This window comes from Coregonus lavaretus (assembly GCF_964263955.1).
Source record: "Coregonus lavaretus genome assembly, contig: HAP1_SCAFFOLD_659, whole genome shotgun sequence".
Lineage (NCBI taxonomy): Eukaryota > Metazoa > Chordata > Actinopteri > Salmoniformes > Salmonidae > Coregonus > Coregonus lavaretus.
Window position 1 is genome coordinate 193,661 of NW_028166415.1, and position 71,775 is coordinate 265,435.

The window sequence follows — 71,775 nt, forward strand, 5'->3', positions numbered from 1 at the left end:
GACCAGATTGAATGCAGGCCTTAATTTACAGTGCATTCCGAAAGTATTCAGAGCCCTTGACTTTTCAATTTTTTTTTACTTTACAGCCTTATTCTAAAATGGATTAAATTACAGATTTTCCTCTTCATTCCACAAAATACCCCATAATGACAAAGAATAAACAGGTTTTTAGACATTTTTGAAACCTTATTTACATAAGTATTCAGAACCTTTGCTATGAGACTTGAAATTGAGTTTAGGTCATTGATCATCCTTGAGATGTTTCTACAACTTGATTGGAGTCCACCTGTGTTAAATTCAATTGATTGGACATGATTTGGAAAGGCACAAACCCGGCCAAACTGAGCAATTGAGGGAGAAGGGCCTTGGTCAGGGAGGTGACCAAGAACCAGACGGAAGCCACTCCTCAGTAAAAGGCACATGACAGCCCGCTTGGAGTTTGCCAAAATGCACCTAAAGACTCTCAGACCATGAGAAACAAGATTCTCTGGTCTGATGAAATCAAGATTTAACTCTTTGGCCTGAATGCCAAGCGTCACGTCTGGAGGAAACCTGGCACCATCCCTACGGTGAAGCATGGGGGTGGCAGCATCATGCTGTGGGGATGTTTTTCAGCGGCAGGGACTGTGAGACTAGTCAGGATCGAGGAAAATATGAATGGAGCAAAGTACAGAGAGATCCTTGAGGAAAACCTGCTCCAGAGCGCTCAGGACCTCAGACTGGGGCGAAGGTTCACCTCACCTGTGATATTTCAGTTTTTTCTTTTTTTAAAATTTCTAAATACCTGTTCTTGCTTTGTCATTATGGGGTATTGTGTGTAGATTGATGAGGGGAAAAAACAGTTTAATCAATTTTAGAATAAGGCTGTAACGTAACAAAATGTGGAAAAAGTCAAGGGGTCTGAATACTTTCCGAAGGCACTGTATCTACCACTGGTACATCTGCAATGGTGAGTCTATTCACACACGATCACACTCTCACACAATCAAAGACACACACACACACTGTCCCCCACCAGGCTGCGAGGTGTCCGTCTGTCCCCTCTTGGCTCTGAGGCAGTACTCCCAGCGCACCGCGGGATCCTGGACGAACTGAGCGATGTCGCTGAAGAGCTGGCTGAAGCTCATCCTGGCGGCGTGGTACACCGTATTGTAGAGCAGAGCGGCGCGCCACAGGTAGGGCTGTTTCCGTAGCAACACACTGTGCAGGCTTGCCAGGCCCTCTTCCGTGGGATTGGCCGGTTTCAGGCCATACTGCTTCCTGCCTGCGGAAGTGGACCAGGGCTGCAGGTTGTTGTTCACACCCCGAAGGTAGTGGGTTCCTGGGAGGGAGAGATGGAATAACACGGGGATGTAGAGATGAGAGATGGAAGTAGATTTATTTCAGGTAATGTTTGAGAGAGAGAGCGATGAAAATCATGGAATTGTATTAAGGTTGTGTGTGACAGAGCTGGAAGAAGGTTTATTTCAGGTAATGTTTGCCTGAGAGAGAGATGGAATAACAGGAAGGTATTGAGGCAGTGTATACCTGATAGGGAGAGAGAGATGAAGGATGGTTCATTTTAGACTAGCCTTACTTGGCTTCTGTAGTGGACATGGCTGGTGAACAAATTCAACACAAATACTGAGTTGTGTTTGCGTAGAACTCAGAAATAATAACTCATAACTAATTTATGATGCTGTGAGGATGATAAACACATCCCAGATCCCCCACACGGTGACAACATGCTGTATGGTACCGTCAGTGATAAACACATCCCAGATCCCCCACACGGTGACAACATGCTGTATGGTACCGTCAGTGATAAACACATCCCAGATCCCCCACACGGTGACAACATGCTGTATGGTACCGTCAGTGATAAACACATCCCAGATCCCCCACACGGTGACAACATGCTGTATGGTACCGTCAGTGATAAACACATCCCAGATCCCCCACACGGTGACAACATGCTGTATGGTACCGTCAGTGATAAACACATCCCAGATCCCCCACACGGTGACAACATGCTGTATGGTACCGTCAGTGATAAACACAACCCAGATCCCCCACACGGTGACAACATGCTGTATGGTACCGTCAGTGATAAACACATCCCAGATCCCCCACACGGTGACAACATGCTGTATGGTACCGTCAGTGATAAACACATCCCAGATCCCCCACACGGTGACAACATGCTGTATGGTACCGTCAGTGATAAACACATCCCAGATCCCCCACACGGTGACAACATGCTGTATGGTACCGTCAGTGATAAACACATCCCAGATCCCCCACACGGTGACAACATGCTGTATGGTACCGTCAGTGATAAACACATCCCAGATCCCCCACACGGTGACAACATGCTGTATGGTACCGTCAGTGATAAACACATCCCAGATCCCCCACACGGTGACATCATGCTGTATGGTACCGTCAGTGATAAACACATCCCAGATCCCCCACACGGTGACAACATGCTGTATGGTACAGTCAGTGATAAACACATCCCAGATCCCCCACACGGTGACAACATGCTGTATGGTACCGTCAGTGATAAACACATCCCAGATCCCCCACACGGTGACAACATGCTGTATGGTACCGTCAGTGATAAACACATCCCAGATCCCCCACACGGTGACAACATGCTGTATGGTACCGTCAGTGATAAACACATCCCAGATCCCCCACACGGTGACAACATGCTGTATGGTACCGTCAGTGATAAACACACCCCAGATCCCCCACACGGTGACAACATGCTGTATGGTACCGTCAGTGATAAACACACCCCAGATCCCCCACACGGTGACAACATGCTGTATGGTACCGTCAGTGATAAACACATCCCAGATCCCCCACACGGTGACAACATGCTGTATGGTACAGTCAGTGATAAACACATCCCAGATCCCCCACACGGTGACAACATGCTGTATGGTACAGTCAGTGATAAACACATCCCAGATCCCCCACACGGTGACAACATGCTGTATGGTACCGTCAGTGATAAACACATCCCAGATCCCCCACACGGTGACAACATGCTGTATGGTACCGTCAGTGATAAACACATCCCAGATCCCCCACACGGTGACAACATGCTGTATGGTACCGTCAGTGATAAACACATCCCAGATCCCCCACACGGTGACAACATGCTGTATGGTACCGTCAGTGATAAACACATCCCAGATCCCCCACACGGTGACAACATGCTGTATGGTACCGTCAGTGATAAACACATCCCAGATCCCCCACACGGTGACAACATGCTGTATGGTACCGTCAGTGATAAACACATCCCAGATCCCCCACACGGTGACAACATGCTGTATGGTACAGTCAGTGATAAACACATCCCAGATCCCCCACACGGTGACAACATGCTGTATGGTACCGTCAGTGATAAACACATCCCAGATCCCCCACACAGTGACAACATGCTGTATGGTACCGTCAGTGATAAACACATCCCAGATCCCCCACACGGAGACAACATGCTGTATGGTACCGTCAGTGATAAACACATCCCAGATCCCCCACACGGTGACAACATGCTGTATGGTACCGTCAGTGATAAACACATCCCAGATCCCCCACACGGTGACAACATGCTGTATGGTACCGTCAGTGTAGTGTACCTATCTCATGCCTGAACATGCCCTCCAGCCAGTGTAGTGTACCTATCTCATGCCTGAACATGCCCTCCAGCCAGTGTAGTGTACCTATCTCATGCCTGAACATGCCCTCCAGCCAGTGTAGTGTACCTATCTCATGCCTGAACATGCCCTCCAGCCAGTGTAGTGTACCTATCTCATGCCTGAACATGCCCTCCAGCCAGTGTAGTGTACCTATCTCATGCCTGAACATGCCCTCCAGCCAGTGTAGTGTACCTATCTCATGCCTGAACATGCCCTCCAGCCAGTGTAGTGTACCTATCTCATGCCTGAACATGCCCTCCAGCCAGTGTAGTGTACCTATCTCATGCCTGAACATGCCCTCCAGCCAGTGTAGTGTACCTATCTCATGCCTGAACATGCCCTCCAGCCAGTGTAGTGTACCTATCTCATGCCTGAACATGCCCTCCAGCCAGTGTAGTGTACCTATCTCATGCCTGAACATGCCCTCCAGCCAGTGTAGTGTACCTATCTCATGCCTGAACATGCCCTCCAGCCAGTGTAGTGTACCTATCTCATGCCTGAACATGCCCTCCAGCCAGTGTAGTGTACCTATCTCATGCCTGAACATGCCCTCCAGCCAGTGTAGTGTACCTATCTCATGCCTGAACATGCCCTCCAGCCAGTGTAGTGTACCTATCTCATGCCTGAACATGCCCTCCAGCCAGTGTTGTCGTGCTCCAGACAGGTTGATAGTCAGAGTGGGACGACACCTCTCCACCATCATCACAGCCTGCGACAGCAGCTCCTCAGACAGACACACCACCACCTAGACGAGGTCATCATCATTACCATCATCATCATCATCATCATCATACAGACACACCACCACCTAGACCAGGTCATCATCATTACCATCATCATCATCATCATCATCATACAGACACACCACCCTCTAGATAAGGTTATCATCATCATCATACAGACCACCACCCTCTAGACAAGGTTATCATCATCATTACACAGACCACCACCCTCTAGACAAGGTTATCATCATCATCACACAGACCACCACCCTCTAGACAAGGTTATCATCATCATCACACAGACCACCACCCTCTAGACAAGGTTATCATCATCATCATCATACAGACCACCACCCTCTAGACAAGGTTATCATCATCATCATACAGACCACCACCCTCTAGACAAGGTTATCATCACACAGACCACCACCCTCTAGACAAGGTTATCATCATCATTACACAAAGACATCTTGTTAACACACTAACCTTCAAACACACTACACCACAGGAGGTTGGTGGCACCTTAATTTGGGAGGACGGGGCTCGTGGTAATGGCTTGAGAGGAATCGGTGGAATGGTATCAAATACATCAAACACATGGTTTGATGCCATTCCATTCACTCCAATCCAACCATTATTATGAGCCGTCCTCCCCTCAGCAGCCTCCACTGCATTACACGTAACACACCAACCCACAAATACACTACCCATAACACACCAACCCTCAAACACACTACCCATAACACACCTACCCTCAAACACACTACTCACTCACCTCTCCTACACAGTTCTCCTTCTGCAGGTACTTGCGTGCAGCAGCCCAGACTCTACTCTTCGGTAAAATACTTCCTCCCGTCACCTCCTCAAAGTTCTCATAGTTACCAAACTTCCTCAGAATACACTCCATAATCCCAACAGCCTAGAGAGAGAGAGAGAGAAACCCAGAGAGACAGAGGAGGGAAAGAGAGAGAATGAGAGAGAGCGTTAGAGAGAGAAGCACCTAGAAAGAGAGAGAGAGAGAGAGAGAGAGAGAGAGAGAGAGAGAGAGAGAGAGAGAGAGAGAGAGAGAGAGAGAGAGAGAGAGAGAGAGAGAGAATAAATCAATCCCCAGAGTGGGTTATCTTCCTATCATCTAATATCTTTGCCAGATAGAGAGACCTACCTGTGTGAGGAAGAGGCCAGATCCCTCTCTGTATTTCTCCAGCACAGTGCTGGGCTCCGGGGTCGAGTACTCAAACTGTGGGTCGTATTTATAGTCAGACTGGAAGAAGGCCTGCCTCTCCTGGTCTAGGTTAACGGGTCTGAGGGCCACAAGGAGACAGGGGCCCCGCGGCGTGGAAGGCAAGGGCAGCGTGGAGGCCCCTCCAAACCCCCGGGCAATGTGGGGAAGGGAGGTGGCTGGCCGCATACGCCCCCTGGTGGCCCGGAGGCCCATTGAGGAGTTGTTGACGGTACAGGTGCTCTCGCTGCGGCGCATCCAGCCTCCGGGGCCCAGGCTGGGGCTGGTGAGGGAGCGGGCTGGGGGCGAGGAGGCAGCGGAGGGACCACCACCGCTGCGCCAGGGGGGATGCAGGACCCTGCGGTCCAGCACGGGCTCAGAGCCACGGAGACGCAGGGGCGTCACGTCCAAGCTGAGGGGCCGGCGGAGTGGGGGCCTGGTCGCCACCTTGTTCCGAGACGAGGCCGTTGCCACGGTGACGTCCCGCCGCAGAGAGACCGCCGGTCCATCATATGGCGAGTCTGGGTGAGAGGAGTCGGTCGAGGAGCAAACACTGGCCCTAGGGCTGGGGGTAAGGCCGACATTGGCCCCCAACAACTGAGGTTGAGGCTGGGGTCCATTGTGGGAGTTGGATAGCCGCTCCCTCTTGGTGACACTGCTCGTCCTGGCACGGAGCCAGGTGCTGGTGGTGGTTTTGGGAGGGTCCGGTGTTGGTTCTTCTGTTCTGTTGGTGGTGGTTTTGGGAGGGTCTGCTCTGGTGCCTTCTGTTCTAGTGGTGGTGGTGTTAATGGTTTTGGTAGTGTCAGGTCTGGTCTCTTCTTTTCTAGTTGTGGTGGTTTTGGGGGCATCCGGTCTGGTGTTTTCTAGTCTGGTGCTGTCGCTTGTGGTGGTTTTGCGAGGATCCGGTCTTGGTTCTGGCCCTGTCAGGTCTGTGGTGCTGCTGCTCCCTCTGACCCCCTGGACATCTGTCCGATCCATACAGTCCTCACCTGGGTCCAAAACCATCACCGCTGGTCCAACCACACCACACTGCAAACACAAGATGGTCAGCTTTTGGTCTGTCACAAATAACCCATTGATTGTTATGACTCTTTTATGCAGTCAGTGCTTGTGTCAGGAATTGGTGACAACAAGTTCAAAAACATTTGTGCCACTGCTTTAACTGGATTCCATGGACCCATTACTGGCCTAGTGGCTTTATGGACAGGGGCACGCAAATGTCCCTGTCTGATTATCTGATTATGCGAGTAAACCTCCGATTTTGAATCCGCCTGCAACATAGAGAGGACTCCGTCGGGGCGGGGTTTCTGTGCTGCTGAATTCGAAACTAGGTGGTCGGGACGGGCTCTGGCCATCCCATATATGGGACTAGTATTGACTTCAAACAAGAACAAAGATCCGAATCATATAGATGTCTAGCCTACATATTTAGCCTATATTTACACACGGCAGGCGCGACTTCTGCAGTGTATTGGATTGAGGTTTTATATCCATTTGGACCACCAAAGTGTATTGCATACAAATTAGCAGGATATCTCTCCGTTATTCTGACATGGGCGTAATGTAATGGGGAAAATACTCGTTGTGCTATATTGTAGCCTACAACAAACCGTTATTATGACACTGTGTTATTATTATAGCCATGTCAATAGCCATAAGTGTCAATATATTGTTTTCAATGACAGTAAAGGATGAATCGAGAAAAGAACGGTTTTCTCAACATGTGTAGTTTTCTTCTGATCTGATCTTTAGAATCAGATAATAAATCGAGGATGAGCAAGACAATAACCAAAACTCAAATAATCGTAGTCATAAATGTGTTTTACCTTGCAGCGGGGTTTGGTGATCAGATTTGTAAACGCAGGCTTTTCTTTAATTCATGACGCCCAGCTCTGCTAGAGCTCTCCACAATGAGCGGCGGGAAGGTTTCCGGTGGATATGAGCAGCTATAGTGGATGGGCCGCCCGGAGAGGCATGCGAGGAAGTTCGGACTGTGTTGGAAGATATGACGCGGTGGCACCGTTGATGAACGAGCCAGCGAGCCATGCGCAGTGCGTGCCGCTATCCTGCGTCCTTACGCACGTGGCATCTCTCGGAGGCAACGGAGCAGTGAGGAGCACGTAGCCTACATTCCCCGAGGTTAACATAAGCCCCGTATAATTATAACGGTTAGAGCCTGATAGTGAGATCAATATATTGAGATGTACATACAGTGCCTTCGTAAATTATTCAGACCCCTTGACTTTTCCCACATTTTGTTATGTTACAGCCTTACTCTAAAATTGATTAAATAAATACAAATCCTCACACAATACCCCATAATGACAAATCAAAAACAGGTTTTTAGAATTTTTTTGCACATTTATTAACAAACGAAAAACAGAAATACCTTATTTACATAAGTATTCAGACCCTTTGCTATGAGACTAGAAATTGAGCTCAGGTGCATCCTGTTTCCATTGATCATCCTTGAGATGTTTCTACAACTTGATTGGAGTCCACCTGTGGTAAATTCAATTGATTGGACATGATTTGGAAAGGCACACACCTGTCTATATAAGGTCCCACAGTTGACAGTGCATGTCTGCGCAAAAACCAAGCCATGAGTTCAAAGGAATTGTCCGTAGAGCTCCAAGACAGGATTGTGTCGATGCACAGTTCTGGGGAAGGGTACCAACACATTTCTGCAGCATTGAAGGTCCCCAATAACACAGTAGCCTCCATCATTCTTAAATGGAAGAAGTTTGGAACCACTAAGACTCTTCCTAAAGCTGGCCGCCCGTCCAAACTGAGCAATCGGGGGAGAAGGGCCTTGGTCAGGGAGGTGACCAAGAACCCGATAGTCACTCTGACAGAGCTCTAGAGTTCCTCTGTCTAGATGGGAGAACCTTCCAGAAGGACAACCATCTCTGCAGCACTGAGTGGCCAGACGGAAGCCACTCCTCAGCAAAAGGCATTTGGAGTTTGCTAAAAGGCACCTAAAGACTCTCAGACCATGAGAAACAAGATTCTCTGGTCTGATGAAACCAAGATTGAAGCATGGTGGTGGCAGCATCATGCTGTGGGGATGTTTTTCAGCGGCAGGGACTGGGAGACTAGTCAGGATCGAGGCAAAGATGAATAGAGCAAAGTACATAGAGATCCTTCATGATAACCTGCTCCAGAGCGCTCAGGACCTCAGACTGGGGCGAAGGTTCACCTTCCAACAGGACAACGACCCTAAGCACACAGCCAAGACAACACAGGAGTGGCATCGGGACAAGTCTCTGAATTCCTTGAGTGGCCCAGCCAGAGCCCGGACTTGAACCTGATTGAACATCTCTGGAGGACCTGAAAATAGCTGTGCAGCAACGCTCCCCATCCAACCTGACAGAGCTTGAGAGGATCTGCAGAGAGTAATGGGAGAAACTCCCCAAATACAGGTGTGCCAAGCTTGTAGCGTCATACCCAAGAATACTCGATGCTGTAATCACTCCCAAAGGTGCTTCAACAAAGTACTGAGTAAAGGGTCTGAATACTTATGTAAATGTAATATTTCAGTTTTTTATTTGTAATAAATTACTAAACATTTCTAAAAACCTGTTCTTGCTTTGCCATTAAGGGGTATTGTGTGTAGATTGATGAGGAGAAAAAAAAAACAATTTAATCCATTTTAGAATAAGGCTGTAACGTAACAAAATGTGTAAAAAGTCAAGGGGTCTGAATACTTTTCGAATACACTGTAAGGTCCTGTGGTTAAACTCCTCAGAAAGCCCTTCAGTAATGCCCCCAGTCTTTTTAATTCAACGTTTAAATAACATTATGTCTAATAAATCACTGTGTGTTTATTTCATGAAAATAACTTGAAATATATATTTTTTACCATTTATTTTCCAGAGCCTCCTTTTTGCCATTGAAATGCTCAGTCTGATTGTGTGGCTGTGCCGATACACATTGTAATACAGTGGTGGATAGGATCCTCTAGATCAGGGTTCTTCCATTCCGGTCCTGGAGGGCCGAAACACTTCTGGTTTTTTATTTCTACCTGGTAGTTAATTGCACTCACCTGGTGTCCCAGGTCTGAATTAGCCCCTGATTAAGAAGGAGAGGATGAAAAACAGAGGTGTTTCGGCCCTCCAGGACCGGAATTGAAGAACCCTGGTCTAGACTCTGCAGCCTACCCTGCTTAACCCCTTCAAAGTAGGATACATATGCAAATAAAAGACGACTGGTCATTGGTCATAATAATCAGATCAGATTGTGATGTCATGCTGTGGGCCAATAACTCCATCCCACCTGAACAGACTGAAATTCGAGGCACTTTTTTTCTTCTATAAAAAGCTTACTCTAAAAAGGGCATTATCACAATTTCAGAGTGTTATTTCGACCTCCATAGTGTGTAAAATGTAATAAATAAAAAAAAACAGGACAATCACGTTTTTTCACTGAGTTGAACAGTTTATTCTGTTTCTGTTTTGCTGACTGTTGACCTCTGTTCTCTCGGAAGCAGAGTTCTATGCAGTTTTGTGAGTTGTAACAGGGGCGGCAGGTAGCTTAGTGGTTAAGAGCGTTGTGCCAATAACCAAAAGGTCGCTGGTTCTAATCCCCGAGCCGACTAGGTGAAAAATCTGTCGATGTGCCCTTGAGCAAGGGCATTTAACCCTAATTGCTCTGGATAAGAGCGTCTGCTGAATGACTAAAATGTAAATGTAACACATGAATTGTTTTCTGAAATAAGAAACAACCAAAATGCTGAATCTGCTGGTTGCTAGTTTATGGAAATAGTTGATATCTGTCCATGTAACTGGCTCCATGCCTCAAGTAGTTGTGAAAAACTCTCCCTCACAAATGTGAAGCGTTTTTTAATCAAAGTATGAGTACCACAATAAGAACACAATTAACTTAGTTATTAAAATGTGGAAGTATTTAGCTTTATTGCTGAAACAAACATATGAATTTGTTGACAAAAATAATAATTTCAAAATACACAGTAACTTTACACTATTTACACTATGGTCAATAAATAAGAATAAAATAATATTATTCTATGTACAACAAAAATATGATATTCTATTTTCTTGACAGATCTGACAGTTATGGCAGTTAGCTGGTGGTGGCGGTGGTTGATGACATCATCGTCGTCTTGGCAGTGGTCGATCTGCTCTCAATCTTGGTCACATGACTCTGGACCCAGGCTTCAGAAGGGTCAACACAAAATGTCTTCCCTTTCTTTGTGGTGAAACTGCAACAGAGTCACAACACATTGTCACTCATGACATCCAGTCTATAATATGAATGCTCCATCTGGTCTAGTACAGTTTAGCCTAGATGTAGCCTGGTTCCAGATTCAGAATTTGCTCAAATGGAGCTGTAATTTAAGATTTTTTTTAATACAAAAAGCATTACAAGAACATTGACGTCTTGATTTTTTCCAAAGTAACTGTTAGCAAATTCTGGTAAATTGATAAAACACACATTCTTTAATAACCTCAACGTCAACTTGTTTTGACATCTCATTGTCCTTTTAGCTCTATAGATGATATATTTTTAATGTTTTCCGTATATTTGGAATGCTTTCAGACAATGCGATTAATCACGATTAAATAACAATAGTGCACTAAAATGACAGAAAGTGACCTTTAGTTAACTGATGAACTCTGACAGCCTTAGTGATCCTATACTATCACCACTACAGGACAGTGAAGTATAGGGTCTCTATGTATCGGAGGTTGTAACCATGCATCCCTAGCAACAGATTTGGACCCGTCCACAAACGGTATAGAACATGTTATGCCTTTAGAAATCTGTGTGTGTGTGTGTGTGTGTGTGTGTGTGTGTGTGTGTGTGTGTGTGTGTGTGTGTGTGTGTGTGTGTGTGTGTGTGTGTGTGTGTGTGTGTGTGTGTGTGTGTGTGTGTGTGTGTGTGCATTGTGGTTAACTTACACCAGTGCTTTGCGAGGGCAGCTACTAGGGGTCTTATAAACTGACACCATTGCATCAAGAGGGAGCCTCCTGGGGTGGAACTTCACACAGCAATTTCTGGCAGTTATTGCTTCAATCCCCATGACAGCTGGAAACAAAGGACGATCACACTCACTGGTCAACACATGGTGCTTCTTCCTATACACTCATATACACACTGTACACACACACTGTACACACACACACACACACACACACACACACACACACACACACACACACACACACACACACACACACACACACACACACACACACACACACACACACACACACACACACACACACACACACACACACACACACACACACACACACCTGCAGACGTGGTATGGAGGGAGCAGAGCAGTCCCAGGAGGAGTAGAGCAGTCAGGGTCTTCATGGTTCAGAGATGGTTGAGATGCTGAAGATTGTGTTGTCTGAGATGGTCACTGATGTTCTGGTCTCTGATGTTCTGGTCTCTGATGTTCTGGTCTCTGATGTTCTGGTCTCTGATGTTCTGGTCACTGATGTTCTGGTCTCTGATGTTCTGGTCTCTGATGTTCTGGTCTCTGATGTTCTGGTCTCTGATGTTCTGGTCTCTGATGTTCTGGTCACTGATGTTCTGGTCTCTGATGCTCTGGTCACTGATGTTCTGGTCTCTGATGTTCTGGTCTCTGATGTTCTGGTCTCTGATGCTCTGGTCTGGTTCTGTATCAGGGGTCTAGCTGATGTTCTGGTCTCTGATGTTCTGGTCTCTGATGTTCTGGTCTCTGATGCTCTGGTCTCTGATTCTCTGGTCTGGTTCTGTATCAGGGGTCTAGCTGATGTTCTGGTCTCTGATGTTCTGGTCTCTGATGTTCTGGTCTCTGATGCTCTGGTCTCTGATTCTCTGGTCTCTGATGCTCTGGTCTCTGATGCTCTGGTCTGGTTCTATGCCTGAGGTCTGATCTGACCTGTCTTTTATACAGAGAGCTGGTCCATCAGACCCATTGACAATTGAGGGGGGAAACTTCTCTCCAACCCTCATTCACTCTGAATATCTTTCTAAGAACCAACATTCTGTTCGTTAGGTTCCTCTTCCTCAATTCTCTGTACCTCTGTTTCCACCAGTATGTTCAATAGGCTGCTATTTTCTGAAATACGCAGAATACATTTACTGGAGAATTGCATATCAAAGGAAGGCTATTAAAGTGAACTGCATACTATGATACATTACATCAAATATAAGAACAATTCAGATTAAATTAAGTTCTCTCCATCATAAGCAACTAGTTTATAAGCAATACTTGAAATCAACTATGTATCTTTCAACTTTTAAATACAGATTTTAGGATGTGTCCATGTTGATAAAAACAAATAACTTAATTGCTGTACTCACACAGTAGTCTTTCTCAGATCCAGCATACCCAGACCTCTAATCACCATCTTCCTCTTCCTCTGCTTTAATGACTCTGTGTGTGCAACAAAACCCCCCCAGCCCCCCCCCAATTTAGAAATCAAATATATCCTTCAAACATATTACTGCTTATTAAATCCACACACAGACAGTGGGTATTATTTCAAGTCAATTCAGTTATTAAAAGTCCATTTTATTTAGAAGAATTATAAATAATTAGGGCTACAATATTGGTCCCTGCAGGCTGCCCACATTCGGTGAACCTGCCTTTGCTCATTGGCTCCACGTTGGTCCTCAAGACTGGTGGCCCCAAGGCAGGTAGTCCCAAGACAGGTGGCCCCAAGACAGGTGGCCCCAAGACAGGTGGCCCCAAGACAGGTGGCCCCAAGGCAGGTGGACCCAAGGCAGGTGGACCCAAGGCAGGTGGACCCAAGGCAAGTGGCCCCAAGACAGGTGGCCCCAAGACAGGTGGCCCCAAGGCAGGTGGCCCCAAGGCAAGTGGCCCCAAGACAGGTGGCCCCAAGACAGGTGGCCCCAAGACAGTTGGCCCCAAGGCAGGTGGCCCCAAGGCAAGTGGCCCCAAGGCAGGTGGACCCAAGGCAAGTGGCCCCAAGACAGGTGGCCCCAAGACAGGTGGCCCCAAGACAGTTGGCCCCAAGGCAGGTGGACCCAAGGCAAGTGGCCCCAAGGCAGGTGAGAAGAAGAACTGTGTGCAAACCATGCCCCAAAATGTTCTAATGTGCCCCCGCCTTAACATTATGAAGTAGCTGGGATGTGGGCTAGCACGTTGGGCTGATGTGGGCTTGATGTGGACTTGGTGTGGCCTTGCCCGTTGGGCTGGTATGGGCTTGGTGTTGGCTAGCCCGTTGGGCTGGTGTGGACTTGGTTTGGGCTTGGTTTGCGCTAGCCCGTTGGGCTGATGTGGGCTTTGTGTGGGCTAGCCCGTTGGGCTGGTGTGGGCTTGATGTGAGGCTTGGTGTGGACTAGCCGGTGCCCACATGGGGTCATGGGGTCATGTTTGCTGGGTGGTAACTTCACAAATGTTACCACTTTAGTTTGTTTCAACTCATTTATTCATACATTCATTCATTTGTTAATTTATTTATTCATTCATTAATTCACTTTACATTTGCTTGCCTGTGCAGTTACTGTCAGTCCCTCCCTGTTTTCACCAGTAACTCTGTGCAGTACTGTGAACTCTGGCTTCAAGTTATTACAAACATTTAGAGAATGAGAGAAGAGTGCAGCAATGTTTGTTCTTAGAAAAGCTGCAGTAATTTGCAACAGACGAGGTTCTAATGACAGAATGGGGAAGTGAGAGTCTTTCTGAACTGAACTGAAACAGGATGCTTGGTTCAGAGATTGTGTCAGCAAAATATGCATCTTCAACTGAACCCTATTTAATGATATAGATAGAGATCCATGGGTCAGTCAGTATGATTGTATATCCAGATGGGTCAGTCAGTATGATTGTATAACAGGCCTACAAGGAGTCTTATGTCATCAGTTTTGAACTCATTTTGAAAACAGCACATGATGGAAAACATTTTCTAGAATTTCTTCAATTATACAGCTAAAGCCTGTTTCTGCTGAGTGTGAAGTTGGTGTGAGTGTTGGGAGAGTTACAGAGACTACAGTAGTCTAGTGAGGTTGGTGTGAGTGTTGGGAGAGTTACAGAGACTACAGTAGTCTAGTGAAGTTGGTGTGAGAGTGGGGAGAGTTATAGAGACTACAGTAGTCTAGTGAAGTTGGTTTGACAGTGGGGAGAGTTATAGAGACTACAGTAGTCTAGTGAAGTTGGTGTGAGTGTGGGGAGAGTTACAGAGACTACAGTAGTCTAGTGAAGTTGGTGTGAGTGTGGGGAGATTTACAGAGAGTACAGTAGTCTAGTGAAGTTGATATTAGTGTGGGGAGATTTACAGAGAGTAAAGTAGTCTAGTGAAGTTGGTGTTAGTGTGGGGAGATTTACAGAGAGTACAGTAGTCTAGTGAAGTTGATGTTAGTGTGGGGAGATTTACAGAGAGTACAGTAGTCTAGTGAAGTTGGTGTTAGTGTGGGGAGATTTACAGAGAGTAAAGTAGTCTAGTGAAGTTGGTTTTAGTGTGGGGAGATTTCCAGAGACTACAGTAGTCTAGTGAAGTTGGTGTTAGTGTGGGGAGATTTCCAGAGACTACAGTAGTCTAGTGAAGTTGATGTTAGTGTGGGGAGATTTACAGAGAGTAAAGTAGTCTAGTGAAGTTGGTGTGAGTGTGCGGAGAGTTACAGAGACCACAGTAGTCTAGTGAAGTTGGTGTGAGTGTGCGGAGAGTTACAGAGACCACAGTAGTCTAGTGAAGTTGGTGTGAGTGTAGGGAGAGTTACAGAAACTACAGTAGTCTAGTGAAGTTGGTGTGAGTGTGGGGAGAGTTACATTGAGTACAGTAGTCTATTGAAGTTGGTGTGAGTGTGGGTAGAATTACAGAGAGTAGATTGGTCTAGTGAAGTTGGTGTTAGTGTGGGGAGATTTACAGAGACTACAGTAGTCTAGTGAAGTTGGTGTGAGTGTGCAGAGAGTTACAGAGACTTAAGTAGTCTAGTGAAGTTGGTGTGAGTGTAGGGAGAGTTACAGAGACTACAGTAGTCTAGTGAAGTTGGTGTGAGTGTAGGGAGAGTTACAGAGACTACAGTAGTCTAGTGAAGTTGGTGTGAGTGTGGGGAGAGTTATAGAGACTAAAGCAGTCTAGTGAGGTTGGGGAGAGTGTGGGGAGAGTTACAGAGAGTACAGTAGTCTAGTGAGGTTGGGGAGAGTGTAGCGATAGTTACAGAGAGTACAGTAGTCTAGTGAAGTTGGTGTGAGTGTAGGGAGAGTTACAGAGACTACAGTAGTCTAGTAAAGTTGGTGTGAGAGTGGGGAGAGTTACATTGAGTACAGTAGTCTAGTGAAGTTGTTGTGAGTGTGGGGAGAATTACAGAGAGTAAAGTAGTCTAGTGAAGTTGGTGATAGTTGGGGAGAGTTACATTGAGTAAAGTAGTCTAGTGAAGATGGTGTGAGAGTGGGGAGACTTACAGAGAGTACAGTAGTCTAGTGAAGTTGGTGTTAGTGTGGGGAGATTTACAGAGAGTAAAGTAGTCTAGTGAAGTTGGTGTGAGTGTAGGGAGATTTACAGAGAGTACAGTAGTCTAGTGAAGTGGGTGTTAGTGTGGGGAGATTTACAGAGAGTACAGTAGTCTAGTGAAGTTGGTGTTAGTGTGGGGAGAATTACAGAGAGTAAAGTAGTCTAGTGAAGTTGGTGTTAGTGTGGGGAGATTTACAGAGACTACAGTAGTCTAGTGAAGTTGATGTTAGTGTGGGGAGATTTACAGAGAGTAAAGTAGTCTAGTGAAGTTGGTGTTAGTGTGGGGAGATTTACAGAGAGTAAAGTAGTCTAATGAAGATGGTGTGCGAGTGGGGAGATTTACAGAGAGCACAGTAGTCTAGTGAAGTTGATGTTAGTGTGGGGAGATTTACAGAGAGTAAAGTAGTCTAGTGAAGTTGGTGTGAGTGTAGGGAGATTTACAGAGACTACAGTAGTCTAGTGAAGTTGGTGTTAGTGTGGGGATATTTACAGAGAGTAAAGTAGTCTAGTGAAGTTGGTGTTAGTGTAGGGAGATTTACAGAGAGTACAGTAGTCTATTGAAGTTGGTGTTAGTGTGGGGAGATTTACAGAGACAACAGTAGTCTAGTGAAGTTGGTGTTAGTTTTGGGAGAGTTACAGAGACTACAGTAGTCTAGTGAAGTTGGTGTTAGTGTGGGGAGATTTACAGAGAGTAAAGTAGTCTAGTGAAGTTGGTGTTAGTGTGGGGAGATTTACAGAGAGTAAAGTAGTCTAGTGAAGTTGGTGTTAGTGTGGGGAGAGTTACAGAGACTACAGTAGTCTAGTTAAGTTGGTGTGAGTGTGGGGAGAGTTACAGAGACTACATTAGTCTAGTGAAGTTGGTGAGAGTGTAGGGAGAGTTACAGAGACTATTGTAGTCTGGTGAAGTTGGTGAGAGTGGGGAGGGTTACAGTGTATACAGTAGTCTAGTGAAGTTAATGTGAGTGTGGGGAGAGTTACAGAGACTACTGTAGTCTAGTGAAGTTGGTTTGAGTGTGGGGAGAGTTACAAAGACTACAGTAGTCTAGTGACGTTGGTGTGAGTGTAGGGAGAGTTACAGAGACTACAGTAGTCTAGTGAAGTTGGTGTGTGAGTGGGGAGAGTTACATAGTATACAATAGTCTAATGAAGTTGGTGTGAGTGTGGGGAGAGTTACAGAGACTACAGTAGTCTAGTGAAGTTGGTGTGAGTGTGGGGAGATTTACAGAGAGTAAAGTAGTCTAGTGAAGTTGGTGTGAGTGTAGGGAGAGTTACAGAGAGTACAGTAGTCTAGTGAAGTTGGTGTTAGTGTGGGGAGATTTACAGAGACTACAGTTGACTAGTGAAGTTGGTGTTAGTGTGGGGAGATTTACAAAGAGTAAAGTAGTCTAGTGAAGTTGGTGTTAGTGTGGGGAGATTTACAGAGAGTAAAGTAGTCTAGTGAAGTTGGTGTTAGTGTGGGGAGATTTACAGAGAGTAAAGTAGTCTAGTGAAGTTGGTGTTAGTGTGGGGAGATTTACAGAGAGTAAAGTAGTCTAGTGAAGTTGGTGTTAGTGTGGGGAGACTTACAGAGAGTACAGTAGTCTAGTGAAGTTGGTGTTAGTGTGGGGAGATTTACAGAGACTACAGTAGTCTAGTGAGCTGGTGTTAGTGTGGGGAGATTTACAGAGAGTAGATTGGTCTAGTGAAGTTGGTGTTAGTGTGGGGAGATTTACAGAGACTACAGTAGACTAGTGAAGTTGGTGTTAGTGTGGGGAGATTTACAGAGAGTAAAGTAGTCTAGTGAAGTTGGTGTTAGTGTGGGGAGATTTACAGAGAGTAAAGTAGTCTAGTGAAGTTGGTGTTAGTGTGGGGAGATTTACAGAGAGTAAAGTAGTCTAGTGAAGTTGGTGTGAGTGTAGGGAGATTTACAGAGACTACAGTAGTCTAGTGAAGTTGGTGTTAGTGTGGGGATATTTACAGAGAGTAAAGTAGTCTAGTGAAGTTGGTGTTAGTGTGGGGAGATTTACAGAGAGTACAGTAGTCTAGTGAAGTTGGTGTTAGTGTGGGAAGATTTACAGAGACAACAGTAGTCTAGTGAAGTTGGTGTTAGTGTGGGGAGAGTTACAGAGACTACAGTAGTCTAGTGAAGTTGGTGTTAGTGTGGGGAGATTTACAGAGAGTAAAGTAGTCTAGTGAAGTTGGTGTTAGTGTGGGGAGATTTACAGAGAGTAAAGTAGTCTAGTGAAGTTGGTGTTAGTGTGGGGAGAGTTACAGAGACTGCAGTAGTCTAGTTAAGTTGGTGTGAGTGTGGGGAGAGTTACAGAGACTACATTAGTCTAGTGAAGTTGGTGAGAGTGTAGGGAGAGTTACAGAGACTAAAGTAGTCTAGTGAAGTTGGTGTGAGAGTGGGGAGGGTTACAGAGTATACAGTAGTCTAGTGAAGTTAATGTGAGTGTGGGGAGAGTTACAGAGACTACTGTAGTCTAGTGAAGTTGGTTTGAGTGTGGGGAGAGTTACAAAGACTACAGTAGTCTAGTGACGTTGGTGTGAGTGTAGGGAGAGTTACAGAGACTACAGTAGTCTAGTGAAGTTGGTGTGTGAGTGGGGAGAGTTACAGAGTATACAATAGTCTAATGAAGTTGGTGTGAGTGTGGGGAGAGTTACAGAGACTACAGTAGTCTAGTGAAGTTGGTGTGATTGTGGGGAGATTTACAGAGAGTAAAGTAGTCTAGTGAAGTTGGTGTGAGTGTAGGGAGATTTACAGAGAGTAAAGTAGTCTAGTGAAGTTGGTGTTAGTGTGGGGAGATTTACAGAGAGTAGAGTAGTCTAGTGAAGTTTGTATTAGTGTGGGGAGATTTACAGAGACTACAGTAGACTAGTGAAGTTGGTGTTAGTGTGGGGAGATTTACAAAGAGTAAAGTAGTCTAGTGAAGTTGGTGTTAGTGTGGGGAGATTTACAGAGAGTAAAGTAGTCTAGTGAAGTTGGTGTTAGTGTGGGGAGATTTACAGAGAGTAAAGTAGTCTAGTGAAGTTGTTGTTAGTGTGGGGAGATTTACAGAGAGTAAAGTAGTCTAGTGAAGTTGGTGTTAATGTGGGGAGGGTTACAGAGACTACAGTAGTCTAGTTAAGTTGGTGTGAGTGTGGGGAGAGTTACAGAGACTACATTAGTCTAGTGAAGTTGGTGTGAGTGTAGGGAGAGTTACAGAGACTAAAGTAGTCTAGTGAAGTTGGTGTGAGTGTAGGGAGAGTTACAGAGACTACTGTAGTCTAGTGAAGTTGGTGTGAGATTGGGAAGAGTTACAGAGACTACAGTAGTCTAGTGAAGTTGGTGTGAGAGTGGGGAGAGTTACAGAGTATACAGTAGTCTAGTGAAGTTGGTGTGAGTGTGGGGAGAGTTACAGAGACTACTGTAGTCTAGTGAAGTTGGTTTGAGTGTGGGGAGAGTTACAGAGACTACAGTAGTCTAGTGAAGTTGGTGTGAGTGTAGGGAGAGTTACAGAGACTACTGTAGTCTAGTGAAGTTGGTGTGAGTGTGGGGAGAGTTACAGAGACTACAGTAGTCTAGTGAAGTTGGTGTGAGAGTGGGGAGAGTTACAGAGTATACAGTAGTCTAATGAAGTTGGTGTGAGTGTGGGGAGAGTTACAGAGACTACAGTAGTCTAGTGAAGTTGGTGTGAGTGTGGGTAGAGTTACATTGAGTACAGTAGTCTAGTGAAGTTGGTGTGAGTAGGGGGAGAGTTACAGAGACTACAGTAGTCTAGTGAAGTTGGTGTGAGTGTGGGGAGAGTTACAGAGACTACTGTAGTCTAGTGAAGTTGGTGTGAGAGTGGGGAGAGTTACAGAGTATACAGTAGTCTAGTGAAGTTGGTGTGAGTGTAGGGAGAGTTACAGAGACTACTGTAGTCTAGTGAAGTTGGTGTGAGTGTGGGGAGAGTTACAGAGACTACAGTAGTCTATTGAAGTTGGTGTGAGTGTGGGGAGAGTTACATTGAGTACAGTAGTCTAGTGAAGTTGGTGTGAGTGTGGGGAGAGTTACAGAGACTACAGTAGTCTAGTGAAGTTGGTGTGAGTGTGGGAAGAGTTACAGAGACTACTGTAGTCTAGTGAAGTTGGTGTGAGTGTGGGGAGAGTTACAGAGACTACAGTAGTCTAGTGAAGTTGGTGTGAGTGTAGGGAGATTTACAGAGAGTAAAGTAGTCTAGTGAAGTTGGTGTTAGTGTGGGGAGATTTACAGAGAGTAGAGTAGTCTAGTGAAGTTGGTATTAGTGTGGGGAGATTTACAGAGACTACAGTAGACTAGTGAAGTTGGTGTTAGTGTGGGGAGATTTACAAAGAGTAAAGTAGTCTAGTGAAGTTGGTGTTAGTGTGGGGAGATTTACAGAGAGTAAAGTAGTCTAGTGAAGTTGTTGTTAGTGTGGGGAGATTTACAGAGAGTAAAGTAGTCTAGTGAAGTTGGTGTTAGTGTGGGGAGGGTTACAGAGACTACAGTAGTCTAGTTAAGTTGGTGTGAGTGTGGGGAGAGTTACAGAGACTACATTAGTCTAGTGAAGTTGGTGTGATTGTAGGGAGAGTTACAGAGACTAAAGTAGTCTAGTGAAGTTGGTGTGAGTGTAGGGAGAGTTACAGAGACTACTGTAGTCTAGTGAAGTTGGTGTGAGATTGGGAAGAGTTACAGAGACTACAGTAGTCTAGTGAAGTTGGTGTGAGAGTGGGGAGAGTTACAGAGTATACAGTAGTCTAGTGAAGTTGGTGTGAGTGTGGGGAGAGTTACAGAGACTACTGTAGTCTAGTGAAGTTGGTTTGAGTGTGGGGAGAGTTACAGAGACTACAGTAGTCTAGTGAAGTTGGTGTGAGTGTAGGGAGAGTTACAGAGACTACTGTAGTCTAGTGAAGTTGGTGTGAGTGTGGGGAGAGTTACAGAGACTACAGTAGTCTAGTGAAGTTGGTGTGAGAGTGGGGAGAGTTACAGAGTATACAGTAGTCTAATGAAGTTGGTGTGAGTGTGGGGAGAGTTACAGAGACTACAGTAGTCTAGTGAAGTTGGTGTGAGTGTGGGTAGAGTTACATTGAGTACAGTAGTCTAGTGAAGTTGGTGTGAGTAGGGGGAGAGTTACAGAGACTACAGTAGTCTAGTGAAGTTGGTGTGAGTGTGGGGAGAGTTACAGAGACTACTGTAGTCTAGTGAAGTTGGTGTGAGAGTGGGGAGAGTTACAGAGTATACAGTAGTCTAGTGAAGTTGGTGTGAGTGTGGGGAGAGTTACAGATACTACTGTAGTCTAGTGAAGTTGGTTTGAGTGTGGGGAGAGTTACAGACTACAGTAGTCTAGTGAAGTTGGTGTGAGTGTAGGGAGAGTTACAGAGACTACTGTAGTCTAGTGAAGTTGGTGTGAGTGTGGGGAGAGTTACAGAGACTACAGTAGTCTATTGAAGTTGGTGTGAGTGTGGGGAGAGTTACATTGAGTACAGTAGTCTAGTGAAGTTGGTGTGAGTGTGGGGAGAGTTACAGAGACTACAGTAGTCTAGTGAAGTTGGTGTGAGTGTGGGAAGAGTTACAGAGACTACTGTAGTCTAGTGAAGTTGGTGTGAGTGTGGGGAGAGTTACAGAGACTACAGTAGTCTAGTGAAGTTGGTGTGAGTGTAGGGAGATTTACAGAGAGTAAAGTAGTCTAGTGAAGTTGGTGTTAGTGTGGGGAGATTTACAGAGAGTAGAGTAGTCTAGTGAAGTTGGTATTAGTGTGGGGAGATTTACAGAGACTACAGTAGACTAGTGAAGTTGGTGTTAGTGTGGGGAGATTTACAAAGAGTAAAGTAGTCTAGTGAAGTTGGTGTTAGTGTGGGGAGATTTACAGAGAGTAAAGTAGTCTAGTGAAGTTGGTGTTAGTGTGGGGAGATTTACAGAGAGTAAAGTAGTCTAGTGAAGTTGTTGTTAGTGTGGGGAGATTTACAGAGAGTAAAGTAGTCTAGTGAAGTTGGTGTTAGTGTGGGGAGGGTTACAGAGACTACAGTAGTCTAGTTAAGTTGGTGTGAGTGTGGGGAGAGTTACAGAGACTACATTAGTCTAGTGAAGTTGGTGTGAGTGTAGGGAGAGTTACAGAGACTAAAGTAGTCTAGTGAAGTTGGTGTGAGTGTAGGGAGAGTTACAGAGACTACTGTAGTCTAGTGAAGTTGGTGTGAGATTGGGAAGAGTTACAGAGACTACAGTAGTCTAGTGAAGTTGGTGTTAGAGTGGGGAGAGTTACAGAGTATACAGTAGTCTAGTGAAGTTGGTGTGAGTGTGGGGAGAGTTACAGAGACTACTGTAGTCTAGTGAAGTTGGTTTGAGTGTGGGGAGAGTTACAGAGACTACAGTAGTCTAGTGAAGTTGGTGTGAGTGTAGGGAGAGTTACAGAGACTACTGTAGTCTAGTGAAGTTGGTGTGAGTGTGGGGAGAGTTACAGAGACTACAGTAGTCTAGTGAAGTTGGTGTGAGAGTGGGGAGAGTTACAGAGTATACAGTAGTCTAATGAAGTTGGTGTGAGTGTGGGGAGAGTTACAGAGACTACAGTAGTCTAGTGAAGTTGGTGTGAGTGTGGGTAGAGTTACATTGAGTACAGTAGTCTAGTGAAGTTGGTGTGAGTAGGGGGAGAGTTACAGAGACTACAGTAGTCTAGTGAAGTTGGTGTGAGTGTGGGGAGAGTTACAGAGACTACTGTAGTCTAGTGAAGTTGGTTTGAGTGTGGGGAGAGTTACAGACTACAGTAGTCTAGTGAAGTTGGTGTGAGTGTAGGGAGAGTTACAGAGACTACTGTAGTCTAGTGAAGTTGGTGTGAGTGTGGGGAGAGTTACAGAGACTACAGTAGTCTATTGAAGTTGGTGTGAGTGTGGGGAGAGTTACATTGAGTACAGTAGTCTAGTGAAGTTGGTGTGAGTGTGGGGAGAGTTACAGAGACTACAGTAGTCTAGTGAAGTTGGTGTGAGTGTGGGAAGAGTTACAGAGACTACTGTAGTCTAGTGAAGTTGGTGTGAGTGTGGGGAGAGTTACAGAGACTACAGTAGTCTAGTGAAGTTGGTGTGAGTGTAGGGAGAGTTACAGAGACTACAGTAGTCTAGTGAAGTTGGTGTGAGTGTGGGGAGAGTTACAGAGACTACAGTCGTCTAGTGAAGTTGGTGTGAGTGTAGGGAGAGTTACAGAGACTACAGTAGTCTTGTCCGGGCCAAATCTGCCCGTAGCGTGTGTTAACCTGTTTCTGTAGCATGATACTACTTGATGTAGGATACAAGTACACCCCCTGGACAGGATGTTAGTCTATTGCAGGACCTTACCCCATCTCCTTAAAGAGACAATCAGCAGTTGAAACAATAACAAAACATTTCCCTCCCCCTGTTTCAGTAAAAAGCTAGGGATAGGTCTGGACAAATGTAACCACTCTCAAATTCATAGATAGAACTATGAATGCAAGGACTGACCATCCATGATCTCAACATTATAGTTTTAACATGTTTTGAGGCTAAACAGTGGTTGTTTACATTTACTTTGTTCACAAACATTGGAGTAAAAAAGCTCATATTTTGGGTTCTGATTGGGTACGGCAGTTGAAGTATGCTGATGAAGCGTTCATAAGTTATATTCTTCATTAATCAATGGGGTATATAATCATTATTTATATGTCCAAAAATGGATATAGCAACTGCAGAATGCCACTTTAATGCTGAGTTCCAAGCAAAGAGGCATCGGGTCCCATTATTTGTTGTTGTTGTTAAGACTCGACCAGGGATCGAACCACCTACCTTCCAAACTGAGGGAAGACACAAACCACACCACACTAAATCTTAGAGTCATTGATAGAAAACTATTCTATCATTTCATTTCACTAGGATGTAACGGTTTACAGTATGCTACTTTGTGAGTACAGCAATGTAGGTTTTTTATGAACATGGACACATCCTAACATCTGTATTTAAAAGTTGAAATATTCATAGTTGATTTCAAGTATTAATTAAAACTAGTTGCTTATGATGTAGAGAACTTCATTTAATCTTAATTGTTCTTGTATTTGATGTAATGTATCATAGTATGTAGTCCACTTTAATAGCCTTCCTTTGATATGCAATTCTCCAGTAAATGTATTCTGCGTATTTCAGAAAATAGCAGCGCTATTGAACATACTGGTGGAAACAGAGGTACAGAGAATTGAGGAAGAGGAACCTAACGAACAGAATGTTGGTTCTTAGAAAGATATTCAGAGTGAATGAGGGTTGGAGGGGAGTTTCCCCCCTCAATTGTCAATGGGTCTGATGGACCAGCTCTCTGTATAAAAGACAGGTCAGATCAGACCTCAGGCATAGAACCAGACCGGAGAATCAGAGACCAGAACATCAGAGACCAGAACATCAGTGACCAGAACATCAGAGACCAGAACATCAGTGACCAGAACATCAGTGACCATCTCAGACAACACAATCTTCAGCATCTCAACCATCTCTGAACCATGAAGACCCTGACTGCTCTACTCCTCCTGGGACTGCTCTGCTCCCTCCATACCACGTCTGCAGGTGTGTGTGTGTGTGTGTGTGTGTGTGTGTGTGTGTGTGTGTGTGTGTGTGTGTGTGTGTGTGTGTGTGTGTGTGTGTGTGTGTGTGTGTGTGTGTGTGTGTGTGTGTGTGTGTGTGTGTGTGTGTGTGTGTACAGTGTGTGTGTGTGTGTGTGTGTGTGTGTGTGTGTGTGTGTGTGTGTGTGTGTGTGTGTGTGTTGGGGAGTGGATGAGTAGCCATGCTGTGTAAGACGCTGTTGGATACGCTCCTGGAGATCTTCATGATAACTGTGGTTTATGATCATTTGTTTACAGCTGTCATTGCGTTGGAAACGGCAACTGAATGCTGTATGCATTTCACCCAGAGGATCCCTCTTAAACAAGTGGTTTCTCTCAGAGCAACCTCCAGTAGCTGCCCTCGCAAAGCACTGATGTAAGTAAGCATAGTCTAAAGTAAACTGGACATCTAGGCGAGCCTGGTCCCAGATCTGTTTGTGCTATCACGTCAACTCCTTGTTATGCCTAACATGACCAGGAGTGACAAGGAGTTGGCATGATAGCACAAACACATCTGGAACCAGGCTATATCTAGGCTACACTGTACTAGACCAGATGGAGCATTCATATTGTAGACTGGATGTCATGAGTGACAATGTGTTGTGACTCTGTTGCAGTTTCACCACACAGAAAGGGAAGACATTTTGTGTTGACCCTTCTGAAGCCTGGGTCCAGAGTCATGTGACCAAGATTGAGAGCAGATCGACCATGATGTCGTCAACCGCCATCCCCTCCTAACACCCTAACCCTTGGTTGTGCACTATGAAGGGAACAGGGTGTCATTAGGGATGCAGCCCTAGTCAGACATGTCAATACCCTATCTGAGCTTGGTATGGAGTAGGTTCAATGTAATGTGCTAGGTCTAGGATATATTCATTGTTTATTTTTCTGTAACATTAAAAACATATTTGACATGTAGCTATTCAGTAACCTATTTAACATTTTATATGTTATAAATCCGTTGAAGCTTTCAAACATATCCTGTGAAAGAGTGGATCATAGTATTCAATTAATGTATTTACTTTGATGATATTGTGATGGATTGATGGGTTGTATATATAACTATTCTACTATACTGATGTATATATATTGTTTTTTTCACTTTGTCCATCTGCAGTTCTTTAAATAAATCAAGTGTTCTGAAAAATTCTCTATGATATTCATTTTAGCATTCTAAATGTATAGAGAATATACATTGAGTGTACAAAACATTAGGAACACCTTCCTAATATTGAGTTGCAACCCACCCTTTTGCCCTCAGAACAGCCTCAATTCGTCGGGGCGTGTACTCTACAAAGTGTCGAAAGTGTTCTACAGGGATGCTTGGCCCATGTTGACTCCAATGTTTGCCCACAAGTTGTGTCAAGTTGGCTGGATGTCCTTTTGGGTGGTGGACAATTCTCGATACACACAGAAAACTGTTGAGCGTGAAAGGTTCCTAATGTTTTGTACACTCAGTGTATGGACTATCTCTGTCACAAGCCCTTTCAAATCCCTCTCATCGGTCTCATCAACACTGACTGGCCCCATCTAGAGGAGCAAAACGGAACTAACTTCCAATACATTTAATTGTTATTATGAACTGGAATAATGCTGTAATAACATAGTCTGTGTGTTACTTTATGAACTGGTATAATGCTGTAATAACATAGTCTGTGTGTTACTTTATGAACTGGTATAATGCTGTAATAACAGTCTGTGTGTTACTTTATGAACTGGTATAATGCTGTAATAACAGTCTGTGTGTTACTTTATGAACTGGTATAATGCTGTAATAACAGTCTGTTACTTTATGAACTGGTATAATGCTGTAATAACAGTCTGTGTGTTACTTTATGAACTGGTATAATGCTGTAATAACAGTCTGTGTGTTACTTTATGAACTGGTATAATGCTGTAATAACAGTCTGTGTGTTACTTTATGAACTGGTATAATGCTGTAATAACAGTCTGTGTGTTACTTTATGAACTGGTATAATGCTGTAATAACAGTATGTGTGTTACTTTATGAACTGGTATAATGCTGTAATAACAGTCTGTGTGTTACTTTATGAACTGGTATAATGCTGTAATAACATAGTCTGTGTGTTACTTTATGAACTGGTATAATGCTGTAATAACAGTCTGTGTGTTACTTTATGAACTGGTATAATGCTGTAATAACATAGTCTGTGTGTTACTTTATGAACTGGTATAATGCTGTAATAACATAGTCTGTGTGTTACTTTATGAACTGGTATAATGCTGTAATAACAGTCTGTTACTTTATGAACTGGTATAATGCTGTAATAACAGTCTGTTACTTTATGAACTGGTATAATGCTGTAATAACAGTCTGTTACTTTATGAACTGCTATAATGCTGTAATAACAGTCTGTTACTTTATGAACTGGTATAAATAAATAAAAATAAATTGGTCATTTAGCAGACGCTCTTATCCAGAGCGACTTACAGGAGCAATTAGGGTTAAGTGCCTTGCTCAAGTGCACATCGACAGATTTTTCACCTAGTCGGCTCGGGGATTAGAACCAGCGACCTTTCGGTTACTGGCTCAACGCTCTTAACCACTAAGCTACCTGCCTTCCCATATAATGCTGTAATAACAGTCTGTTACTTTATGAACTGGTATAATGCTGTAATAAAAGTATGTGTGTTACTTTATGAACTGGTATAATGCTGTAATAACAGTCTGTGTGTTACTTTATGAACTGGTATAATGCTGTAATAACAGTCTGTGTGTTACTTTATGAACTGGTATAATGCTGTAATAACATAGTCTGTGTGTTACTTTATGAACTGGTATAATGCTGTAATAACAGTCTGTTACTTTATGAACTGCTATAATGCTGTAATAACAGTCTGTTACTTTATGAACTGGTATAATGCTGTAATAACATAGTCTGTGTGTTACTTTATGAACTGGTATAATGCTGTAATAACAGTCTGTTACTTTATGAACTGCTATAATGCTTTAATAACAGTCTGTTACTTTATGAACTGGTATAATGCTGTAATAACAGTCTGTGTGTTACTTTATGAACTGGTATAATGCTGTAATAACATAGTCTGTGTGTTACTTTATGAACTGGTATAATGCTGTAATAACATAGTCTGTGTGTTACTTTATGAACTGGTATAATGCTGTAATAACAGTCTGTGTGTTACTTTATGAACTGGTATAATGCTGTAATAACATAGTCTGTGTTACTTTATGAACTGGTATAATGCTGTAATAACAGTCTGTGTTACTTTATGAACTGGTATAATGCTGTAATAACATAGTCTGTGTGTTACTTTATGAACTGGTATAATGCTGTAATAACAGTCTGTGTGTTACTTTATGAACTGGTATAATGCTGTAATAACATAGTCTGTGTGTTACTTTATGAACTGGTATAATGCTGTAATAACAGTCTGTTACTTTATGAACTGGTATAATGCTGTAATAACAGTCTGTGTGTTACTTTATGAACTGGTATAATGCTGTAATAACATAGTCTGTGTGTTACTTTATGAACTGGTATAATGCTGTAATAACAGTCTGTCTGTACTTTATGAACTGGTATAATGCTGTAATAACAGTCTGTGTGTTACTTTATGAACTGGTATAATGCTGTAATAACAGTCTGTGTGTTACTTTATGAACTGGTATAATGCTGTAATAACAGTCTGTGTGTTACTTTATGAACTGGTATAATGCTGTAATAACAGTCTGTGTGTTACTTTATGAACTGGTATAATGCTGTAATAACAGTCTGTGTGTTACTTTATGAACTGGTATAATGCTGTAATAATAGTCCGTGTGTTACTTTATGAACTGGTATAATGCTGTAATAACATAGTATGTGTGTTACTTTATGAACTGGTATAATGCTGTAATAACAGTCTGTTACTTTATGAACTGGTATAATGCTGTAATAACAGTCTGTTACTTTATGAACTGGTATAATGCTGTAATAACAGTCTGTGTGTTACTTTATGAACTGGTATAATGCTGTAATAACATAGTCTGTGTGTTACTTTATGAACTGGTATAATGCTGTAATAACATAGTCTGTGTGTTACTTTATGAACTGGTATAATGCTGTAATAACAGTCTGTGTGTTACTTTATGAACTGGTATAATGCTGTAATAACAGTCTGTTACTTTATGAACTGGTATAATGCTGTAATAACAGTCTGTTACTTTATGAACTGGTATAATGCTGTAATAACAGTCTGTGTGTTACTTTATGAACTGGTATAATGCTGTAATAACAGTCTGTGTGTTACTTTATGAACTGGTATAATGCTGTAATAACAGTCTGTGTGTTACTTTATGAACTGGTATAATGCTGTAATAACAGTCTGTGTGTTACTTTATGAACTGGTATAATGCTGTAATAACATAGTCTGTGTGTTACTTTATGAACTGGTATAATGCTGTAATAACAGTCTGTGTGTTACTTTATGAACTGGTATAATGCTGTAATAACAGTCTGTGTGTTACTTTATGAACTGGTATAATGCTGTAATAACAGTCTGTGTGTTACTATATGAACTGGTATAATGCTGTAATAACAGTCTGTGTGTTACTTTATGAACTGGTATAATGCTGTAATAACAGTCTGTGTGTTACTTTATGAACTGCTATAATGCTGTAATAACAGTCTGTGTGTTACTTTATGAACTGGTATAATGCTGTAATAACAGTCTGTGTGTTACTTTATGAACTGCTATAATGCTGTAATAACAGTCTGTGTGTTACTTTATGAACTGGTATAATGCTGTAATAACAGTCTGTGTGTTACTTTATGAACTGGTATAATGCTGTAATAACAGTCTGTGTGTTACTTTATGAACTGCTATAATGCTGTAATAACAGTCTGTGTGTTACTTTATGAACTGGTATAATGCTGTAATAACAGTCTGTGTGTTACTTTATGAACTGCTATAATGCTGTAATAACAGTCTGTGTGTTACTTTATGAACTGGTATAATGCTGTAATAACAGTATGTGTGTTACTTTATGAACTGGTATAATGCTGTAATAACAGTCTGTGTGTTACTTTATGAACTGGTATAATGCTGTAATAACATAGTCTGTGTGTTACTTTATGAACTGGTATAATGCTGTAATAACATAGTCTGTGTGTTGCTTTATGAACTGGTATAATGCTGTAATAACAGTCTGTGTGTTACTATATGAACTGGTATAATGCTGTAATAACAGTCTGTGTGTTACTTTATGAACTGGTATAATGCTGTAATAACAGTCTGTGTGTTACTTTATGAACTGGTATAATGCTGTAATAACAGTCTGTTACTTTATGAACTGGTATAATGCTGTAATAACAGTCTGTGTGTTACTTTATGAACTGGTATAATGCTGTAATAACAGTCTGTTACTTTATGAACTGGTATAATGCTGTAATAACAGTCTGTTACTTTATGAACTGGTATAATGCTGTAATAACAGTCTGTGTGTTACTTTATGAACTGGTATAATGCTGTAATAACAGTCTGTGTGTTACTTTATGAACTGGTATAATGCTGTAATAACATAGTCTGTGTGTTACTTTATGAACTGGTATAATGCTGTAATAACAGTCTGTGTTACTTTATGAACTGGTATAATGCTGTAATAACAGTCTGTTACTTTATGAACTGGTATAATGCTGTAATAACAGTCTGTGTGTTACTTTATGAACTGGTATAATGCTGTAATAACAGTCTGTGTGTTACTTTATGAACTGGTATAATGCTGTAATAACATAGTCTGTGTGTTACTTTATGAACTGGTATAATGCTGTAATAACAGTCTGTGTGTTACTTTATGAACTGGTATAATGCTGTAATAACAGTCTGTGTGTTACTTTATGAACTGGTATAATGCTGTAATAACAGTCTGTGTGTTACTTTATGAACTGGTATAATGCTGTAATAACAGTCTGTGTGTTACTTTATGAACTGGTATAATGCTGTAATAACAGTCTGTGTGTTACTTTATGAACTGGTATAATGCTGTAATAACAGTCTGTGTGTTACTTTATGAACTGGTATAATGCTGTAATAACATAGTCTGTGTGTTACTTTATGAACTGGTATAATGCTGTAATAACAGTCTGTGTGTTACTTTATGAACTGGTATAATGCTGTAATAACATAGTCTGTGTGTTACTTTATGAACTGGTATAATGCTGTAATAACATAGTCTGTGTTACTTTATGAACTGGTATAATGCTGTAATAACAGTCTGTGTGTTACTTTATGAACTGGTATAATGCTGTAATAACATAGTCTGTGTGTTACTTTATGAACTGGTATAATGCTGTAATAACAGTCTGTGTGTTACTTTATGAACTGGTATAATGCTGTAATAACATAGTCTGTGTGTTACTTTATGAACTGGTATAATGCTGTAATAACATAGTCTGTGTGTTACTTTATGAACTGGTATAATGCTGTAATAACAGTCTGTTACTTTATGAACTGGTATAATGCTGTAATAACAGTCTCTGTGTTACTTTATGAACTGGTATAATGCTGTAATAACAGTCTGTGTTACTTTATGAACTGGTATAATGCTGTAATAACAGTCTGTTACTTTATGAACTGGTATAATGCTGTAATAACATAGTCTGTGTGTTACTTTAGGGCTGGATCAAAAATCTCAAGGACCGAAGTGGAAGAACCCTGGTATAGGTCAATAAAAACACAAGGATTATTCACATTTTTTATTGGTTAGGTCATCCAGCTACCTTACCGTTCAAATAGTTAAAATTATTTGAAATATAAATCTTCAAGGATAACAGCCAAACTGAAAGTGAAACTTCAAACAAAAATATTATTTCGCGAATGAAAAAAACAACCTCCAAGCACCTAAACTAAAGTAAAGCACAAAACATCAAACAAACAAAACAGTCATTCCTATTTTTATCACTATACATAACTTCAAAAATAATAATAAACATATTAATAAATGAATGTAAACAGCATTGATACAACATGGGCAGGAATAGATTAGACAGACAGGTGACACTCATTTCACTCAACTGATCACTCTCTTAATCTCTTTATTTCACTTCATTTCTCTGGGGTTTCCCAGGGCTTCTACCAGGGGTGGGGTGTCAGTTAGGGTTGGGGTGGGGTGTGGCCAGGTGTTGTATTCTGTCGTAAGTAAGGCTGATGATGATGATGATGATGATGATGAAGGTGGGTCTAGACACCGAAGGTGTTCTCTCCGCTGTACGCCACGTATAAAAAGCCGTCCTCGTCCTTCTCCTTCTCGTACAGCTGTCCCATGGTGATGCTGCAACGGACAGACATGAGGAAGAGGGAAATGTAGACGTAAACAGACCGTGGCCCAAATGGCACCCTATTCCCTATACAGGGCTCTGGTCAAAAGTAGTGCACTATGTAGGGAATAGGGTGCCATTTGGGATGTATCCACATACTACTCAAGTGAACGGAGGGGATGAAATGTAGAAGTAGGTCTAAATACTGCTTAGCGTTTAGTCACCATCAACAACAGAATGAAACAATGTATCTGAAATCCCGGTAAAGTGACTGGTATAATCTGCAAGCTATGTTTCGGTAATGTCTGCTCATTGTTTACTGCTGTTGTGTCGATACAACACTAATAAAGCTTTAGGCCGGGATTCAATTCATAGAGAAGCGCGCTGGACAACCGACAATGTGGCTTTTAAAGGCATTTTACCCAACGTTTGCTGCGATCGCATTTATGGCTCAATCAGGATATACCTTTAAATGCTATAACGGGGATCTAACACGGACCAGATTGAATGCAGGCCTTAATTTACAGTGCATTCCGAAAGTATTCAGAGCCCTTGACTTTTCAATTTTTTTTTCTTTACAGCCTTTTTCTGAAATGGATTAAATTACAGATTTTCCTCTTCATTCCACAAAATACCCCATAATGACAAACAATAAACAGGTTTTTAGACATTTTTTAAACCTTATTTACATAAGTATTCAGAACCTTTGCTATGAGACTTGAAATTGAGCTTAGGTCATTGATCATCCTTGAGATGTTTCTACAACTTGATTGGAGTCCACCTGTGTTAAATTCAATTGATTGGACATGATTTGGAAAGGCACAAACCCGGCCAAACTGAGCAATCGAGGGAGAAGGGCCTTGGTCAGGGAGGTGACCAAGAACCAGACGGAAGCCACTCCTCAGTAAAAGGCACATGACAGCCCGCTTGGAGTTTGCCAAAATGCACCTAAAGACTCTCAGACCATGAGAAACAAGATTCTCTGGTCTGATGAAATCAAGATTTAACTCTTTGGCCTGAATGCCAAGCGTCACGTCTGGAGGAAACCTGGCACCATCCCTACGGTGAAGCATGGGGGTGGCAGCATCATGCTGTGGGGATGTTTTTCAGCGGCAGGGACTGTGAGACTAGTCAGGATCGAGGAAAATATGAATGGAGCAAAGTACAGAGAGATCCTTGAGGAAAACCTGCTCCAGAGCGCTCAGGACCTCAGACTGGGGCGAAGGTTCACCTCACCTGTGATATTTCAGTTTTTTCTTTTTTTTTTAAATTTCTAAATACCAGTTCTTGCTTTGTCATTATGGGGTATTGTGTGTAGATTGATGAGGGGAAAAAAACAATTTAATCAATTTTAGAATAAGGCTGTAACGTAACAAAATGTGGAAAAAGTCAAGGGGTCTGAATACTTTCCGAAGGCACTGTATCTACCACTGGTACATGTGCAATGGTGAGTCTATTCACACACAATCACACTCTCACACAATCAAAGACACACACTGTCCCCCACCAGGCTGCGAGGTGTCCGTCTGTCCCCTCTTGGCTCTGAGGCAGTACTCCCAGCGCACCGCGGGATCCTGGACGAACTGAGCGATGTGGCTGAAGAGCTGGCTGAAGCTCATCCTGGCGGCGTGGTACACCGTATAGTAGAGCAGAGCGGCGCGCCACAGGTAGGGCTGTTTCCGTAGCAACACACTGTGCAGGCTTGCCAGGCCCTCTTCCGTGGGATTGGCCGGTTTCAGGCCATACTGCTTCCTGCCTGCGGAAGTGGACCAGGGCTGCAGGTTGTTGTTCACACCCCGAAGGTAGTGGGTTCCTGGGAGGGAGAGATGGAATAACATGGGGATGTAGAGATGAGAGATGGAAGTAGATTTATTTCAGGTAATGTTTGAGAGAGAGAGCGATGAAAATCATGGAATTGTATTAAGGTTGTGTGTGACAGAGCTGGAAGAAGGTTTATTTCAGGTAATGTTTGCCTGAGAGAGAGATGGAATAACAGGAAGGTATTGAGGCAGTGTATACCTGATAGGGAGAGAGAGATGAAGGATGGTTCATTTTAGACTAGCCTTACTTGGCTTCTGTAGTGGATATGGCTGGTGAACAAATTCAACACAAATACTGAGTTGTGTTTGCGTAGAACTCAGAAATGATAACTCATAACTAATTTATGATGCTGTGAGGATGATAAACACATCCCAGATCCCCCACACGGTGACAACATGCTGTATGGTACAGTCAGTGATAAACACATCCCAGATCCCCCACACGGTGACAACATGCTGTATGGTACCGTCAGTGATAAACAAATCCCAGATCCCCCACACGGTGACAACATGCTGTATGGTACCGTCAGTGATAAACACATCCCAGATCCCCCACACGGTGACAACATGCTGTATGGTACCGTCAGTGATAAACACATCCCAGATCCCCCACACGGTGACAACATGCTGTATGGTACAGTCAGTGATAAACACATCCCAGATCCCCCACACGGTGACAACATGCTGTATGGTACCGTCAGTGATAAACACATCCCAGATCCCCCACACGGTGACAACATGCTGTATGGTACCGTCAGTGATAAACACATCCCAGATCCCCCACACGGTGACAACATGCTGTATGGTACCGTCAGTGATAAACACATCCCAGATCCCCCACACGGTGACAACATGCTGTATGGTACCGTCAGTGATAAACACATCCCAGATCCCCCACACGGTGACAACATGCTGTATGGTACCGTCAGTGTAGTGTACCTATCTCATGCCTGAACATGCCCTCCAGCCAGTGTAGTGTACCTATCTCATGCCTGAACATGCCCTCCAGCCAGTGTAGTGTACCTATCTCATGCCTGAACATGCCCTCCAGCCAGTGTAGTGTACCTATCTCATGCCTGAACATGCCCTCCAGCCAGTGTAGTGTACCTATCTCATGCCTGAACATGCCCTCCAGCCAGTGTAGTGTACCTATCTCATGCCTGAACATGCCCTCCAGCCAGTGTAGTGTACCTATCTCATGCCTGAACATGCCCTCCAGCCAGTGTTGTCGTGCTCCAGACAGGTTGATCGTCAGAGTGGGACGACAACTCTCCACCATCATCACAGCCTGCGACAGCAGCTCCTCAGACAGACACACCACCACCTAGACCAGGTCATCATCATTACCATCATCATCATCATCATACAGACACACCACCCTCTAGATAAGGTTATCATCATTACCATCATCATCATCATCATCATCATCATCATACAGACACACCACCACCTAGACCAGGTTATCATCATTACCATCATCATCATCATCATCATCATCATACAGACACACCACCCTCTAGATAAGGTTATCATCATCATCACACAGACCACCACCCTCTAGACAAGGTTATCATCATCATCACACAGACCACCACCCTCTAGACAAGGTTATCATCATCATCACACAGACCACCACCCTCTAGACAAGGTTATCATCATCATTACACAAAGACATCTTGTTAACACACTAACCTTCAAACACACTACACCACAGGAGTTTGGTGGCACCTTAATTTGGGAGGACGGGCTCGTGGTAATGGCTTGAGAGGAATCGGTGGAATGGTATCAAATACATCAAACACATGGTTTGATGCCATTCCATTCACTCCAATCCAACCATTATTATGAGCCGTCCTCCCCTCAGCAGCCTCCACTGCATTACACGTAACACACCAACCCACAAACACACTACCCATAACACACCAACCCTCAAACACACTACCCATAACACACCAACCCACAAACACACTACCCATAACACACCAACCCACAAACACACTACCCATAACACACCAACCCTCAAACACACTACCCATAACACACCAACCCACAAACACACTACCCATAACACACCAACCCTCAAACACACTACCCATAACACACCAACCCTCAAACACACTACCCATAACACACCAACCCTCAAACACACTACTCACTCACCTCTCCTACACAGTTCTCCTTCTGCAGGTACTTGCGTGCAGCAGCCCAGACTCTACTCTTCGGTAAAATACTTCCTCCCGTCACCTCCTCAAAGTTCTCATAGTTACCAAACTTCCTCAGAATACACTCCATAATCCCAACAGCCTAGAGAGAGAGAAAGAGATCAACCCAGAGAGACAGAGGAGGGAAAGAGAGAGAACGAGAGAGAGCGTTAGAGAGAGAGAAGCACCCAGAAAGAGAGAGAGAGAGAGAGAGAGAGAGAGAGAGAGAGAGAGAGAGAGAGAGAGAGAGAGAGAGATAGAGAGAGAGAGAGAGAGAGAGAGAGAGAGAGAGAGAAACGCCCAGAGAAGAGAGAGAGAGAGAGAGAGAGAGAGAGAGAGAGAGAGAGAGAGAGAGAGAGAGAGAGAGAGAGAGAGAGAGAGAGAGAAACGCCCAGGAAGAGCAAACAACGATTTCAGGACCTTGAAGAGCAAGCAATGACATTTCAAGTTTCAAGTTAATTTGCCACAAAATGAACATAATAACTAAACATGCAGAAATCCCCAGAGTGGGTTATCTTCCTATCATCTAATATCTTTGCCAGATAGAGAGACCTACCTGTGTGAGGAAGAGGCCAGATCCCTCTCTGTATTTCTCCAGCACAGTGCTGGGCTCCGGGGTCGAGTACTCAAACTGTGGGTCGTATTTATAGTCAGACTGGAAGAAGGCCTGCCTCTCCTGGTCTAGGTTAACGGGTCTGAGGGCCACAAGGAGACAGGGGCCCCGCGGTGTGGAAGGCAAGGGCAGCGTGGAGGCCCCTCCAAACCCCCGGGCAATGTGGGGAAGGGAGGTGGCTGGCCGCATACGCCCCCTGGTGGCCCGGAGGCCCATTGAGGAGTTGTTGACGGTACAGGTGCTCTCGCTGCGGCGCATCAAGCCTCCGGGGCCCAGGCTGGGGCTGGTGAGGGAGCGGGCTGGGGGAGAGGAGTCAGCGGAGGGACCACCACCGCTGCGCCAGGGGGGCTGCAGGACCCTGCGGTCCAGCACGGGCTCAGAGCCACGGAGACGCAGGGGCGTCACGTCCAGGCTGAGGGGCCGGCGGAGTGGGGGCCTGGTCGCCACCTTGTTCCGAGACGAGGCCGTTGCCATGGTGACGTCCCGCCGCAGAGAGACCACCGGTCCATCATATGGCGAGTCTGGGTGAGAGGAGTCGGTTGAGGAGCAAACACTGGCCCTAGGGCTGGGGGTAAGGCCGACATTGGCCCCCAACAACTGAGGTTGAGGCTGGGGTCCATTGTGGGAGTTGGATACCCGCTCCCTCTTGGTGACACTGCTCGTCCTGGCACGGAGCCAGGTGCTGGTGGTGGTTTTGGGAGGGTCCGGTGTTGGTTCTTCTGTGGTTTTGGGAGGGTCTGCTCTGGTGCCTTCTGTTCTAGTGGTGGTGGTGTTAATGGTTTTGGTAGTGTCAGGTCTGGTCTCTTCTTTTCTAGTTGTGTTGGTGGTGGTTTTGGGGGCATCCGGTCTGGTGTTTTCTAGTCTGGTGCTGTCGCTTGTGGTGGTTTTGCGAGGATCCGGTCTTGGTTCTGGCCCTGTCAGGTCTGTGGTGCTGCTGCTCCCTCTGACCCCCTGGACATCTGTCCGATCCATACAGTCCTCACCTGGGTCCAAAACCATCACCGCTGGTCCAACCACACCACACTGCAAACACAAGTAGGTCAGCTTTTGGTCTGTCACAAATAACCCATTGATTGTTATGACTATTTTATGCAGTCAGTGCTTGTGTCAGGAATAGGTGACAACAAGTTCAAAAACATTTGTGCCACTGCTTTAACTGGATTCCATGGACCCATTACTAGCCTAGTGGCTTTATGGACAGGGACACGCAAATGTCCCTGTCTGATTATCTGATTATGCAAGTAAACCTCCGATTTTGAATCCGCCTGCAACATAGAGAGGACTCCGTCGGGGCGGGGTTTCTGTGCTGCTGAATTCGAAACGAGGTGGTCGGGACGGGCTCTGGCCATCCCATATATGGGACTAGTATTGACTTCAAACAAGAACAAAGATCCGAATCCTATAGATGTCTAGCCTACATATTTAGCCTATATTTACACACGGCAGGCGCGACTTCTGCAGTGTATTGTATTGAGGTTTTATATCCATTTGGACCACCAAAGTGTATTGCATACAAATTAGCAGGATATCTCTCCGTTATTCTGACATGGGCGTAATGTAATGGGGAAAATACTCGTTGTGCTATATTGTAGCGTACAACAAACCGTTATTATGACACTGTGTTATTATTATAGCCATGTCAATAGCCATAAGTGTCAATATATTGTTTTCAATGACAGTAAAGGATGAATCGAGAAAAGAACGGTTTTCTCAACATGTGTAGTTTTCTTCTGATCAGATCTTTAGAATCAGATAATAAATCGAGGATGAGCAAGACAATAACCAAAACTCAAATAATCGTAGTCATAAATGTGTTTTACCTTGCAGCGGGGTTTGGTGATCAGATTTGTAAACGCAGGCTTTTCTTTAATTCATGACGCCCAGCTCTGCTAGAGCTCTCCACAATGAGCGGCGGGAAGGTTTCCGGTGGATATGAGCAGCTATAGTGGATGGGCCGCCCGGAGAGGCATGCGAGGAAGTTCGGACTGTGTTGGAAGATATGACGCGGTGGCACCGTTGATGAACTAGCCAGCGAGCCATGCGCAGTGCGTGCCGCTATCCTGCGTCCTTACGCACGTGGCATCTCTCGGAGGCAACGGAGCAGTGAGGAGCACGTAGCCTACATTCCCCGAGGTTAACATAAGCCCCGTATAATTATAACGGTTAGAGCCTGATAGTGAGATCAATACATTGAGATGTACATACAGTGCCTTCGTAAATTATTCAGACCCCTTGACTTTTCCCACATTTTGTTATGTTACAGCCTTACTCTAAAATTGATTAAATACATAAAAATCCTCACACAATACCCCATAATGACAAATCAAAAACAGGTTTTTAGAAATGTTTTGCACATTTATTAACAAACAAAAAACAGAAATACCTTATTTACATAAGTATTCAGACCCTTTGCTATGAGACTAGAAATTGAGCTCAGGTGCATCCTGTTTCCATTGATCATCCTTGAGATATTTCTACAACTTGATTGGAGTCCACCTGTGTTAAATTCAATTGATTGTACATGATTTGGAAAGGCACACACCTGTCTATATAAGGTCCCACAGTTGACAGTGCATGTCTGCCCAAAAACCAAGCCATGAGTTCAAAGGAATTGTCTGTAGAGCTCCAAGACAGGATTGTGTCGATGCACAGTTCTGGGGAAGGGTACCAAAACATTTCTGCAGCATTGAAGGTCCCCAATAACACAGTAGCCTCCATCATTCTTAAATGGAAGAAGTTTGGAACCACTAAGACTCTTCCTAAAGCTAAAGACTCTTCCTAAAGCTCTTCCATAAGGCTGTAACGTAACAAAATGTGTAAAAAGTAAAGGGGTCTGAATACTTTCCGAAGGCACTGTAAGGTCCTGTGGTTAAACTCCCCAGAAAGCCCTTCAGTAAAGCCCCCAGTCTTTTTAATTCAACGTTTAAATAACATTATGTCTAATGAATCACTGTGTGTTTATTTCATGAAAATAACTTGAAAATATATTTTGTATCATTTATTTTCCCGAGCCTCCTTTTTGCCATTGAAATGCTCAGTCTGATTGTGTGGCTGTGCCGATGCACATTGTAATACAGTGGTGGATAGGATCCTCTAGATCAGGGTTCTTCCATTCCGGTCCTGGAGGGCCGAAACACTTCTGTTTTTTTATTTCTACCTGGTAGTTAATTGCACTCACCTGGTGTCCCAGGTCTGAATTAGCCCCTGATTAAGAAGGAGAGGATGAAAAACAGAGGTGTTTCGGCCCTCCAGGACCGGAACTGAAGAACCCTGGTCTAGACTCTGCAGCCTACCCTGCTTAACCTCTTCAAAGTAGGCTACATATGCAAATAAAAGACGACTGGTCATTGGTCATAATAATCAGATCAGATTGTGATGTCATGCTGTGGGCCAATAACTCCATCCCACCTGAACAGACTGAAATTCGAGGCACTTTTTTTCTTCTATAAAAAGCTTACTCTAAAAAGGGCATTATCACAATTTCAGAGTGTTATTTCGACCTCCATAGTGTGTAAAATGTAATAAATAAAAAAAAACAGGACAATCACGTTTTTTCACTGAGTTGAACAGTTTATTCTGTTTCTGTGTTGCTGACTGTTGACCTCTGTTCTCTCGGAAGCAGAGTTCTATGCAGTTCTGTGAGTTGTAACAGGGGCGGCAGGTAGCTTAGTGGTTAAGAGCGTTGTGCCAGTAACCAAAAGGTTGCTTGTTCTAATCCCCGAGCCGACTAGGTGAAAAATCTGTCGATGTGCCCTTGAGCAAGGGCACTTAACCCTAATTGCTCCTGTAAGTCGCTCTGGATAAGAGCGTCTGCTAAATGACTAAAATGTAAATGTAACACATGAATTGTTTTCTGAAATAAGAAACAACCAAAATGCTGAATCTGCTAGTTTATGGAAATAGTTTATATCTGTCCATGTAACTGGCTCCATGCCTCAAGTAGTTGTGAAAAACTCTCCCTCACAAATGTGAAGCTTTTTTAAATCAAAGTATGAGTACCACAATAAGAACACAATTAACTTAGTTATTAAAATGTGGAACGTATTTAGCTTTATTGCTGAAACAAACATATGAATTTGTTGACAAAAAATAATAATTTCAAAATACACAGTAACTTTACACTATTTACACTATGGTCAATAAATAAGAATAAAATAATATTATTCTATGTACAACAAAAATATGATATTCTATTTTCTTGACAGATCTGACAGTTATGGCAGTTAGCTGGTGGTGGCGGTGGTTGATGACATCATCGTCGTCTTGGCAGTGGTCGATCTGCTCTCAATCTTGGTCACATGACTCTGGACCCAGGCTTCAGAAGGGTCAACACAAAATGTCTTCCCTTTCTTTGTGGTGAAACTGCAACAGAGTCACAACACATTGTCACTCATGACATCCAGTCTATAATATGAATGCTCCATCTGGTCTAGTACAGTGTAGCCTAGATATAGCCTGGTTCCAGATTCAGAATTTGCTCAAATGGAGCTGTAATTTAAGATTTTTTTTTATACAAAAAGCATTACAAGAACATTGACGTCTTGATTTTTTCCAAAGTAACTGTTAGCAAATTCTGGTAAATTGATAAAACACACATTCTTTAATAACCTCAACGTCAACTTGTTTTGACATCTCATTGTCCTTTTAGCTCTATAGATGATATATTTTTAATGTTTTCCGTATATTTGGAATGCTTTCAGACAATGCGATTAATCACAATTAAATAACAATAGTGCAGTAAAATGACAGAAAGTGACCTTTAGTTAACTGATGAACTCTGACAGCCTTAGTGATCCTACACTATCACTACTACAGTACAGTGAAGTATAGGGTCTCTATGTATCGGAGGTTGTAACCATGCATCCCTAGCAACAGATTTGGACCCGTCCACAAACGGTATAGAACATGTTATGCCTTTAGAAATCTCTGTGTGTGTGTGTGTGTGTGTGTGTGTGTGTGTGTGTGTGTGTGTGTGTGTGTGCATTGTGGTTAACTTACACCAGTGCTTTGCGAGGGCAGCTACTAGAGGTCTTATAAACTGACACCATTGCATTAAGAGGGAGCCTCCTGGGGTGGAACTTCACACAGCAATTTCTGGCAGTTATTGCTTCAATCCCCATGACAGCTGGAAACAAAGGACGATCACACTCACTGGTCAACACATGGTGCTTCTTCATATACACTCATATACACACTGTACATACACACACTGTATACACACACACACACACACACACACACACACACACACACACACACACACACACACACACACACACACACACACACACACACACACACACACACACACACACACACACACACACACACACACACACACACACACACCTGCAGACGTGGTATGGAGGGAGCAGAGCAGTCCCAGGAGGAGTAGAGCAGTCAGGGTCTTCATGGTTCAGAGATGGTTGAGATGCTGAAGATTGTGTTGTCTGAGATGGTCACTGATGTTCTGGTCACTGATGTTCTGGTCTCTGATGTTCTGGTCACTGATGTTCTGGTCTCTGATGTTCTGGTCTCTGATGTTCTGGTCTCTGATGTTCTGGTCTCTGATGTTCTGGTCTCTGATTCTCTGGTCTCTGATGCTCTGGTCTCTGATGTTCTGGTCTCTGATGCTCTGGTCTCTGATTCTCTGGTCTCTGATGCTCTGGTCTGGTTCTATGCCTGAGGTCTGATCTGACCTGTCTTTTATACAGAGAGCTGGTCCATCAGACCCATTGACAATTGAGGGGGGAAACTCCCCTCCAACCCTCATTCACTCTGAATATCTTTCTAAGAACCAACATTCTGTTCGTTAGGTTCCTCTTCCTCAGTTCTCTGTACCTCTGTTTCCACCAGTATGTTCAATAGGCTGCTTTTTTCTGAAATACGCAGAATACATTTACTGGAGAATTGCATATCAAAGGAAGGCTATTAAAGTGGACTACATACTATGATACATTACATCAAATACAAGAACAATTAAGATTAAATTAAGTTCTCTACATCATAAGCAACTAGTTTATAAGCAATACTTGAAATCAACTATGTATCTTTCAACTTTTAAATACAGATTTTAGGATGTGTCCATGTTGATAAAAACAAATAACTTAATTGCTGTACTCACACAGTAGTCTTTCTCAGATCCAGCATACCCAGACCTCTAATCACCATCTTCCTCTTCCTCTGCTTTAATGACTCTGTGTGTGCAACAAACCCCCCCCCCCCCCCCCCCCCCCAATTTAGAAATCAAATATATCCTGCTTATTAAATCCACATACAGACAGTGGGTATTATTTCCAGTCAATTCAGTTATTAAAAGTCCATTTTATTTAGAAGAATTATAAATAATTAGGGCTACAGTATTGGTCCCTGCAGGCTGCCCACATTCGGTGAACCTGCCTTTGCTCATTGGCTCCACGTTGGTCCTCAAGACTGGTGGCCCCAAGGCAGGTAGTCCCAAGACAGGTGGCCCCAAGACAGGTGGCCCCAAGACAGGTGGCCCCAAGGCAGGTGGACCCAAGGCAGGTGGACCCAAGGCAGGTGGACCCAAGGCAGGTTGACCCAAGGCAAGTGGCCCCAAGACAGGTGGCCCCAAGACAGGTGGCCCCAAGGCAGGTGGCCCCAAGGCAAGTGGCCCCAAGACAGGTGGCCCCAAGACAGGTGGCCCCAAGACAGTTGGCCCCAAGGCAGGTGGCCCCAAGGCAAGTGGCCCCAAGGCAGGTGAGAAGAAGAACTGTGTGCAAACCATGCCCCAAAATGTTCTAATGTGCCCCCGCCTTAACATTATGAAGTAGCTGGGATGTGGGCTAGCACGTTGGGCTGATGTGGGCTTGATGTGGACTTGGTGTGGCCTTGCCCGTTGGGCTGGTGTGGGCTTGGTGTTGGCTAGCCCGTTGGGCTGGTGTGGACTTGGTTTGGGCTTGGTTTGCGCTAGCCCGTTGGGCTGATGTGGGCTTTGTGTGGGCTAGCCCGTTGGGCTGGTATGGGCTTTGTGTTGGCTAGCCCGTTGGGCTGGTGTGGACTTGGTTTGGGCTTGGTTTGCGCTAGCCCGTTGGGCTGATGTGGGCTTTGTGTGGGCTAGCCCGTTGGGCTGGTGTGGGCTTGATGTGAGGCTTGGTGTGGACTAGCCGGTGCCCACATGGGGTCATGGGGTCATGTTTGCTGGGTGGTAACTTCACAAATGTTACCACTTTAGTTTGTTTCAACTCATTTATTCATACATTCATTCATTTGTTAATTTATTTATTCATTCATTAATTCACTTGACATTTGCTTGCCTGTGCAGTTACTGTCAGTCCCTCCCTGTTTTCACCAGTAACTCTGTGCAGTACTGTGAACTCTGGCTTCAAGTTATTACAAACATTTAGAGAATGAGAGAAGAGTGCAGCAATGTTTGTTCTTAGAAAAGCTGCAGTAATTTGCATCAGACGAGGTTCTAATGAAAGAATGGGGAAGTGAGAGTCTTTCTGAACTGAACTGAAACAGGATGCTTGGTTAAGAGATTGTGTCAGCAAAATATGCATCTTCAACTGAACCCTATTTAATGATATAGATAGAGATCCATGGGTCAGTCAGTATGATTGTATATCCAGATGGGTCAGTCAGTATGATTGTATAACAGGCCTACAAGGAGTCTTATGTCATCAGTTTTGAACTCATTTTGAAAACAGCATATGATGGAAACATTTTCTAGAATTTCTTCAATTATACAGCTAAAGCCTGTTTCTGCTGAGTGTGAAGTTGGTGTGAGTGTTGGGAGAGTTACAGAGACTACATGTGACACTCTGGCTCTGGGACTTTTGTATTTGAGCCAGGGTGTATTTTGTTTTGTTGGGTTTTGGTTTTGTATTTCTATGTTTGCAGTTCTGTGGTTGTATTTCTAGGTTTGGTCAATGACTCCCAATCGGAGGTAACGAGTGTCAGCTGTCGGCTCGTTATCTCTGATTGGGAGCCATATTTATTCTGTATGTTTTCTTGTGGGAATTGTGGGTTTTTGTTCCGTTTCAGTCATAGTCACTGTTGGACTTCACTATCGTCTTTTGTTTTGTATTTTACGTGCTTTATCAATTAAAGTCATCATGTTCACTCAACGCGCTGCGTATTGGTCCGCTTCCTCAGACGATCGTGACAGAAAAACCCACCATAAGAGGACCAAGAAGCGTGTCAAGCGGCAACAGGACCCAGCTCCAAAGGTCTGGACATGGGAGGAGATTTTGGACGGAAAAGGGTCCTGGACTTGGGAGGAAATCCTGGAGGGGATGGATCGCCGTCCATGGAGCGAGACAGTGGAGAGGCGAAGGAGAGAGGAACAACGGCGTCGGCAGGGCCATCGTCGGAGGGACGAGAGGCAACCCCAAAAAGTTTTTGGGGGGGGGCACATGGCTTGGGCGGTTGGGCAGCAGGAGGCTGCCACAGGGAGATGTGGAGAGAAGGCTATCGGATTACGGGAGCCATTGGCGAGTAGAGGGAGGGAAGTTGTTGTGGCACGGCATGAGAGACTGAGGTGTGTTACCAGTCCGGTCCGGCCCGTTCCTGATCCCCAGTTAAGGCCAGTGGTGTGTGTTCCCGGTACGGACCGGCCTGTTCCTACTCCACGCACCAGGTCCACGATGTGCGTCGCCAGCCCAGCTCGGCCTGTTCCTACTCCACGCACCAGGTCCACGATGTACATTCCAGCTCCACGTATCGGCCGGGTTAGAGTGAGCATTGAGCCGAATGTCATGAAGCCGGCCCAACGCATCAGGCCACCAGTGCGTCTTCTCGGGCCGGCGTACATGGCACCAGCCTTACGCATGGTGTTCCCGGTTCGCCCACATAGGCCGGTGCGGGTTATTCCACCTCCCCGTACTGGTCGGGCGACGGGGAGCATCAACCCGGGTAAGGTTGGGCAGGCTCAGTGCTCAAGGGGGCCAGTAAGCCTGCACGGTCCAGTATTTCCGGCGCCACCTCCCCGCTCCAGCTCAGTACCACCAGTGCCTACACCACGCACCAAGTCTCCTGTGTGTCCCCCGAGTCCTGTGCGTCCTGTTGCTGCTCTCCGCACTAGGCGTTATGAGAGTCCCCAGGGTCCAGTATGCCCTGTTCCGGCTCTCCGCACTAGCCCTTATGTGCGTCCCCAGGGTCCAGCATACCCTGTTGCTTCTCCCCGCACTAGCCCTGAGATGCGTGTCCTCAGCCCGGTACCTCCAGTTCCGGCACCACGCATCAGGCCTACGGTGCGCCTCAGACGGCCTGAGTCTGCCGTCTGCCCAACGGGGCCTGAACTGCCCGTCTGCCCAAAGGCGCTTAAGCCGCCCGTCTGCCATGAGCCTTCAGAGCCGTCCGCCAGACCGGAGCCGCTAGAGCCTTCCGCCAGACAGGATCAGCCAGAGCCTTCCGCCAGACAGGATCAGCCAGAGCCTTCCGCCAGACAGGATCAGCCAGATCCGTCAGCCAGCCATGAGCAGCCAGATCCGTCGGCCAGCCATGAGCAGCCAGATCCGTCGGCCAGCCATGAGCAGCCAGATCCGTCGGCCAGCCATGAGCAGCCAGATCCGTCTGCCAGCCATGAGCAGCCAGATCCGTCGGCCAGCCATGAGCAGCCAGATCCGTCGGCCAGCCATGAGCAGCCAGATCCGTCAGCCAGCCATGAGCAGCCAGATCCGTCAGCCAGCCATGAGCAGCCAGATCCGTCAGCCAGCCATGAGCAGCCTGATCCGTCAGCCAGCCATGAGCAGCCAGATCCGTCAGCCAGCCATGAGCAGCCAGATCCTTCAGCCAGCCATGAGCCGTCCAGCCAGGATCCGCCAGAGCCGTCCAGCCAGGATCCGCCAGAGCCGTCCAGCCAGGACCCGCCAGAGCCAGCCAGCCAGGATCTGCCTTTGAGTCCGGTGCTGTCCCTTAGCCCGGTGCTGCCCCTTATCCTGGTGCTGCCCCTTAGTCCGGTACTGCCCCTTAGTCCGGTGCTGCCCCTTAGTCCGGTGCTGCCCTTTAGTCCGGTGCCGCCCCTTAATCCAGTGGGGTTTAGTTGGGGGGTGGTCATGTGGAGGAGGCTACGGAAGCGGATAGTGACTAAGGTGGGGTGGGGACCACGACCAGGGCCAGAACCGCCACCGTGGACAGACGCCCACCCAGACCCTCCCCTAGACGGTATGCTGGTGCGCCCGGAGTGCGCACCTTTAGGGGGGGGTACTGTGACACTCTGGCTCTGGGACTTTTGTATTTGAGCCAGGGTGTATTTTGTTTTGTTGGGTTTTGGTTTTGTATTTCTATGTTTGCAGTTCTGTGGTTGTATTTCTAGGTTTGGTCAATGACTCCCAATCGGAGGTAACGAGTGTCAGCTGTCGGCTCGTTATCTCTGATTGGGAGCCATATTTATTCTGTATGTTTTCTTGTGGGAATTGTGGGTTTTTGTTCCGTTTCAGTCATAGTCACTGTTGGACTTCACTATCGTCTTTTGTTTTGTATTTTACGTGCTTTATCAATTAAAGTCATCATGTTCACTCAACGCGCTGCGTATTGGTCCGCTTCCTCAGACGATCGTGACACTACAGTAGTCTAGTGAAGTTGGTGTGAGTGTTGGGAGAGTTACAGAGACTACAGTAGTCTAGTGAAGTTGGTGTGAGTGTTGGGAGAGTTACAGAGACTACAGTAGTCTAGTGAAGTTGGTGTGAGTGTTGGGAGAGTTACAGAGACTACAGTAGTCTAGTGAAGTTGGTGTGAGAGTGGGGAGAGTTATAGAGACTACAGTAGTCTAGTGAAGTTGGTGTGAGAGTGGGGAGAGTTATAGAGACTACAGTAGTCTAGTGAAGTTGGTGTGAGTGTGGGGAGAGTTACAAGGACTACAGTAGTCTAGTGAAGTTGGTGTGAGTGTGGGGAGAGTTACAGAGACTACAGTAGTTTAGTGAAGTGGTGTGAGTGTGGGGAGAGTTATAGAGACTACAGTAGTCTAGTGAAGTTGGTGTGAGTGTGGGGAGAGTTACATTGAGTACAGTAGTCTAGTGAAGTTGGTGTGAGTGTGGGGAGATTTACAGAGAGTACAGTAGTCTAGTGAAGTTGGTGTTAGTGTGGGGAGATTTACAGAGAGTAAAGTAGTCTAGTGAAGTTGGTGTTAGTGTGGGGAGATTTACAGAGAGTACAGTAGTCTAGTGAAGTTGGTGTGAGTGTGGGGAGATTTACAGAGAGTAAAGTAGTCTAGTGAAGTTGGTGTTAGTGTGGGGAGATTTACAGAGAGTACAGTAGTCTAGTGAAGTTGGTGTTAGTGTGGGGATATTTACAGAGAGTAAAGTAGTCTAGTGAAGTTGGTGTTAGTGTGGGGAGATTTACAGAGAGTACAGTAGTCTAGTGAAGTTGGTGTGAGTGTGGGGAGATTTACAGAGAGTAAAGTAGTCTAGTGAAGTTGGTGTTAGTGTGGGGAGATTTACAGAGAGTACAGTAGTCTAGCGAAGTTGGTGTGAGTGTGCGGAGAGTTACAGAGACTACAGTAGTCTAGTGAAGTTGGTGTGAGTGTGCGGAGAGTTACAGAGACCACAGTAGTCTAGTGAAGTAGGGAGAGTTACAGAGACTACAGTAGTCTAGTGAAGTTGGTGTGAGTGTGGGGAGAGTTACATTGAGTACAGTAGTCTATTGAAGTTGGTGTGAGTGTGGGTAGAATTACAGAGAGTAAAGTAGTCTAGTGAAGTTGGTGTTAGTGTGGGGAGATTTACAGAGAGTAAAGTAGTCTAGTGAAGTTGGTGTTAGTGTGGGGAGATTTACAGAGACTACAGTAGTCTACTGAAGTTGGTGTGAGTGTGCGGAGAGTTACAGAGACTACAGTAGTCTAGTGAAGTTGGTGTTAGTGTGGGGAGATTTACAGAGAGTAAAGTAGTCTAGTGAAGTTGGTGTTAGTGTGGGGAGATTTACAGAGACTACAGTAGTCTAGTGAAGTTGGTGTGAGTGTGCAGAGAGTTACAGAGACTTAAGTAGTCTAGTGAAGTTGGTGTGAGTGTAGGGAGAGTTACAGAGACTACAGTAGTCTAGTGAAGTTGGTGTGAGTGTAGGGAGAGTTACAGAGACTACAGTAGTCTAGTGAAGTTGGTGTGAGTGTGGGGAGAGTTATAGAGACTAAAGCAGTCTAGTGAGGTTAGGGAGAGTGTGGGGAGAGTTACAGAGAGTACAGTAGTCTAGTGAGGTTGGGGAGAGTGTAGCGATAGTTACATAGAGTACAGTAGTCTAGTGAAGTTGGTGTGAGTGTAGGGAGAGTTACAGAGACTAAAGTAGTCTAGTAAAGTTGGTGTGAGAGTGGGGAGAATTACATTGAGTACAGTAGTCTAGTGAAGTTGTTGTGAGTGTGGGGAGAATTACAGAGAGTAAAGTAGTCTAGTGAAGTTGGTGATAGTTGGGGAGAGTTACATTGAGTAAAGTAGTCTAGTGAAGATGGTGTGAGAGTGGGGAGACTTACAGAGAGTACAGTAGTCTAGTGAAGTTGGTGTTAGTGTGGGGAGATTTACAGAGAGTAAAGTAGTCTAGTGAAGTTGGTGTGAGTGTAGGGAGATTTACAGAGACTACAGTAGTCTAGTGAAGCTGGTGTTAGTGTGGGGAGATTTACAGAGAGTAGATTGGTCTAGTGAAGTTGGTGTTAGTGTGGGGAGATTTACAGAGACTACAGTAGACTAGTGAAGTTGGTGTTAGTGTGGGGAGATTTACAGAGAGTAAAGTAGTCTAGTGAAGTTGGTGTTAGTGTGGGGAGATTTACAGAGAGTAAAGTAGTCTAGTGAAGTTGGTGTGATTGTGGGGAGAATTACAGAGAGTAAAGTAGTCTAGTGAAGTTGGTGATAGTTGGGGAGAGTTACATTGAGTAAAGTAGTCTAGTGAAGATGGTGTGAGAGTGGGGAGACTTTCAGAGAGTACAGTAGTCTAGTGAAGTTGGTGTTAGTGTGGGGATATTTACAGAGAGTAAAGTAGTCTAGTGAAGTTGGTGTTAGTGTGGGGAGATTTACAGAGAGTAAAGTAGTCTAGTGAAGTTGGTGTTAGTGTGGGGAGATTTACAGAGAGTAAAGTAGTCTAGTGAAGTTGGTGTTAGTGTGGGGAGATTTACAGAGAGTAAAGTAGTCTAGTGAAGTTGGTGTGAGTGTAGGGAGAGTTACAAAGACTACAGTAGTCTAGTGAAGTTGGTGTGAGTGTGGGGAGAGTTACATTGAGTACAGTAGTCTATTGAAGTTGGTGTGAGTGTGGGTAGAATTACAGAGAGTAAAGTAGTCTAGTGAAGTTGGTGTTAGTGTGGGGAGATTTACAGAGAGTAAAGTAGTCTAGTGAAGTTGGTGTTAGTGTGGGGAGATTTACAGAGACTACAGTAGTCTAGTGAAGTTGGTGTGAGTGTGCGGAGAGTTACAGAGACTACAGTAGTCTAGTGAAGTTGGTGTTAGTGTGGGGAGATTTACAGAGACTACAGTAGTCTAGTGAAGTTGGTGTGAGTGTGCAGAGAGTTACAGAGACTTTAGTAGTCTAGTGAAGTTGGTGTGAGTGTAGGGAGAGTTACAGAGACTACAGTAGTCTAGTGAAGTTGGTGTGAGTGTAGGGAGAGTTACAGAGACTACAGTAGTCTAGTGAAGTTGGTGTGAGTGTGGGGAGAGTTATAGAGACTAAAGCAGTCTAGTGAGGTTGGGGAGAGTGTGGGGAGAGTTACAGAGAGTACAGTAGTCTAGTGAGGTTGGGGAGAGTGTAGCGATAGTTACATAGAGTACAGTAGTCTAGTGAAGTTGGTGTGAGTGTAGGGAGAGTTACAGAGACTACAGTAGTCTAGTAAAGTTGGTGTGAGAGTGGGGAGAGTTACATTGAGTACAGTAGTCTAGTGAAGTTGTTGTGAGTGTGGGGAGAATTACAGAGAGTAAAGTAGTCCAGTGAAGTTGGTGATAGTTGGGGAGAGTTACATTGAGTAAAGTAGTCTAGTGAAGATGGTGTGAGAGTGGGGAGACTTACAGAGAGTACAGTAGTCTAGTGAAGTTGGTGTGAGTGTAGGGAGATTTACAGAGACTACAGTAGTCTAGTGAAGCTGGTGTTAGTGTGGGGAGATTTACAGAGAGTAGATTGGTCTAGTGAAGTTGGTGTTAGTGTGGGGAGATTTACAGAGACTACAGTAGACTAGTGAAGTTGGTGTTAGTGGGGGGAGATTTACAGAGAGTAAAGTAGTCTAGTGAAGTTGGTGTTAGTGTGGGGAGATTTACAGAGAGTAAAGTAGTCTAGTGAAGTTGGTGTGATTGTGGGGAGAATTACAGAGAGTAAAGTAGTCTAGTGAAGTTGGTGATAGTTGGGGAGAGTTACATTGAGTAAAGTAGTCTAGTGAAGATGGTGTGAGAGTGGGGAGACTTACAGAGAGTACAGTAGTCTAGTGAAGTTGGTGTTAGTGTGGGGAGATTTACAGAGATCACAGTAGTCTAGTGAAGTTGGTGTTAGTGTGGGGAGATTTACAGAGAGTAAACTAGTCTAGTGAAGTTGATGTTAGTGTGGGGAGATTTACAGAGAGTAAAGTAGTCTAGTGAAGTTGGTGTTAGTGTGGGGAGATTTACAGAGACAACAGTAGTCTAGTGAAGTTGGTGTTAGTGTGGGGAGAGTTACAGAGACTACAGTAGTCTAGTGAAGTTGGTGTTAGTGTGGGGATATTTACAGAGAGTAAAGTAGTCTAGTGAAGTTGGTGTTAGTGTGGGGAGAGTTACAGAGACTACAGTAGTCTAGTGAAGTTGGTGTTAGTGTGGGGAGATTTACAGAGAGTAAAGTAGTCTAGTGAAGTTGGTGTTAGTGTGGGGAGATTTACAGAGAGTAAAGTAGTCTAGTGAAGTTGGTGTGAGAGTGGGGAGAGTTACAGAGACTACAGTAGTCTAGTGAAGTTGGTGTGTGAGTGGGGAGAGTTACAGAGTATACAATAGTCTAATGAAGTTGGTGTGAGTGTGGGGAGATTTACGGAGAGTAAAGTAGTCTAGTGAAGTTGGTGTGAGTGTAGGGAGATTTACAGAGAGTAAAGTAGTCTAGTGAAGTTGGTGTGAGTGTGGGGAGATTTACAGAGAGTAGAGTAGTCTAGTGAACTTGGTGTTAGTGTGGGGAGATTTACAGAGAGTACAGTAGACTAGTGAAGTTGGTGTGAGTGTGGGGAGAGTTATAGAGACTACAGTAGACTAGTGAAGTTGGTGTTAGTGTGGGGAGATTTACAAAGAGTAAAGTAGTCTAGTGAAGTTGGTGTTAGTGTGGGGAGATTTACAGAGAGTAAAGTAGTCTAGTGAAGTGTGTGTTAGTGTGGGGAGATTTACAGAGAGTAAAGTAGTCTAGTGAAGTTGTTGTTAGTATGGGGAGATTTACAGAGAGTAAAGTAGTCTAGTGAAGTGTGTGTTAGTGTGGGGAGAGTTACAGAGACTACAGTAGTCTAGTTAAGTTGGTATGAGTGTGGGGAGAGTTACAGAGACTACATTAGTCTAGTGAAGTTTGTGTGAGTTTAGGGAGAGTTACAGAGACTAAAGTAGTCTAGTGAAGTTGGTGTGAGTGTAGGGAGAGTTACAGAGACTACTGTAGTCTAGTGAAGTTGGTGTGAGTGTGGGGAGAGTTACAGAGACTACAGTAGTCTAGTGAAGTTGGTGTGAGAGTGGGGAGAGTTAGAGAGTATACAGTAGTCTAATGAAGTTGGTGTGAGTGTGGGGACAGTTACAGAGACTACAGTAGTCTAGTGAAGTTGGTGTGAGTGTGGGTAGAGTTACATTGAGTACAGTAGTCTAGTGAAGTTGGTGTTAGTAGGGGGAGAGTTACAGAGACTACAGTAGTCTAGTGAAGTTGGTGTGAGTGTGGGGAGAGTTACAGAGACTACTGTAGTCTAGTGAAGTTGGTGTGAGAGTGGGGAGAGTTACAGAGTATACAGTAGTCTAGTGAAGTTGGTGTGAGAGTGGGGAGAGTTACAGAGACTACTGTAGTCTAGTGAAGTTGGTTTGAGTGTGGGGAGAGTTACAGACTACAGTAGTCTAGTGAAGTTGGTGTGAGTGTAGGGAGAGTTACAGAGACTACTGTAGTCTAGTGAAGTTGGTGTGAGTGTGGGGAGAGTTACAGAGACTACAGTAGTCTAGTGAAGTTGGTGTGAGTGTGGGGAGAGTTACAGAGACTACAGTAGTCTAGTGAAGTTGGTGTGAGTGTGGGAAGAGTTACAGAGACTACTGTAGTCTAGTGAAGTTGGTGTGAGTGTGGGGAGAGTTACAGAGACTACAGTAGTCTAGTGAAGTTGGTGTGAGTGTAGGGAGAGTTACAGAGACTACAGTAGTCTAGTGAAGTTGGTGTGAGTGAGGGGAGAGTTACAGAGACTACAGTAGTCTAGTGAAGTTGGTGTGAGTGTAGGGAGAGTTACAGAGACTACAGTAGTCTTGTCCGGGCCAAATCTGCCCGTAGCGTGTGTTAACCTGTTTCTGTAGCATGAGACTACTTGATGTAGGATACAAGTACACCCCCTGGACAGGATGTTAGTCTATTGCAGGACCTTACCCCATCTCCTTAAAGAGACAATCAGCAGTTGAAACAATAACAAAACATTTCCCTCCCCCTGTTTCAGTAAAAAGCTAGGGATAGGTCTGGACAAATGTAACCACTCTCAAATTCATAGATAGAACTATGAATGCAAGGACTGACCATCCATGATCTCAACATTATAGTTTTAACATGTTTTGAGGCTAAACAGTGGTTGTTTACATTTACTTTGTTCACAAACATTGGAGTAAAAAAGCTCATATTTTGGGTTCTGATTGGGTACGGCAGTTGAAGTATGCTGATGAAGCGTTCATAAGTTATATTCTTCATTAATCAATGGGGTATATAATCATTATTTATATGTCCAAAAATGGATATAGCAACTGCAGAATGCCACTTTAATGCTGAGTTCCAAGCAAAGAGGCATCGGGTCCCATTATTTGTTGTTGTTGTTGTTGTCATGACTCGACCAGGGATCGAACCACCTACCTTCCAAACTGAGGGAAGACACAAACCACACCACACTAAATCTTAGAATCATTGATAGAAAACTATTCAATGATTTCATTTCACTAGGATGTAACGGTTTACAGTATGCTACTTTGTGAGTACAGCAATGTAGGTTTTTTATGAACATGGACACATCCTATCATCTGTATTTAAAAGTTGAAAGATACATAGTTGATTTCAAGTATTGCTTACAAACTAGTTGCTTATGATGTAGAGAACTTAATTTAATCTTAATTGTTCTTGTATTTGATGTAATGTATCATAGTATGTAGTCCACTTTAATAGCCTTCCTTTGATATGCAATTCTCCAGTAAATGTATTCTGCGTATTTCAGAAAATAGCAGCCTATTGAACATACTGGAGGAAACAGAGGTACAGAGAATTGAGGAAGAGGAACCTAACGAACAGAATGTTGGTTCTTAGAAAGATATTCAGAGTGAATGAGGGTTGGAGGGGAGTTTCCACCGTCAATTGTCAATGGGTCTGATGGACCAGCTCTCTGTATAAAAGACAGGTCAGATCAGACCTCAGGCATAGAACCAGACCAGAGCATCAGAGACCAGAACATCAGAGACCAGAACATCAGAGACCAGAACATCAGTGATCATCTCAGACAACACAATCTTCAGCATCTCAACCATCTCTGAACCATGAAGACCCTGACTGCTCTACTCCTCCTGGGACTGCTCTGCTCCCTCCATACCACGTCTGCAGGTGTGTGTGTGTGTGTGTGTGTGTGTTTGTGTGTGTGTGTGTGTGTGTGTGTGTGTGTGTGTGTGTGTGTGTGTGTGTGTGTGTGTGTGTGTGTGTGTGTGTGTGTGTGTGTGTGTGTGTGTGTGTGTGTGTTGGGGAGTGGATGAGTAGCCATGCTGTGTAAGACGCTGTTGGATACGCTCCTGGAGATCTTCATGATAACTGTGGTTTATGATCATTTGTTTACAGCTGTCATTGCGTTGGAAACGGCAACTGAATGCTGTATGCATTTCACCCAGAGGATCCCTCTTAACCAAGTGGTTTCTCTCAGAGCAACCTCCAGTAGCTGCCCTCGCAAAGCACTGATGTAAGTAAGCATAGTCTAAAGTAAACTGGACATCTAGGCTAGCGTGGTCCCAGATCTGTTTGTGCTATCACGTCAACTCCTTGTTATGCCTAACATGACCAGGAGTGACAAGGAGTTGGCATGATAGCACAAACACATCTGGAACCAGGCTATATCTAGGCTACATTGTACTAGACCCGATGGAGCATTCATATTATAGACTGGATGTCATGAGTGACAATGTGTTGTGACTCTGTTGCAGTTTCACCACACAGAAAGGGAAGACATTTTGTGTTGACCCTTCTGAAGCCTGGGTCCAGAGTCATGTGACCAAGATTGAGAGCAGATCGACCATGATGTCGTCAACCCCCATCCCCTCCTAACACCCTAACCCTTGGTTGTGCACTATGAAGGGAACAGGGTGTCATTAGGGATGCAGACCTAGTCAGACATGTCAATACCCTATCTGAGCTTGGTATGGAGTAGGTTCAATGTAATGTGCTAGGTCTAGGATATATTCATTGTTTATTTTTCTGTAACTGTAAACATATTTGACATGTAGCTATTCAGTAACCTATTTAACATTTTATATGTTATAAATCCGTTGAAGCTTTCAAACATATCCTGTGAAAGAGTGGATCATATTATTAAATTAATGTATTTACTTTGATGATATTGTGATGGATTGATGGGTTGTATATATAACTATTCTACTATACTGATATATATATATTGTTTTTTTCACTTTGTCCATCTGCAGTTCTTTAAATAAATCAAGTATTCTGAAAAATTCTCTATGATATTCATTTTAGCATTCTCAATGTATAGAGAATATACATTGAGTGTACAAAACATTAGGAACACCTTCCTAATATTGAGTTGCAACCCACCCTTTTGCCCTCAGAACAGCCTCAATTCGTCGGGGCGTGTACTCTACAAAGTGTCAAAAGTGTTCTACAGGGATACTTGGCCCATGTTGACTCCAATGCTTGCCCACAAGTTGTGTCAAGTTGGCTGGATGTCCTTTTGGGTGGTGGACAATTCTCGATACACACAGAAAACTGTTGAGCGTGAAATGTTCCTAATGTTTTGTACACTCAGTGTATGGACTATCTCTGTCACAAGCCCTTTCAAATCCCTCTCATCGATCTCATCAACACTGACTGGCCCCATCTAGAGGAGCAAAACGGAACTAACTTCCAAGACATTTAATTGTTATTATGAACTAGTATAATGCTGTAATAACAGTCTGTGTGTTACTTTATGAACTGGAATAATGCTGTAATAACAGTCTGTGTGTTACTTTATGAACTGGTATAATGCTGTAATAACAGTCTGTGTGTTACTTTATGAACTGGTATAATGCTGTAATAACATAGTCTGTGTGTTACTTTATGAACTGGTATAATGCTGTAATAACATAGTCTGTGTGTTACTTTATGAACTGGTATAATGCTGTAATAACAGTCTGTGTGTTACTTTATGAACTGGTATAATGCTGTAATAACATAGTCTGTGTGTTACTTTATGAACTGGTATAATGCTGTAATAACAGTCTGTGTGTTACTTTATGAACTGGTATAATGCTGTAATAACATAGTCTGTGTTACTTTATGAACTGGTATAATGCTGTAATAACAGTCTGTGTGTTACTTTATGAACTGGTATAATGCTGTAATAACAGTCTGTGTGTTACTTTATGAACTGGTATAATGCTGTAATAACATAGTCTGTGTGTTACTTTATGAACTGGTATAATGCTGTAATAACATAGTCTGTGTGTTACTTTATGAACTGGTATAATGCTGTAATAACAGTCTGTGTGTTACTTTATGAACTGGTATAATGCTGTAATAACAGTCTGTTACTTTATGAACTGGTATAATGCTGTAATAACAGTCTGTGTGTTACTTTATGAACTGGTATAATGCTGTAATAACATAGTCTGTGTTACTTTATGAACTGGTATAATGCTGTAATAACAGTCTGTGTGTTACTTTATGAACTGGTATAATGCTGTAATAACATAGTCTGTGTGTTACTTTATGAACTGGTATAATGCTGTAATAACATAGTCTGTGTTACTTTATGAACTGGTATAATGCTGTAATAACATAGTCTGTGTGTTACTTTATGAACTGGTATAATGCTGTAATAACAGTCTGTGTGTTACTTTATGAACTGGTATAATGCTGTAATAACATAGTCTGTGTGTTACTTTATGAACTGGTATAATGCTGTAATAACATAGTCTGTGTGTTACTTTATGAACTGGTATAATGCTGTATTAACAGTCTGTTACTTTATGAACTGGTATAATGCTGTAATAACAGTCTGTGTGTTACTTTATGAACTGGTATAATGCTGTATTAACAGTCTGTTACTTTATGAACTGGTATAATGCTGTAATAACAAAGTCTGTGTGTTACTTTATGAACTGGTATAATGCTGTAATAACATAGTCTGTGTGTTACTTTATGAACTGGTATAATGCTGTAATAACAGTCTGTGTGTTACTTTATGAACTGGTATAATGCTGTAATAACAGTCTGTGTGTTACTTTATGAACTGGTATAATGCTGTAATAACATAGTCTGTGTGTTACTTTATGAACTGGTATAATGCTGTAATAACAAAGTCTGTGTGTTACTTTATGAACTGGTATAATGCTGTAATATCATAGTCTGTGTGTTACTTTATGAACTGGTATAATGCTGTAATAACAGTCTGTGTGTTACTTTATGAACTGGTATAATGCTGTAATAACATAGTCTTTGTTACTTTATGAACTGGTATAATGCTGTAATAACAGTCTGTCTGTTACTTTATGAACTGGTATAATGCTGTAATAACAGTCTGTGTGTTACTTTATGAACTGGTATAATGCTGTAATAACATAGTCTGTCTGTTACTTTATGAACTGGTATAATGCTGTAATAACAGTCTGTGTGTTACTTTATGAACTGGTATAATGCTGTAATAACAGTCTGTGTGTTACTTTATGAACTGGTATAATGCTGTAATAACATAGTCTGTGTGTTACTTTATGAACTGGTATAATGCTGTAATAACAGTCTGTGTGTTACTTTATGAACTGGTATAATGCTGTAATAACAGTCTGTGTGTTACTTTATGAACTGGTATAATGCTGTAATAACAGTCTGTGTGTTACTTTATGAACTGGTATAATGCTGTAATAACAGTCTGTGTGTTACTTTATGAACTGGTATAATGCTGTAATAACAGTCTGTGTGTTACTTTATGAACTGGTATAATGCTGTAATAACAGTCTGTTACTTTATGAACTGGTATAATAATGTAATAACATAGTCTGTGTGTTACTTTATGAACTGGTACAATGCTGTATTAACAGTCTGTTACTTTATGAACTGGTATAATGCTGTAATAACAGTCTGTGTGTTACTTTGTGAACTGGTATAATGCTGTATTAACAGTCTGTTACTTTATGAACTGGTATAATGCTGTAATAACAGTCTGTGTGTTACTTTATGAACTGGTATAATGCTGTAATAACATAGTCTGTGTGTTACTTTATGAACTGGTATAATGCTGTAATAACATAGTCTGTGTGTTACTTTATGAACTGGTATAATGCTGTATTAACAGTCTGTTACTTTATGAACTGGTATAATGCTGTAATAACAGTCTGTGTGTTACTTTGTGAACTGGTATAATGCTGTATTAACAGTCTGTTACTTTATGAACTGGTATAATGCTGTAATAACAGTCTGTGTGTTACTTTATGAACTGGTATAATGCTGTAATAACATAGTCTGTGTGTTACTTTATGAACTGGTATAATGCTGTAATAACAGTCTGTGTGTTACTTTATGAACTGGTATGATGCTGTAATAACAGTCTGTGTGTTACTTTATGAACTGGTATAATGCTGTAATAACATAGTCTGTGTGTTACTTTGTGAACTGGTATAATGCTGTAATAACATAGTCTGTGTGTTACTTTATGAACTGGTATAATGCTGTAATAACAAAGTCTGTGTGTTACTTTATTAACTGGTATAATGCTGTAATAACATAGTCTGTGTGTTACTTTATGAACTGGTATAATGCTGTAATAACAGTCTGTGTGTTACTTTATGAACTGGTATAATGCTGTAATAACATAGTCTGTGTTACTTTATGAACTGGTATAATGCTGTAATAACAGTCTGTCTGTTACTTTATGAACTGGTATAATGCTGTAATAACAGTCTGTGTGTTACTTTATGAACTGGTATAATGCTGTAATAACATAGTCTGTCTGTTACTTTATGAACTGGTATAATGCTGTAATAACAGTCTGTGTGTTACTTTATGAACTGGTATAATGCTGTAATAACAGTCTGTGTGTTACTTTATGAACTGGTATAATGCTGTAATAACAGTCTGTGTGTTACTTTATGAACTGGTATAATGCTGTAATAACAGTCTGTGTGTTACTTTATGAACTGGTATAATGCTGTAATAACAGTCTGTGTGTTACTTTATGAACTGGTATAATGCTGTAATAACAGTCTGTGTGTTACTTTATGAACTGGTATAATGCTGTAATAACAGTCTGTGTGTTACTTTATGAACTGGTATAATGCTGTAATAACAGTCTGTGTGTTACTTTATGAACTGGTATAATGCTGTAATAACAGTCTGTGTGTTACTTTATGAACTGGTATAATGCTGTAATAACAGTCTGTGTGTTACTTTATGAACTGGTATAATGCTGTAATAACAGTCTGTGTGTTACTTTATGAACTGGTATAATGCTGTAATAACAGTCTGTGTGTTACTTTATGAACTGGTATAATGCTGTAATAACAGTCTGTGTGTTACTTTATGAACTGGTATAATGCTGTAATAACAGTCTGTTACTTTATGAACTGGTATAATGCTGTAATAACATAGTCTGTGTGTTACTTTATGAACTGGTATAATGCTGTATTAACAGTCTGTTACTTTATGAACTGGTATAATGCTGTAATAACAGTCTGTGTGTTACTTTGTGAACTGGTATAATGCTGTATTAACAGTCTGTTACTTTATGAACTGGTATAATGCTGTAATAACAGTCTGTGTGTTACTTTATGAACTGGTATAATGCTGTAATAACATAGTCTGTGTGTTACTTTATGAACTGGTATAATGCTGTAATAACATAGTCTGTGTGTTACTTTATGAACTGGTATAATGCTGTATTAACAGTCTGTTACTTTATGAACTGGTATAATGCTGTAATAACAGTCTGTGTGTTACTTTGTGAACTGGTATAATGCTGTATTAACAGTCTGTTACTTTATGAACTGGTATAATGCTGTAATAACATAGTATGTGTGTTACTTTATGAACTGGTATAATGCTGTAATAACATAGTCTGTGTGTTACTTTATGAACTGGTATAATGCTGTAATAACAGTCTGTGTGTTACTTTATGAACTGGTATAATGCTGTAATAACATAGTCTGTGTTACTTTATGAACTGGTATAATGCTTTAATAACAGTCTGTGTGTTACTTTATGAACTGGTATAATGCTGTAATAACAGTCTGTGTGTTACTTTATGAACTGGTATAATGCTGTAATAACATAGTCTGTGTGTTACTTTATGAACTGGTATAATGCTGTAATAACATAGTCTGTGTTACTTTATGAACTGGTATAATGCTGTAATAACATAGTCTGTGTGTTACTTTATGAACTGGTATAATGCTGTAATAACAGTCTGTGTGTTACTTTATGAACTGGTATAATGCTGTAATAACATAGTCTGTGTGTTACTTTATGAACTGGTATAATGCTGTAATAACATATTCTGTGTGTTACTTTATGAGCTGGAATAATGCTGTATTAACAGTCTGTTACTTTATGAACTGGTATAATGCTGTAATAACAGTCTGTGTGTTACTTTATGAACTGGTATAATGCTGTATTAACAGTCTGTTACTTTATGAACTGGTATAATGCTGTAATAACAAAGTCTGTGTGTTACTTTATGAACTGGTATAATGCTGTAATAACAGTCTGTGTTACTTTATGAACTGGTATAATGCTGTAATAACAGTCTGTTACTTTATGAACTGGTATAATGCTGTATTAACAGTCTGTTACTTTATGAACTGGTATAATGCTGTAATAACAGTCTGTGTGTTACTTTATGAACTGGTATAATGCTGTATTAACAGTCTGTTACTTTATGAACTGGTATAATGCTGTAATAACAAAGTCTGTGTGTTACTTTATGAACTGGTATAATGCTGTAATAACATAGTCTGTGTGTTACTTTATGAACTGGTATAATGATGTAATAACAGTCTGTGTGTTACTTTATGAACTGGTATAATGCTGTAATAACAGTCTGTGTGTTACTTTATGAACTGGTATAATGCTGTAATAACATAGTCTGTGTGTTACTTTATGAACTGGTATAATGCTGTAATAACAAAGTCTGTGTGTTACTTTATGAACTGGTATAATGCTGTAATAACATAGTCTGTGTGTTACTTTATGAACTGGTATAATGCTGTAATAACAGTCTGTGTGTTACTTTATGAACTGGTATAATGCTGTAATAACATAGTCTGTGTTACTTTATGAACTGGTATAATGCTGTAATAACAGTCTGTCTGTTACTTTATGAACTGGTATAATGCTGTAATAACAGTCTGTGTGTTACTTTATGAACTGGTATAATGCTGTAATAACATAGTCTGTCTGTTACTTTATGAACTGGTATAATGCTGTAATAACAGTCTGTGTGTTACTTTATGAACTGGTATAATGCTGTAATAACAGTCTGTGTGTTACTTTATGAACTGGTATAATGCTGTAATAACATAGTCTGTGTGTTACTTTATGAACTGGTATAATGCTGTAATAACAGTCTGTGTGTTACTTTATGAACTGGTATAATGCTGTAATAACAGTCTGTGTGTTACTTTATGAACTGGTATAATGCTGTAATAACAGTCTGTGTGTTACTTTATGAACTGGTATAATGCTGTAATAACAGTCTGTGTGTTACTTTATGAACTGGTATAATGCTGTAATAACAGTCTGTTACTTTATGAACTGGTATAATGCTGTAATAACATAGTCTGTGTGTTACTTTATGAAGTGGTATAATGCTGTATTAACAGTCTGTTACTTTATGAACTGGTATAATGCTGTAATAACAGTCTGTGTTTTACTTTGTGAACTGGTATAATGCTGTATTAACAGTCTGTTACTTTATGAACTGATATAATGCTGTAATAACAGTCTGTGTGTTACTTTATGAACTGGTATAATGCTGTAATAACATAGTCTGTGTGTTACTTTATGAACTGGTATAATGCTGTAATAACATAGTCTGTGTGTTACTTTATGAACTGGTATAATGCTGTATTAACAGTCTGTTACTTTATGAACTGGTATAATGCTGTAATAACAGTCTGTGTGTTACTTTGTGAACTGGTATAATGCTGTATTAACAGTCTGTTACTTTATGAACTGGTATAATGCTGTAATAACAGTCTGTGTGTTACTTTATGAACTGGTATAATGCTGTAATAACATAGTCTGTGTGTTACTTTATGAACTGGTATAATGCTGTAATAACAGTCTGTGTGTTACTTTATGAACTGGTATGATGCTGTAATAACAGTCTGTGTGTTACTTTATGAACTGGTATAATGCTGTAATAACATAGTCTGTGTGTTACTTTGTGAACTGGTATAATGCTGTAATAACATAGTCTGTGTGTTACTTTATGAACTGGTATAATGCTGTAATAACAAAGTCTGTGTGTTACTTTATGAACTGGTATAATGCTGTAATAACATAGTCTGTGTGTTACTTTATGAACTGGTATAATGCTGTAATAACATAGTCTGTGTGTTACTTTATGAACTGGTATAATGCTGTAATAACACAGTCTGTGTGTTACTTTATGAACTGGTATAATGCTGTAATAACATAGTCTGTGTTACTTTATGAACTGGTATAATGCTGTAATAACAGTCTATCTGTTACTTTATGAACTGGTATAATGCTGTAATAACAGTCTGTGTGTTACTTTATGAACTGGTATAATGCTGTAATAACATAGTCTGTCTGTTACTTTATGAACTGGTATAATGCTGTAATAACAGTCTGTGTGTTACTTTATGAACTGGTATAATGCTGTAATAACAGTCTGTGTGTTACTTTATGAACTGGTATAATGCTGTAATAACAGTCTGTGTGTTACTTTATGAACTGGTATAATGCTGTAATAACAGTCTGTGTGTTACTTTATGAACTGGTATAATGCTGTAATAACAGTCTGTGTGTTACTTTATGAACTGGTATAATGCTGTAATAACAGTCTGTGTGTTACTTTATGAACTGGTATAATGCTGTAATAACAGTCTGTGTGTTACTTTATGAACTGGTATAATGCTGTAATAACAGTCTGTGTGTTACTTTATGAACTGGTATAATGCTGTAATAACAGTCTGTGTGTTACTTTATGAACTGGTATAATGCTGTAATAACAGTCTGTGTGTTACTTTATGAACTGGTATAATGCTGTAATAACAGTCTGTGTGTTACTTTATGAACTGGTATAATGCTGTAATAACAGTCTGTGTGTTACTTTATGAACTGGTATAATGCTGTAATAACAGTCTGTGTGTTACTTTATGAACTGGTATAATGCTGTAATAACAGTCTGTGTGTTACTTTATGAACTGGTATAATGCTGTAATAACAGTCTGTGTGTTACTTTATGAACTGGTATAATGCTGTAATAACAGTCTGTTACTTTATGAACTGGTATAATGCTGTAATAACATAGTCTGTGTGTTACTTTATGAACTGGTATAATGCTGTATTAACAGTCTGTTACTTTATGAACTGGTATAATGCTGTAATAACAGTCTGTGTGTTACTTTGTGAACTGGTATAATGCTGTATTAACAGTCTGTTACTTTATGAACTGGTATAATGCTGTAATAACAGTATGTGTGTTACTTTATGAACTGGTATAATGCTGTAATAACATAGTCTGTGTGTTACTTTATGAACTGGTATAATGCTGTAATAACATAGTCTGTGTGTTACTTTATGAACTGGTATAATGCTGTATTAACAGTCTGTTATTTTATGAACTGGTATAATGCTGTAATAACAGTCTGTGTGTTACTTTGTGAACTGGTTTAATGCTGTATTAACAGTCTGTTACTTTATGAACTGGTATAATGCTGTAATAACAGTCTGTGTGTTACTTTATGAACTGGTATAATGCTGTAATAACATAGTCTGTGTGTTACTTTATGAACTGGTATAATGCTGTAATAACAGTCTGTGTGTTACTTTATGAACTGGTATGATGCTGTAATAACAGTCTGTGTGTTACTTTATGAACTGGTATAATGCTGTAATAACATAGTCTGTGTGTTACTTTATGAACTGGTATAATGCTGTAATAACAGTCTGTGTGTTACTTCATGAACTGGTATAATGCTGTAATAACATAGTCTGTGTGTTACTTTATGAACTGGTATAATGCTGTAATAACATAGTCTGTGTGTTACTTTATGAACTGGTATAATGCTGTAATAACAGTCTGTGTGTTACTTTATGAACTGGTATAATGCTGTAATAACATAGTCTATGTGTTACTTTATGAACTGGTATAATGCTGTAATAACATAGTCTGTGTGTTACTTTATGAACTGCTATAATGCTGTAATAACATAGTCTGTGTGTTACTTTATGAACTGGTATAATGCTGTAATAACATAGTCTGTGTGTTACTTTATGAACTGGTATAATGCTGTATTAACAGTCTGTTACTTTATGAACTGGTATAATGCTGTAATAACATAGTCTGTGTGTTACTTTATGAACTGGTATAATGCTGTAATAACAGTCTGTGTGTTACTTTATGAACTGGTATAATGCTGTAATAACAGTCTGTGTGTTACTTTATGAACTGGTATAATGCTGTAATAACATAGTCTGTTTGTTACTTTATGAACAGGTATAATGCTGTAATAACTGTCTGTGTGTTACTTTATGAACTGGTATAATGCTGTATTAACAGTCTGTTACTTTATGAACTGGTATAATGCTGTAATAACAGTATGTGTGTTACTTTATGAACTGGTATAATGCTGTAATAACAGTCTGTGTGTTACTTTATGAACTGGTATAATGCTGTAATAACATAGTCTGTGTGTTACTTTATGAACTGGTATAATGCTGTAATAACAGTCTGTGTGTTACTTTATGAACTGGTATAATGCTGTAATAACAGTATGTGTGTTACTTTATGAACTGGTATAATGCTGTACTAACAGTCTGTGTGTTACTTTATGAACTGGTATAATGCTGTAATAACATAGTCTGTGTGTTACTTTATGAACTGCTATAATGCTGTAATAACATAGTCTGTGTGTTACTTTATGAACTGGTATAATGATGTATTAACAGTCTGTTACTTTATGAACTGGTATAATGCTGTAATAACAGTCTGTGTGTTACTTTGTGAACTGGTATAATGCTGTAATAACACAGTCTGTGTGTTACTTTATGAACTGGTATAATGCTGTAATAACAGTCTGTGTGTTACTTTATGAACTGGTATAATGCTGTATTAACAGTCTGTTACTTTATATGAACTGGTATAATGCTGTAATAACAGTCTGTGTGTTACTTTATGAACTGGTATAATGCTGTAATAACAGTCTGTTACTTTATGAACTGGTATAATGCTGTAATAACATAGTCTGTGTGTTACTTTATGAACTGGTATAATGCTGTAATAACAGTCTGTGTGTTACTTTATGAACTGGTATAATGCTGTAATAACAGTCTGTGTGTTACTTTATGAACTGGTATAATGCTGTAATAACAGTCTGTGTGTTACTTTATGAACTGGTATAATGCTGTAATAACAGTCTGTGTGTTACTTTATGAACTGCTATAATGCTGTAATAACAGTCTGTCTGTTACTTTATGCACTGGTATAATGCTGTAATAACAGTCTGTGTGTTACTTTATGAACTGGAATAATGCTGTAATAACATAGTCTGTGTGTTACTTTATGAACTGGTATAATGCTGTAATAACAGTCTGTGTGTTACTTTATGAACTGGTATAATGCTGTAATAACATAGTCTGTGTGTTACTTTATAAACTGGTATAATGCTGTAATAACATAGTCTGTGTGTTACTATATGAACTGGTATAATGCTGTAATAACAGTCTGTTACTTTATGAACTGGTATAATGCCGTAATAACATAGTCTGTGTTACTTTATGAACTGCTATAATGCTGTAATAACAGTCTGTTACTTTATGAACTGGTATAATGCTGTAATAACATAGTCTGTGTGTTACTTTATGAACTGGTATAATGCTGTATTAACAGTCTGTTACTTTATGAACTGGTATAATGCTGTAATAACAGTCTGTGTGTTACTTTGTGAACTGGTATAATGCTGTAATAACAGTCTGTGTGTTACTTTATGAACTGGTATAATGCTGTATTAACAGTCTGTTACTTTATGAACTGGTATAATGCTGTAATAACAGTCTGTGTGTTACTTTGTGAACTGGTATAATGCTGTAATAACAGTCTGTGTGTTACTTTATGAACTGGTATAATGCTGTAATAACATAGTCGGTGTGTTACTTTATGAACTGGTATAATGCTGTAATAACAGTCTGTGTGTTACTATATGAACTGGTATAATGCTGTAATAACAGTCTGTGTGTTACTTTATGAACTGGTATAATGCTGTAATAACATAGTCTGTGTGTTACTTTATGAACTGGTATAATGCTGTAATAACATAGTCTGTGTGTTACTTTATGAACTGGTATAATGCTGTAATAACAGTCTGTGTGTTACTTTATGAACTGATATAATGCTGTAATAACATAGTCTGTGTGTTACTTTATGAACTGGTATAATGCTGTAATAACAGTCTGTGTGTTACTTTATGAACTGGTATAATGCTGTAATAACATAGTCTGTGTGTTACTTTATGAACTGGTATAATGCTGTAATAACAGTCTGTGTGTTACTTTATGAACTGGTATAATGCTGTAATAACATAGTCTGTGTGTTACTTTATGAACTGGTATAATGCTGTAATAACATAGTCTGTGTGTTACTTTATGAACTGGTATAATGCTGTAATAACAGTCTGTTACTTTATGAACTGGTATAATGCTGTAATAACAGTCTGTGTGTTACTTTATGAACTGGTATAATGCTGTAATAACAGTCTGTGTGTTACTTTATGAACTGGTATAATGCTGTAATAACAGTCTGTGTGTTACTTTATGAACTGGTATAATGCTGTAATAACATAGTCTGTGTGTTACTTTATGAACTGGTATAATGCTGTAATAACAGTCTGTGTGTTACTTTATGAACTGGTATAATGCTGTAATAACATAGTCTGTGTGTTACTTTATGAACTGGTATAATGCTGTAATAACATAGTCTGTGTTACTTTATGAACTGGTATAATGCTGTAATAACATAGTCTGTGTGTTACTTTATGAACTGGTATAATGCTGTAATAACATAGTCTGTGTGTTACTTTATGAACTGGTATAATGCTGTAATAACAGTCTGTGTGTTACTTTATGAACTGGTATAATGCTGTAATAACAGTCTGTGTGTTACTTTATGAACTGGTATAATGCTGTAATAACATAGTCTGTGTGTTACTTTATGAACTGGTATAATGCTGTAATAACATAGTCTGTGTTACTTTATGAACTGGTATAATGCTGTAATAACAGTCTGTGTGTTACTTTATGAACTGGTATAATGCTGTAATAACATAGTCTGTGTTACTTTATGAACTGGTATAATGCTGTAATAACAGTCTGTGTGTTACTTTATGAACTGGTATAATGCTGTAATAACATAGTCTGTGTGTTACTTTATGAACTGGTATAATGCTGTAATAACAGTCTGTGTGTTACTTTATGAACTGGTATAATGCTGTAATAACAGTCTGTGTGTTACTTTATGAACTGGTATAATGCTGTAATAACATAGTCTGTGTTACTTTATGAACTGGTATAATGCTGTAATAACAGTCTGTGTGTTACTTTATGAACTGGTATAATGCTGTAATAACATAGTCTGTGTGTTACTTTATGAACTGGTATAATGCTGTAATAACAGTCTGTGTGTTACTTTATGAACTGGTATAATGCTGTAATAACAGTCTGTGTGTTACTTTATGAACTGGTATAATGCTGTAATAACATAGTCTGTGTGTTACTTTATGAACTGGTATAATGCTGTAATAACATAGTCTGTGTGTTACTTTATGAACTGGTATAATGCTGTAATAACAGTCTGTGTGTTACTTTATGAACTGATATAATGCTGTAATAACATAGTCTGTGTGTTACTTTATGAACTGGTATAATGCTGTAATAACAGTCTGTGTGTTACTTTATGAACTGGTATAATGCTGTAATAACATAGTCTGTGTGTTACTTTATGAACTGGTATAATGCTGTAATAACAGTCTGTGTGTTACTTTATGAACTGGTATAATGCTGTAATAACATAGTCTGTGTGTTACTTTATGAACTGGTATAATGCTGTAATAACATAGTCTGTGTGTTACTTTATGAACTGGTATAATGCTGTAATAACAGTCTGTTACTTTATGAACTGGTATAATGCTGTAATAACAGTCTGTGTGTTACTTTATGAACTGGTATAATGCTGTAATAACAGTCTGTGTGTTACTTTATGAACTGGTATAATGCTGTAATAACAGTCTGTGTGTTACTTTATGAACTGGTATAATGCTGTAATAACATAGTCTGTGTGTTACTTTATGAACTGGTATAATGCTGTAATAACAGTCTGTGTGTTACTTTATGAACTGGTATAATGCTGTAATAACATAGTCTGTGTGTTACTTTATGAACTGGTATAATGCTGTAATAACATAGTCTGTGTTACTTTATGAACTGGTATAATGCTGTAATAACATAGTCTGTGTGTTACTTTATGAACTGGTATAATGCTGTAATAACATAGTCTGTGTGTTACTTTATGAACTGGTATAATGCTGTAATAACAGTCTGTGTGTTACTTTATGAACTGGTATAATGCTGTAATAACAGTCTGTGTGTTACTTTATGAACTGGTATAATGCTGTAATAACATAGTCTGTGTGTTACTTTATGAACTGGTATAATGCTGTAATAACATAGTCTGTGTTACTTTATGAACTGGTATAATGCTGTAATAACAGTCTGTGTGTTACTTTATGAACTGGTATAATGCTGTAATAACATAGTCTGTGTTACTTTATGAACTGGTATAATGCTGTAATAACAGTCTGTGTGTTACTTTATGAACTGGTATAATGCTGTAATAACATAGTCTGTGTGTTACTTTATGAACTGGTATAATGCTGTAATAACAGTCTGTGTGTTACTTTATGAACTGGTATAATGCTGTAATAACAGTCTGTGTGTTACTTTATGAACTGGTATAATGCTGTAATAACATAGTCTGTGTTACTTTATGAACTGGTATAATGCTGTAATAACAGTCTGTGTGTTACTTTATGAACTGGTATAATGCTGTAATAACATAGTCTGTGTGTTACTTTATGAACTGGTATAATGCTGTAATAACAGTCTGTGTGTTACTTTATGAACTGGTATAATGCTGTAATAACAGTCTGTGTGTTACTTTATGAACTGGTATAATGCTGTAATAACATTGTCTGTGTTACTTTAGGGCTGGATCAAAAATCTCCAGGACCGAAGTGGAAGAACCCTGGTATAGGTCAATAAAAACACAAGGATTATTCACATTTTTTATTGGTTAGGTCATCCAGCTACCTTACCGTTCAAATAGTTAAAATTATTTGAAATATAAATCTTCAAGGATAACAGCCAAACTGAAAGTGAAACTTCAAACAAAAATATCATTTCGCGAATGAAAAAAAACAACCTCCAAGCACCTAAACTAAAGTAAAGCACAAAACATCAAACAAACAAAACAGTCATTCCTATTTTTATCACTATACATAACTTCAAAAATAATAATAAACATATTAATAAATGAATGTAAACAGCATTGATACAACATGGGCAGGAATAGATTAGACAGACTGGTGACACTCATTTCACTCAACTGATCACTCTCTTATTCTCTTTATTTCACTTCATTTCTCTGGGGTTTCCCAGGGATTCTCCCAGGGGTGGGGTGTGAGTTAGGGTTGGGGTGGTGGGTGGGTGTGGCCAGGTATTGTATTCTGTCGTAAGTAAGGCTGATGATGATGATGATGAAGGTGGGTCTAGACACCGAAGGTGTTCTCTCCGCTGTACGCCACGTATAAAAAGCCGTCCTCGTCCTTCTCCTTCTCGTACAGCTGTCCCATGGTGATGCTGCAACGGACAGACATGAGGAAGAGGGAAATGGAGACGTAAACAGACCGTGGCCCAAATGGCACCCTATTCCCTATACAGGGCTCTGGTCAAAAGTAGTGCACTATGTAGGGAATAGGGTGCCATTTGGGACGTATCCACATACTACTCAAGTGAACGGAGGGGATGAAATGTAGAAGTAGGTCTAAATACTGCTTAGCGTTTAGTCACCCTCAACAGAATGAAACAATGTATCTGAAATACCGGTAAAGTGACTGGTATAATCTGCAAGCTATGTTCGGTAATGTCTGCTCATTGTTTACTGCTGTTGTGTCGATACGACACTAATAAAGCTTTAGGCCGGGATTCAATTCATAGAGCAGCGCGCTGGACAACCGACAATGTGGCTTTTAAAGGCATTTTACCCAACGTTTGCTGCGATCGCATTTATGGCTCAATCAGGATATACCTTTAAATGCTATAACGTGGATCTAACACGGACCAGATTGAATGCAGGCCTTAATTTACAGTGCATTCCGAAAGTATTCAGAGCCCTTGCCTTTTCAATTTTTTTTTACTTTACAGCCTTATTCTAAAATGGATTAAATTACAGATTTTCCTCTTCATTCCACAAAATACCCCATAATGACAAAGAATAAACAGGTTTTTAGACATTTTTGAAACCTTATTTATATAAGTATTCAGAACCTTTGCTATGAGATTTGAAATTGAGCTTAGGTCATTGATCATCCTTGAGATGTTTCTACAACTTGATTGGAGTCCACCTGTGGTAGATTCAATTGATTGGACATGATTTAGAAAGGCACACACCTGTCTATATAAGGTCCCACAGTTGACAGTGCATGTCAGAGCAGAAACCAAGCCATGAGGTCGAAGGAATTGTCCGTAGAGCTCCGAGACAGGATTGTGTCGAGGCACAGATCTGGGGAAGGGTACCAATAAATGTCTGTAGCATTGAAGGTCCCCAAGAACACAGTGGCCTCCCTCATTCTTAAATGGAAGAAGTTTGGAACCGCCAAGACTCTTCCTACAGCTGGCCGCCCGGCCAAACTGAGCAATCGGGGGAGAAGGGCCTTGGTCAGGGAGGTGACCAAGAGCCCGATGGTCACTCTGACAGAGCTCCAGAGTTCCTCTGTGGATATGGGAGAACCTTCCAGAAGGACAACTATCTCTGCAGCACTCCACCAATCAGTCCTTTATGGTAGAGTGGCCAGACAGAAGCCACTCCTCAGTAAAAGGCACATGACTGCCCACTTGGAGTTTGCCAAAAGGCACCTAAAGGACTCTCAGACCATGAGAAACAAGACTCTCTGGTCTGATGAAACCAAGATTGAACTATTTGGCCTGAATGCTAAGCGTCACGTCTGGAGGAAACCTGGCACCATTCCTACAGTGAAGCATGGTGGTGGCAGCATCATGCTGTGGGGATGTTTTTCAGCGGCAGGGACTGGGAGACTTGTCAGGGTCGAGGGAAAGATGAACAGAGCAAAGTACAGAGAGATCTTTGATGAAAACCTGCTCCAGAGCGCTCAGGACCTCAGACTGGGGCGAAGGTTCACCTTCCAACAGGACAACAACCCTAAGCACACAGCCAAGACAACACAGGAGTGGCTTCGGGACAAGTCTCTGAATTCCTTGAGTGGCCCAGCCAGAGCCCGGACTTGAACCCGATCGAACATCTCTGGAGAGACCTGAAAATAGCTGTGCAGCGACGCTCCCCATCCAACCTGACAGATATTGAGAGGATCTGCAGAGAAGAACGGGAGAAACTCCCCAAATACAGGTGTGCCAAGCTTGTAGCGTCATACCCAAGAAGACTTGAGGCC

At 41.9% G+C, this 71,775-nt stretch overlaps 5 protein-coding genes across 5 annotated transcripts in view; all 5 read right to left on the reverse strand.

Moving 5' to 3' along the window:
* Positions 1–977: 977 nt before the first annotated feature.
* Positions 978–7,546, reverse strand: LOC311114754 (microtubule-associated tyrosine carboxypeptidase 1-like; the record flags this gene model as incomplete). The annotated part of the gene is made up of 5 exons (XM_084189989.1): positions 7,463–7,546; positions 5,580–6,665; positions 5,193–5,336; positions 4,308–4,440; positions 978–1,321 (listed from the first exon to the last, which is right to left on the reverse strand). The coding sequence occupies exons 2-5, from the start codon at positions 6,639–6,641 to the stop codon at positions 978–980; spliced, it is 1,683 nt and encodes a 560-aa protein (XP_084046115.1). The 5' UTR covers positions 6,642–6,665; positions 7,463–7,546.
* Positions 7,547–10,526: 2,980 nt separating this feature from the next.
* Positions 10,527–12,512, reverse strand: LOC311114758 (C-C motif chemokine 13-like). Its single transcript, XM_084189993.1, has 3 exons — positions 11,915–12,512; positions 11,558–11,684; positions 10,527–10,857 (listed from the first exon to the last, which is right to left on the reverse strand). The coding sequence occupies exons 1-3, from the start codon at positions 11,976–11,978 to the stop codon at positions 10,719–10,721; spliced, it is 330 nt and encodes a 109-aa protein (XP_084046119.1). The 5' UTR covers positions 11,979–12,512; the 3' UTR covers positions 10,527–10,718.
* A 19,303-nt stretch (positions 12,513–31,815) lies between these two features.
* Positions 31,816–38,513, reverse strand: LOC311114755 (uncharacterized protein; the record flags this gene model as incomplete). Its single annotated transcript, XM_084189990.1, has 6 exons — positions 38,347–38,513; positions 36,470–37,549; positions 35,873–36,016; positions 34,652–35,036; positions 33,390–33,705; positions 31,816–31,906 (listed from the first exon to the last, which is right to left on the reverse strand). The coding sequence occupies exons 2-6, from the start codon at positions 37,523–37,525 to the stop codon at positions 31,816–31,818; spliced, it is 1,992 nt and encodes a 663-aa protein (XP_084046116.1). The 5' UTR covers positions 37,526–37,549; positions 38,347–38,513.
* Positions 38,514–40,555: 2,042 nt separating this feature from the next.
* On the reverse strand, positions 40,556–41,996 carry LOC311114766 (C-C motif chemokine 4-like). The gene is made up of 3 exons (XM_084189999.1): positions 41,876–41,996; positions 41,525–41,651; positions 40,556–40,888 (listed from the first exon to the last, which is right to left on the reverse strand). The coding sequence occupies exons 1-3, from the start codon at positions 41,937–41,939 to the stop codon at positions 40,750–40,752; spliced, it is 330 nt and encodes a 109-aa protein (XP_084046125.1). The 5' UTR covers positions 41,940–41,996; the 3' UTR covers positions 40,556–40,749.
* Positions 41,997–69,363: 27,367 nt separating this feature from the next.
* LOC311114759 (gamma-aminobutyric acid receptor-associated protein-like 2) overlaps positions 69,364–71,775 on the reverse strand; it is an 11,728-nt gene continuing 9,316 nt past the window's right edge. The window contains exon 4 of the mRNA XM_084189994.1: positions 69,364–69,949. Within this exon, the coding sequence (XP_084046120.1) occupies positions 69,859–69,949 (91 nt within the window). The 3' untranslated portion in view covers positions 69,364–69,858. The remainder of the gene's footprint in view (positions 69,950–71,775) is intronic.

Bases quoted from the DNA above. Each gene is read 5' to 3' on its own strand.
- LOC311114766 (XM_084189999.1), bottom strand. From the start codon at position 41,939: ATGAAGACCCTGACTGCTCTACTCCTCCTGGGACTGCTCTGCTCCCTC. The intron at 41,652-41,875 runs GTGTGTGTGTGT...CTTTGTTTCCAG, and splicing joins CCTCCATACCACGTCTGCAG to CTGTCATGGGGATTGAAGCA. The intron at 40,889-41,524 runs GTAAGTTAACCA...ACTCTGTTGCAG, and splicing joins TGCCCTCGCAAAGCACTGGT to TTTCACCACAAAGAAAGGGA.
- LOC311114758 (XM_084189993.1), bottom strand. From the start codon at position 11,978: ATGAAGACCCTGACTGCTCTACTCCTCCTGGGACTGCTCTGCTCCCTC. The intron at 11,685-11,914 runs GTGTGTGTGTGT...CTTTGTTTCCAG, and splicing joins CCTCCATACCACGTCTGCAG to CTGTCATGGGGATTGAAGCA. The intron at 10,858-11,557 runs GTAAGTTAACCA...ACTCTGTTGCAG, and splicing joins TGCCCTCGCAAAGCACTGGT to TTTCACCACAAAGAAAGGGA.